At 36.6% G+C, this 72,089-nt stretch overlaps 5 protein-coding genes and 1 long non-coding RNA gene across 14 annotated transcripts in view; 1 reads left to right on the forward strand and 5 right to left on the reverse strand.

Annotated features, from left to right (window-relative positions):
• Positions 1–2,515, forward strand: part of LOC136240282 (uncharacterized) — a 15,308-nt gene extending 12,793 nt beyond the window's left edge. The window contains exon 1 of the mRNA XM_066031223.1: positions 1–2,515. This exon is cut by the window's left edge and continues 12,793 nt beyond it. Within this exon, the coding sequence (XP_065887295.1) occupies positions 1–2,365 (2,365 nt within the window). The 3' untranslated portion in view covers positions 2,366–2,515.
• A 13,384-nt stretch (positions 2,516–15,899) lies between these two features.
• Positions 15,900–18,195, reverse strand: LOC136240528 (uncharacterized). Of its 4 annotated transcripts, none has more exons than XR_010693863.1 (10): positions 17,418–18,195; positions 17,228–17,271; positions 17,002–17,177; positions 16,896–16,952; positions 16,657–16,841; positions 16,467–16,617; positions 16,336–16,416; positions 16,197–16,284; positions 16,075–16,143; positions 15,900–16,023 (listed from the first exon to the last, which is right to left on the reverse strand). It is a non-coding gene; the product is annotated as an uncharacterized lncRNA (long non-coding RNA). The 4 variants fall into 4 exon arrangements; XR_010693864.1 differs by having other exon boundaries at positions 16,467–16,606; positions 16,657–16,765; positions 17,418–18,190; XR_010693862.1 differs by having other exon boundaries at positions 16,467–16,606; positions 16,892–16,952; positions 17,418–18,190.
• Positions 18,196–19,383: 1,188 nt separating this feature from the next.
• Positions 19,384–30,718, reverse strand: LOC136240048 (uncharacterized). Of its 2 annotated transcripts, XM_066030863.1 has the most exons (3): positions 30,348–30,718; positions 20,788–20,873; positions 19,384–20,729 (listed from the first exon to the last, which is right to left on the reverse strand). In XM_066030863.1, the coding sequence occupies exons 1-3, from the start codon at positions 30,682–30,684 to the stop codon at positions 20,724–20,726; spliced, it is 429 nt and encodes a 142-aa protein (XP_065886935.1). In that variant the 5' UTR covers positions 30,685–30,718; the 3' UTR covers positions 19,384–20,723. The 2 variants fall into 2 exon arrangements, with proteins under 2 accessions (XP_065886935.1, XP_065886933.1); XM_066030861.1 differs by having other exon boundaries at positions 19,384–20,873.
• A 15,714-nt stretch (positions 30,719–46,432) lies between these two features.
• LOC136240049 (uncharacterized) lies at positions 46,433–58,343 on the reverse strand. 3 transcript variants are annotated; one of them, XM_066030866.1, is made up of 3 exons: positions 57,921–58,343; positions 47,228–47,915; positions 46,433–46,974 (listed from the first exon to the last, which is right to left on the reverse strand). In XM_066030866.1, exons 1-3 carry the CDS (start codon positions 58,258–58,260, stop codon positions 46,956–46,958), a joined length of 1,047 nt encoding a protein of 348 aa, XP_065886938.1. In that variant the 5' UTR covers positions 58,261–58,343; the 3' UTR covers positions 46,433–46,955. The 3 variants fall into 3 exon arrangements, with proteins under 3 accessions (XP_065886938.1, XP_065886936.1, XP_065886937.1); XM_066030864.1 differs by having other exon boundaries at positions 46,433–47,915; positions 57,921–58,342; XM_066030865.1 differs by lacking the exon at positions 57,921–58,343 and adding an exon at positions 50,701–53,720 and having other exon boundaries at positions 46,433–47,915.
• Positions 58,344–61,802: 3,459 nt separating this feature from the next.
• On the reverse strand, positions 61,803–64,291 carry LOC136241330 (uncharacterized). Its single transcript, XM_066032523.1, has 13 exons — positions 64,169–64,291; positions 63,585–63,657; positions 63,491–63,532; positions 63,270–63,439; positions 63,121–63,217; positions 63,010–63,044; positions 62,845–62,955; positions 62,655–62,741; positions 62,511–62,579; positions 62,284–62,453; positions 62,190–62,240; positions 62,084–62,131; positions 61,803–62,022 (listed from the first exon to the last, which is right to left on the reverse strand). Exons 1-13 carry the CDS (start codon positions 64,289–64,291, stop codon positions 61,986–61,988), a joined length of 1,113 nt encoding a protein of 370 aa, XP_065888595.1. The 3' UTR covers positions 61,803–61,985.
• Positions 63,491–72,089, reverse strand: part of LOC136240050 (uncharacterized) — a 64,725-nt gene continuing 56,126 nt past the window's right edge. Inside the window, exons 2-6 of one of the 3 annotated variants that reach the window (XM_066030873.1) lie at positions 65,428–66,757; positions 64,555–65,220; positions 64,169–64,498; positions 63,585–63,657; positions 63,491–63,532 (exon numbers count right to left, since the gene is read on the reverse strand). In XM_066030873.1, coding sequence (XP_065886945.1) covers positions 64,480–64,498; positions 64,555–65,126 — 591 coding nt within the window. In that variant the 5' untranslated portion in view covers positions 65,127–65,220; positions 65,428–66,757 and the 3' untranslated portion in view covers positions 63,491–63,532; positions 63,585–63,657; positions 64,169–64,479. Of the gene's footprint in view, positions 63,533–63,584; positions 63,658–64,168; positions 64,499–64,554; positions 65,221–65,427; positions 66,758–69,888; positions 71,265–72,089 lie in introns of those variants that run through there. The other 2 variants (XM_066030868.1, XM_066030867.1) reach the window with 2 other exon arrangements.

Here is a 72,089-nt window from a genome sequence, read left to right on the forward strand (position 1 = left end):
CACCAATGACAGCACTATAGTTGATGTTATGTTAGATGTAAATGACTTGAATGAGATCAAACGTTTAACAGATGTTGCTACAAATGACGATAACACTTACATACGCATCACTAGTGACTTAGTAAGAGACATGAACACGAACCCAGTTGAGGAAATAATCAATGGCAGAGCTATTCAAGTAACCAGATTTACTCCTGACATGATTGGTCCTGAGATTGTTGAGTATCATTTGGATATGAACACTGGTGTGCTGCACTTGACATTTTCGGAAACTGTTGATGCCAGCAGCTTAGACATTACATCACTGACTATACAAAGTGCTGAATCACAAGTCATGGATAGATTTAGACAATTGACTGAAGAGTCTGTAGATCTTAATGGTCAAGACAGCACTGTTATATCTGTGACATTAGGATTCTCTGACATCAATCGTATCAAGGATATTGACATGCTGGCACTAGGCAGAGAGAGTACATTCATTGTTGCTGCGTCTTATATACCAGATGACATGTTTAGTGGATCTGGTGCATTCTCAGGATCTGGTATTGTTGGTGGGTCTGGAGATGGTAATAATAAAACATTGATTTTTGATATGAATGGTAATCCATTAGTGCCTATCAGAAATGGCGATGCTTTGCAAGCAGATGATTATACACCAGACATGACTTCACCATTCTTGATCTCTTACCATTTTGATTTCATTGATGAAGAAGCTACATTACATTTCAATGAACCAATCAATGTATCCACAATCAATTTTGATCAAATTTCACTACAAGATGGCCTTGATGCAAATGATTCATACACTCTAATAGGTGGTATGGCATTCTCTTACAATGACAGCTTAACAATTGTTATTCAATTTAATGAAACTGATATTGACAACCTCAAATTGCATCCTAGCTTGACCACTTCAACAGAAGACACTCACCTAACTTTCACTGAAACCGCTTTCTTTGACAAGGCCACAATTCCTAACCCAATTATTCCTCTAATTGATGGAGTTAATGCAACACAAGTAACTACATTCACATACTATCCTACTCCAATATTTGTATCAGTTAGACCAACAGCTGGTAGAGCTAGTGGTGGAACTGTTATTATTGTAGAAGGAGGGAACTTTGGTCCAGTTCCTGGTGAACCAGGAGCAAGACAAGTAGATGTTCTCCTTAACAATGTCTTATCTATTAACACTACTGTGATACTATCCAACTACACATTGTCTGCTATTACACCAGTAGCTGATGATACTATAATAGACCAATACATACAGCTAACTGTGACAATTGACAGTAGTGCACTAATGGTGAACATTTCAGAAGCATTCCGATACTTACTGCCACCAATATTTACTAGAATATTCCCAATCACTGGCAGAATGGTTGGTGATACTTTTGTCACCATCTATGGAAGAAATTTTGGTCCTTCCACTGAATCTGGAGAAGGCCCAGTTGTAACAGTTGACATTGGCAACATGACATGTACTAACGTCACTGTATATAATGATACAACTTTGTCGTGTAGAACTCCTGAACTACCAGTAGGGACTCACGATATTCTGATAACAGTTGATGAAGTTTCTGTATTACAAACTAATGGCTTTAGATCATTGTTACCACCTATTGTACAAGCTGTTAGTCCAAGCTCAACTTTCAAAGATGACTACACTAATATCACCATCACTGGGTCCCAGTTTGGTCCTACCACTGCTTCTGGTAATGGCAAACCTTTGAGAGTTTACCTCACAACAGAATTTAACAGATCAGAATGCAACAATCCAATTGTTACTGTTAATGATACTGAAATAGTCTGTGAAGCTGAACCTAACCTTGGTCCTGCTAATATAACTATCATTGTGGACAGTGTTACTTCAATGGAGTCTGATGTTGTATTCTTCTATCATGATAATGCTGGAGTATTCTCATATGAAAATGCAGTTTTCTTTGTGTCAGAATTAGCCATGTATGCAAATGTCTCATTGGTCCGACAAGATTATCCACCTTTTGAGAGTCCAGCTATTGTGAATGTAACTGCATATGATGGTAGTGCAAGGAGTGGAGCACATTTTGAAGCGACGAATGACTCAATAGAATTTCCATATGATGTAAACCAGACTACCTTCACCATAAAGATTACCGCAGCTAGTTATCTTCCAAATGAAATTCGTAAAGGAGAAACTGACGATGTTGTTATTAATCTATTAATTACCACAGTGGAGCCCATGCACGGAAATGCTAGTATTGGACTGAAGGAAGCTACCCTCACTATCAAGGCTATCTGTGAAACCATTACTCATGTTTGTATAGCAGATTGGGACACTGGTGATAACAGCGTCAAATACTACAGACTTGATGAACTCCCATAATTCACATGTATTGTATGTGCACAGGTATATAAGAACAATTATTTGTTTGTAGTTGCCTTTTTATAATGCAATAATAATGTACTCATTGTTTTGTAAAAATTTTAATGTATTTAATTTAAATTAAAGATTGATAAAATAATTTTAAAGTAATTGCTGTGATTAACACTAAATTGGGTGGATAGATATTACTGGGTCAAATAATAATTCAAAGATTAATAACTATTTAAGGTGTCTTTATACTTGCATCAAGACACCATGCTGGTACCCAGGAAATTTTAGCTAAGATTGAATCTGTTCTTTAAAGCTGACATTTTAAACATTATTATTTAGGAATTGATTGATATATATAGGTGGAATACAATCAGGAGCAGGCTAGTATTATAAGTGACGGAGCTACATATGTGAAGTTTGAAGTATACGACAGACATGGATGGCATCATGCCATTCTGGGGACATGCCTCAGGTCTTAAACACTCTCTGAAATTTATGGTTTTTTAGATTATTAATTTATTATTATATGTAAAAGTAATGTTACAAAATGTGACTGTTCCATTAGGGTAGTTGACTGGTATTTCAATCTGAACATTTTAAAATTACCTGAATATCTAGTAACTAGCTCAGAAATCTCCCCAGATACACCCTTGGACTACAGTATAAAATTGACGTAATAAATTATTATGTAATATGCTGACATAAAATTACTACCCACTTGATCATGACATGCGGATGTCCTATAGATGCTATGTTTAATAATTTAAGTTTCAAATCTGCATTAAATGTGTGGTTAACTTACCTTTAATACTAATTTCCAACAAGATACCCTTGGCACTGAAGCATCAAGGAATGTGATGAAATACTTGCAAATTATACTGAGGCAACTGTATTGGAAAAAATATATTATGTAGGAAATTTGATACTGACTTCAAAATAATATTAAGGTTTACTAACAGCTGCAGGATCATCACACTATCCTTATGTCTAACAGAAGCACAAGCCCTCTAGGAAGGAAAACTGGGCCAAAAAAGTTTTGAAAAATTGGTTTCCTGACATTAAATTTGGTAGCAATATTCACTATATGCAGACAGTTTACTGGAACCTCAACATTGAAATTAGCCTATATAAATGCTACTTTGTAATACTTGACCATGGAATATAAGATGATTGACTTGCACCCCGGGCTTCATGCTGAGATACAGTTAACTTTTGCCTTAACATAGCCTAGGCCTAACCCCGAGTGTGAATGAAGTATGCAACTCTGTCTGAATAGGTAAATCAGTTTATAATATTAATAGTGAAACAGTTGAATTGTTGCTATTTACTAATACTGTTCTTAAACGTTTTATTAGAGTATTGATTTTCTTGCAATTAATCTACATGTGTCGCCCTGGACCAGGCATTGCACTTGAATACCCGTCCCATAGCAAGCACCATGTGGTTCACTATGACTCCAATTAATGCACCAGCCCGACTCTAACAATATTCAACACACATGCGTACAAGTGCACAATTACAACAACATACAATAAGTGCCTATAAATAGTGTACAATTAACAACTACTGTTATACATGTATAGTGACACATGACTATATTTTGATATTTGTGCTCCTCAATACTTCCTTGTCATGCCCACAAAAGTGTTGATTGTCAACCTTGTTTTAAAGGCTGTGACCGGGACTCGTTTTGTAATTGAATTCATTGCCACATTACTTCAATAATTAGCTATGGTTCTCACATATTAGTATTATTTAATAAATTTCGTTCATTCAGTATTAATAATATTAATACACATTACTGAAACATTTTAACATGAAATCTTTTGCATGGAATATAAAACATATTATTAATGTGTACACTATAGGTTTACAAATGATACTGTAATTCGCTTTATTTTCGTGCAAAAAAATTCAGGATAAAAATTCTCGTGTAAAAATATTTTCGCATGATTTACGTAAATGACTGCTCTATTAGAGTAGTTCAATTTTATGTAAAAAATTTCGTGTAAGAAATTTTCATTCAAGTTTTGCATACGAAAATTATTTAGCTACGAGAAAAAAAAAGCAAATTACCGTAGTATTATTTGGTTTACAAGTGATTAATCATTTGGTCTACAATGCTACATATGATATATTACATTATTTGCCGATACCCTTGCTTTGTGCTGTAAAAGTGAGTGTATTTTATTTCACAAGAAAAGCAGAGGTTTGCCATCAGAGAAAAAAGTGTAGCACATGCTGGGTCAACCACCATTTTTACTGCAGGGAAACCTCAGTACTTTGATTACTTTGCTGCTATAAGGTAATATCATGGTAGATCTTTATAGGGACCTCAGAATACAAATTTAATGCACAGTGTCCATTTTAATATTAATATAATAAGGGGGAAAAGGCATAAAGCCTGACAACTTATTACAATAAAGAATAATAAAATTATCTAACCTAATTTTAAAATCATTACAGAGTTTGTCGACACTTCTTCATTAGGTAATCGGTTCCATTCATTGATAAATCTTATAGCAAAAGAGTTTCTGCGGACAGTCTTCTGTGCATGTGGCTTGGATATCTTGTAACTGTGCCCCCTCGTCACACTTGATAATTGAGGAAAAATTGATCTGATTGTATATTAACATTCTGATGGAAAATATTGTAAGCTATATCAGCTCAATAACAGCGGTAGGAAAGTGAAGGGATGTTGAGACGCTTAAACGGTCATCATACTGCAAGTTAGGTAGTTCTGCAATGCACTTAGAAGCTCTTCTTTGTACAGATTTTAACATCTGACAATCACCGACATATAGCTCAGCCCCCAGACAACATTAGTATATTCTAACTTTATTTGGAGGGTCCTTTAAGAGACGTTCTACAGCAGTTGACAGCTACTATGTGGTTATAGTTTTGTGTACGTGCTTGGGCAATGAGTACAAATCACAGTTTTGTGTGATGAATGATGGGCAATATGTAAACAATGAGTTACTCAGATTTAAGGAATGTACCTAGTAACTAATATTTAGGTTCATTAAACTATTATAATTAGCTAATCTCTCCTTGACCTGTTAGCAGAAACTAATGAAACCATGTGGTTGACTTGCTTGTATGGGTGCTTACATATTAATGTCAGGCATGAATCCTATGTCACTGAATTTTATTCAAGTAAGTCAATTGACCTTTAGTGACCCCTTAGCTATTTATTAAACATGACAAACAACATGTTGCTATGTGTATCAAGGGAATACATGACTGGATCAAACTGAAGTTTAGTGTTTAGAGAGATGACAAGCACTACAGTGTTCTAAAGGTAACTCAATTATTTCCATTCTGAATTCATGACTTATATACCACATGTACAAACATTGTAATTAACTAATTATCATTGTAATTAACTAATTATCATTGGTGCTATGTCTAGCCATGCAGGCAACAGTGGTCACTAAAACTAATGTTGTGATGGTAATGACCATGAAGACGTATGCATACATATAAATTATTTATATGTGTATTAAAAACAAGGTTAAGTAAACAGAGCAACAAGAGACTATTATTGTGTACAAGTCTTTTCCCACTTAAGCTCTTCATTCAATTGCTGGTCAGCTAGAAAGAAAATGTGTACTAGCCATCAAGTGTTTATGTACTAATATGGGACTTTTAATATTACCCAACAGTCGACTGAGTCAAGCTCTTTTATTTTTATTTTAATGACATGAAATTTTGGTACTGTTCATAATAGAGTCCTATAGTATAGTCTGTACAACCACAACTGGTGAACTGTCAGTTGGTGCTGGTAAGCCCAAGCTTTATTCTGTGAGCAGGGTGTACTTCATGGATTATGATGCAGTGGCCACTAAACAAAGGAAAGTCTCATTAAGTAATATGCATAAGTATGTCTTATTGGTGGTATAGTCTTAATTGGCTAGAGAAGCCCTTTAAGGATTAGCAGAGGTCGGCAAACCAAGATGTACGTATACCATTATCTGTCTGTTCTCAGTCAGTTTGTATCACTGCACAACTGGTCAAAGTTCACTGAACAAGTATTAGCACAGTAAGTGACATATGTGTATAAGTGAAATAATGTTTTGCTTTGTGCAACACGGAAATTAAACCAAAGGTTATTAGCTAAAACGTACTCAGCAGTACTGCAGTGTTGGTTGCACTTTGGCACTGCCATGATATCATGTACGATGTAATTCTGTACTCTTCTGCATCTACTTTTATGGTATATGTTAATTGAGTTGGTTTTAAATATTTTATTTAACAGCTTGTTGCGAAAGTAATACAAAGTGTTTGCAATTATAATTTTAATTGATAACTATTCAGAGTGTTTTAAGATGTTGTCTGATTCATTATTAGATATGTCAATGAGTAAGTATGCTGAAGAATTGGCAAATATTAATTTTACAAATCCTGAAGACATATTTGACTTTAGTGCACGGCCCTCAACTCATTACTCTGCTCCTGTAGATTACAGCAAACTGCATCATAAACTTATAGCAGAGCCGAGTGTGAAACTGTCAGACCTACTGTCAATGGCTAACAGAGAAACTGAGTATCAACAGATTAAAATTCATTGTACCAACTGTAGGAGTGGGTTTATCTACCCTGACCAACAAACTGATTCTTGTGCTGGGGAGAAATTATATTATTGTACAAACTGCAAAACATGTTTTTTCAGACAAACTGATCCTACACCAGCTGACCATGTGCCATACGACCAAGAGGCCAAAATTACAATTGTGAGCAATCCCATATATTCCTCATTTCAATTGGTAAACCACATGTACAGTTTCTCCACTGTTACTTCACTCCAGCAGCTCCTTGCCCAGCTATATGACAACCAAATGGTTTATCACAAACAAATGGCTCTTCAACAGTCCTAATACAACATGTGCTGGTGGCAGCACTTTAGAGCAAGTAAATAATACTGTAGTATAGATATCATTTTACGTAGAAGTAGAACATATCAATGACGACACACGTACAGTAGACCCTATATATTATTGCATAGTTTGACAAAATGTAATATGAGTCAATAACTATCAGTATGACAAGTTACATAATGTGAGGAAAGGGACTCACATATAATCCAATCTCATAATAACATATCACAGGTCTTTGGTATTAAGTAGTTAGGTAATAACTAGCTGCTGAGGGTCAGTTTACAATAACATGAACTCTTTGCTCCTTAACAATGTATTTAATAGCCACATGATTCTACAAATATTATTGTGTGTTCTATTCATTCCAATAGATTTAAAATTAAATCAAATGTAAATGCTAAACACCTCAATTTCCTAGCAAGGTCCTTTAATATTGAGGAAGCCATTTAAGGACCATTTCTACATTGTGAAGACTGCTCTTTAATTTTCTGCAGAGCCTTTTATAAAACATGGAAGGCTTTACAATATGACAGGTTGCAGGCAAGGTAAGGTAGCTAATGCACACAAGGAAACTGTTATACGTAGTAATGATACTCTGGTCTGCTTTAATTGTCAGATGAGTACATAATTTTAAGAAGCCTTATATGTGAGTTGAGCTACTTTTACTATTGTATTAGTAATGTGTTGTAAATGTTCTATTGATTAGTCACTGATGTGGTGTTCCAGGACTGTTACTTGACCCATGTCTTGTGGCTAAGTGCTCAGTATACTTTCTAATTTTAGTATGAATTCTGATTCGGCAATATACCAGAATCTCACAAATCAAAAGACGGAAAATTCTTGACTTTAGAACATTGTTCAAGCATTTTCCTCTAGAGTTTTTCTCCTTTAGCCTTACTTGTAGTTTCAGGGGCCAGTATTGTCCAGGCCTTGCCTGCTTCTTCATCCAAGCCATTTGGGTGGGATATGGGTACGGTGATGCAACAATAGGTGCTGTTATTTGTGGCAAGCCACCAAATATATTCATTCCCCATATCCTTAATTTTCAACTAAATTCTTCTTGTTATGGTTTGGGAAAGAATTAGTGACAAATTGTCTGTTGGCATAAACTATGTACCAGTAATCATGTTTGCTCCATAGTAAACAACTTACTGTACAAATACTGGTACATTATATTTTAACTGTCATGTGTACTGCATACTGTGACCATGTATGGAGAAAATACAAAAGAATTAATGTGTTGTGAAATTCAGAAATACAGAACTGGTCATGTGTGTAATGTTAGTACACATATTGTACCACAGTGTCATAATGGAATATACTTCAATATAAGTGTGGACTGTATGTGTGGGTCAGAGATGAACTGTCATGAAATGGAGCAATTCTTGTATCAAATTACATAACTGCTCTCTCTTTCTCTCTGTGCAATAAATATGCTTGCACTATCACAATTTTTTATTTTGTGCAATGGCTGTGAATTCACTGGAACAAAGGTCTAACTTATTTTGCGCTTGTGTAAATAGTAGCTGTATGGCCCAAGGGCAGGTTTAGGGGATGTAGAACACCCCTCAAAGTATTAAATTTCACTGTGTGCTATATAAGTGCTAGCTAGTAGATGCTATGCTAGGTAGACAGCTACAGGTGTAATTGCAATTTAAGTATAGACAATGAAAAGACAGATATAGCAAGGGAAGGTCTAATGTCTCCAAAGAATCAGTGAGAGGTGGTCATGAGTAACCTCTAATAGAATAGACTTCATTTAAACTTTTATTAACTCCTTCTTGATCTGTGCACTGCTAACCCACCATTGTTTCTAACTATGCCAATTGCTTAAAGTTCAAATTTTATGCTGACTTGATGTACTGAACCACTTATTCACTGGTTAGCCACATTAATGTTTTGGGTTGAAATGTTTCCTGTTGCAACTATATATGACATTAATTCTAGTATAATTTTAAGCATCTTTTAAGTTAACAAACAAGCTACATGGTGTGTGTGTTCCCAGATCCCCTTCTACCAGAGATTCTAGAAGTAATGTATACAGTAATCACATTGTGTATTTTTGGAACATTTAAATGTGCTAAAACAAAGCATTTAGTACCCATAAAAGCATCGTAAAAGGGGTGGAGCCAATTTTTTTGATAAGACTAAACTAATGACTTGTTTGGCTCCTGTTGTTTCCTTAGAAAATAAGGAGACACTTGGAAATCCCCTCACTATGCAGACCTATGTATGATTTCACAACGGGTGCTGAAAGGTTAAGAAAAGTAGTAACTGGTCAAGCACACTCAGAATGAGCAGTATGCTCTATGTAGTGGGTCTGGAGGCATGCTCACAGAGAATTTTTTTGAGGTATATAGCTTTCTGAAATTGAATCTGGCTGGTAATCTTGCCTAAACTTTACAGTTATGCATGTATGCATTGTAAATTGCTTCATATGTTAAAAGATGGTGATCATCATCAGTTTCTAGCAGTTTTTGTTTACATTAACAATGTGGATCATTATTAGGGGCAGTGTTAGTACTAACATCATCATACAGAGGGTACAAGATAAAAACAGCACACATGCGCAGTTTAAGATTATTGTAAGCTGGATTTCAAGGGGTGTGGGGAGCGTAACAGACTGCAACCTCCAGAAGTTGTGATATTGATGCAAAAACACTAAAAGTGCAACTGCAGCCGTCAACATTAATCTATGTTGCAAATGTTCTCAAAGAATTATCAGTTTATATTACCAGGTGAGGGAATGCTCATCAGAATCACTTATAGTAGGAAATTTCTGGTCTAACTCATTCAGCATCTGAATCTCCTCCTGTGGAAGTTTGGAATTGAAAGGAATGTTGCACTTATACATTGATGAAAACTCTGAATGCAGTCGACAGTTTATTAGAGTACATGTATATTCTATTAGAGTATAGTTAAGTGCTCTATTTAATCTTCAAAAGCGTAGGAACTATGGACTCCTTCTGAATTAGTTCCTGCACACACCTGATAACACATTTACATACATACCTTGGAAACATGCAAGGTGCATGAGTAAATGTTAACTTTCACTCATTGCACACTTTTGTCAATCTAATGGTGGGCACTCGACAAGTGGATAACTCAAGTAAGCAAAAAGATCATAGAAAGAAACCAATTTAGTATGGAGTTGTGGTTTCAATTATGTCATTGTGATGAAAATCAGATCAAGTCAGTGACTGCAAAGTCAAATTTGTCAGAAACTAAGTGTGCTTCCTGTAGTAAGTCAACTGGTATTTATAGTGGTGTCATGCAATACTACATTGATTTGATTTTTTATTAATTTGTGAAAATTCACAGGGGAGAGTAAAAAGCTAAAGAGCCTATAAGAACACTACCAAACAAATAATAACGACACAACACAAACTACAAAAATATTTACATAACGCAAAAAAAAACAAAAACAAACTAGAAGTTATATACATGCAAAATGATTAAGTACAGCAGAACGAAAAACCTTACGTGAATTTACATTACATACAGAAGCTGGTAATTTGTTCCACAAGAAAACTATATGTACAAAAAAAGAGTAACGATATGCATTAATCACCGATGATTTAGTCATAAGTGTCCTAGAATGAGATCTTGTGTTGTTACAATTAAATTTAAAGTGATCATCAAAAGTAATCGAAGTTCGGTGATGCATCAAGTCATACAGAAATAACAATGATATGGTGATGAGTCGTGTGTAAATGGAAGGCCAAGTAAGTTGAGAAAGGCAGGATCCTGATGATGGTGACCAAATGTCACTACATTAAAGTCCCATATGTCACTTGATGAATGTGCTAGTTATTTTAAACCTTTATAAGTAACTTACCACTTCCTGACTACATATAGTGCCTTACTTACCAGCTAAACAATCAACCAGGATGCTGTAGGTTCTGTGTAGGTTCTTTTCTGTAGGTTATAACTAATATTTCAAATACTTCCTTAGCATTCTATAGAGATGTGTGGGAGGAAGGGAGTGCCATTAGGGCCGGAGGATAAAAACAAAACAAAAAAAAACAGGATGTGTGTGTTTCTGTAGAATATGAAATTGAATGAATGCCTGGAGAGATATGATCAGTATACTAGTGTTGGCTGAGTATTTTGGCTTACCATATGTACAAACATTATAAACTAATTACCGTAATTTGCTTTTTTCTTCGTTGTAAAATAATTTTCGTATACAAAATTTGCACGAAAATTTCTTGCACTAAAATTTTTATGCAAGATCGAACTACTCTAATAGAGCAGTCATTTACTTAAATCATACAAAAATATTTTTACACGAAAATTTTTTGCATGAAAATAAAGCGAATTACGGTATCCTATGCCTAACCAGGTAGGCTAGAGTCACTGTCATGGAGACAAAAAACAACCAAAAAGACAAGGTTATGCTTATTAAGCAAACAGACCAACAAGATACTATACTGTGGAATTCTTTTCTCCCTTAAGCTAATTCTAACCAATTCATTCACTTGCTAGTCAGCCAAAAAGAATATGTTTATTTATTTATTTATTATCAATTTTTGTCAATGACAGGGGGCACACAAATGTGTACTAGCTATCAAGTTAAGTAATAGGACTTTTTAATATACCCGACAATTGACTGATTTTCTTATTATCCTAAAGCTGTACAAATGCTACCTGATGACAGAGAACTGTCCTGGAGTTGGTAAGTTCAAGCTTTATTCTGTGAACAGATTAAGATGCTATTCAACTCATGCATTGTGTTTGTTGAAGGTAGGGTGTACTTCATAATAGTTATCATGACTCAAGATGACTGGCCACAAAACAAAGCAATGTCTCATTGAGTAATAGGTGTGTAGGTCTTATTGTTGGTATGACCTTAATTGGCTAGAGAAGCCCTTTAAGGATTACTAGAGGTTGGCAACTTGAAGACCATTATCTGTCTGTTTTCAGTCAGTTCATAATACTACACAGTTGGTCAAAGTTCACTGAAAAAGTATTACCAAGAGCACAGTAAGTGACGTATGTGTATAAGTGAAAATGTTTTGCTTTGTGGCTAATGTAGCAATAAAGAAATTAAACCAAAGGTTATTAAGCGTACTTTGCAGCTTGCAACAGCGTTGGTTGCACTTTGGTACTTTGCAGCTTGTAGCGGTGTTGGTTGCACTTTGGTACTGCCATGATATCATGTACTATGAAATTTGTATTTACTTGTATGGTATATACTAAGTCTAATGTATGAATTGAGTGGTTTGCTAGACTGCCAGCAAAGTATTACAAAGTGTGTGCAATTATAATTTTAATTGATAACTATTCAGAATGTTGTCTGATTCATTATTAGATATGTCAATGAGTAGATATGCTGAAGAATTGGCAAATATTGATTTCACAAATCCTGAAGACATTTTTTACTTTAGTGCAAGGTCCTCATCAGAGGAACAAGATGATTGTTATATAACTCATTACTCTGCTCCTTTAGACTATAGTAAACTGCCTCGTAAACTTACAGCAGAGCCGAGTGTGAAACTGTCAGATCTACAGTCAATGGCCAACTGTTCATATAACAACTACAGAGAAGTTGAATATCAACAGATTAAAATTCAGTGTACAAATTGTGGGAGTGGGTTTATTTACCCAAACCAACAAACTGATTCTTGTGTTGGGGAGCAATTATACTATTGTCCAAACTGCAAAACATGTTTTTTCAGACAAACCAATTCTACACCAGCTGACCATGTGCCATGTCACCAAACTGACAAAATGCATTGTTGTGTTTGTGGTCAGGTTTACCAGGACTTGACTAGGTTCATCTTCCACTGCCAGTCACATGATGAGAGTGAATACCATAAAGTGTGTACAAATAAAAAACTTGTAACAAGTCAACCTCACACTGCAGTAGGACCACCTGATCTTGTGGCCATTCCCACAAATGAGGCTATTAGTATTTCCCATGCTGGCGATAATCTTATTACTGAAGAGGCCAACATTACAATTGTGAGCAATTCCATATATTCCTCTAAATCTACTGTTCCATTAGTAAATTACAGTACAGTTTCTCCGCTGTTACTTCACTCCAGTAGCTACTTACCCAGCTATGACAACCGAATGGTTTATCACAACCAAATGGTTTATCACAACCAAATGGCTCTTCAACAGTCCTACAACAACATGTGCTGGTGGCAGCACCCCAGAGCAAGTAAATACCATATAGGTAGAGTTTATGTACACAATACATAGAATGTAGAACTTAGCATGATGATGACACAGTAGACTCTGTATATAGCCATATTGCATAGTGTGACAATGTGTAAATGTAAGTCAGTATCTAAGTATATTTAACAATTTTGGAGAAAAGGGACCCACAAATAACCAATCTGATAAGCATGCATGTAACAAGTGAAAGATCTATGCATGATATTGTGTAGTTAGGCATTATCTAGCTGCTGCTGACAAATGTTGAGGGAATTCTATCATCAGTGGTAGGTCAGTTCACAAAAATGTAAATGCTTTGCTCCTTTCTACAGGCATTATTGTGGGTTCTCTACATTTAAAATTAAATCTGTAAATACTAAACACTTCAATTACCCCATAAGACCTTAAAAGAATATCAAGGAAACCAGTTAAAGAACCATTTGCAGTTGAATGCTGTTTTTAATTTTCTGGAGACGCTTTTGTAAATGTTGGCATTGCACTCCAGCCTATTATGCTTTTAATTATTATATATTTGATGCAGGCCTAAACAAGTCAATGATGGTAATGTAATGAAAATGTTCTAATCGAATAATACATAATCTGATCAGTCAAGTGCTGACATCATTGAGGTGTTCCAGGACTGTTTGACCCATGCAATGGCTAATTGTTTGATTGACACGTCACATGATTTTACTTTCAATTTTATCAATACAGTCACTGGGAAATCAATGTAGTACCAGAATCTCATAATTTAAATGAAAGGAAATCCTTTAGTTTTGAGGTTATACATCACAGCTTTCAGGCGTTACTTCTGCATGGAGTTTTCCTCCTTCACTTTCTAGGTTTCATGCAGTTTCAGGGACTTATATTGTCTATCCTTTACTTTCTTTGTATCTAAGTTGTTCAGATGGTACTGTGATACAGTGACAGCTGCTGTTATTTGTGACAAGCCAACAATTATATTCATGCCCCATGTCCTTAATTTTCAACTAAATTTCTCAATGATTTTGGTTTGGGAAAAATTAGTGACAAATTGTCCATTAGCATGAAATGCCGGTGGCTATGTTTTGCTCGACCACAACTGATTAATATAGGTGATGGACTGATGAAGAAAGTTTACTGTATAAAGAAGTGTTTTACAGCATACCATGCAAAATGCATAGAAGTTAAATATGCTTGTACACATTTTCATTCGATGAAATTCAGAATCCACACTGAACTGGTTATAGTGTTAGTACATAGCTAATGTCATAAATTGTACCGTATAATAATTATAGTGTCATCATAATTAAATACACTACAATGCTGTATGTGAAGATTATTACATAGAAAAGTCAGCAAAGCTTGTCAAAGTATAACACACATACACACACTGTCTTGAAAGCTTTTTTTTTACAGCACAGGCAAACTAATTACATGAGCACTGGATTCTCATCTAAAATTCAAGAGTACATACAAACATCAGAAGTTTACCATAGTTGAAATATACATCTACAATAAACGTGATCTTAACTATAGCCTTGTAAAATATATATAAAACAACAATAGCAATACAATATCCAGACAGGCAGTACATACAGATGAGTTACATTATGTATATAAAATCTGCTTCAAAATGCACATGATCTATTTTTGTGGTGTAATTTTATGAATATTGCATTGCATTGTGTTACTTCCATAGGTTTTGTGAATGTACTTTATATTAAGTGAAGCTGACATTTTAACAGCTCTATACAAAATGAAAACTATTCATCGCTATTGTATTAGAGTGCAAAAAGCTTTAAAATGGTAAAAGTTAATTTGAATGACACTGCACAATATAGAAAATATAATCTAGACACATAAAAGCAAGCCCGTAGACCTACAATTTCAAGCATAAAGTGTCCATGTTAAAACAGCAAAGATGAGATGGGTGCCCCAGTGCACCATTTCGAATCAAACGTGTTAGCCAAAATATGTTTATAATGATGTTAATGGCAATAAATTGTAATCATGACAGCATCATGATCACATGACTGCTGTTCAGTAGAGATGTCACGATCAAAATTAACATCATTGCAACAACCTTTGGATTGAAGGCCATACCTATTTTTACAGTTTGGATTTTTTGGCATGGACACTGTAGATGGCATTTGCATTACAAATAGACACTCTGTGGCCTTTAATTTCCCAATGGCGATATAAGTAGGGTAGATAAAAAAGCACACACATACATTTCACTGTGAAAAAAGCTCAGAATAATAAGGTCTATATATAAACAGTCTTATTATGTTAGTATTGGAATGAAATAGTACAGTATATATTAATAGATTAGGACTTTACTATAACAAGCTTATTGAATACATTTAAGATGGTCATATATTAGAGATTAAATCACTAGTATAGTGCGGTGTATTATCAGACTATACTAAGCCTATTTCAACCATATATTGGCTACTATACTACTGTACTTTTTTACTTTCCTATAATCTGTGGCTACCTTAATTAAATAACTTCTATAATTATATTTGTAATGAATTTAATTCTGTAAATATGTTAAACCACAATAGGTACAGCTAGTAAATCAATGTCTCCTTGGCCATGACAGTATCAAATCAATTTCATCATTTATCAGTCTTTATCCAACTGCAGCAGGTAAGACAGTAAATACAATTCACAAGTTCCATTACAAATTACCTGTATTATCATCACTATGTAGAACTCTATGACAATCTGTTAGCCGTCTGGTAGAACTGTCCCACAACTCTAATACAAAGATGGTAAATATAATGTTTATTCTGGACAATCGTTGGACTTACAGTTTGTAACGATAAGAATCTCATAAAACCGAGACCTTGTCTGGAAACCTAGCATTACCATGTAGAACGGCGGCTAGATCCCACAACTCTATTAAAGATGGTAAATATAATGCGTATACTGAACAATCATTGTACTTACAGTTTGTAACAATCTTTTAAAACTGAGACCGACAATCCATGTACAACTAAGACAAGTCTGATAAGACCAGGTCTCACAACCCTAAATGGAGGCAAACATAATTCATATTCTGGATTACTTGGTGTACTTACAGGTGTTATTAGTGAGTCTAACCAGACATAAAACAGCCACTTAGTATGTGACTTTGTTGGGCTAATGTGTACGTAAGCTCACAAGAAGCATCTGATACACTGATAACCAAGTCCAAGAATCTTGTAATCACTAAGTACAACTGAAACAAGACTAAATATAATATAATTTGCATACTCTCAGTGAACTTACTTTTGTTAGCAATACGAGCATGGTCAGTGAAATAAGGACAAACAAGATGGAACAGGTTCTTGAAAGCACTCAACTCATTTACAGTGCCAGACGAGATAGCAGCTGTCAGCTGTTGATAAAAAGTAGTGAAAAACATGAAGAAATGAGACCGGTTCCCAGAAGAAATGAGACCAGTTTCCACAAACCTAAACGAAGGTAAATATAAATGTATACTGGACACTCTCAGTGTACTTACTTACAGATGTTAGCAATACGAAGAATCTCCTAGAACTGAGACCAAGTCTGTAATTCCTACCCTATTGAAAAGAAAATGAATAAAAACACAATCAGACTTAATGCACTTACAGCTGTAAGTAATTAGAAGATGACGTTGAACAACTCCGTGAAAAAAACCAAAAAGTCCACACATGGTTGCTACCAGATTCTTTAAAGGAAGCAGCTGCCATTGAAGGAAACTAACACTGCAGATGTTGTACGCTGACAGCCTGTAGAACCAAGAGGTTCGACAAGAAACTGTACCTCTGAAGAGATAATATACAAAATCATAAGAGCAGACCATGCATACTCTTACCCTTGATGGCTTATGAACTGTGTCCACTCGTCATCCGCCATAAGCTGAGATAACAGGATATAAAACATGTAATACGTACACAGCAACACCAAAGTTGAATCATTTGCAGGCCATTGTCATACGATACACAATAAACAATTTAATACGGCTAAACCTATCGTACAAGCTATCATTTTAGTCTAATACTTACTCATCTAGAGCTGTTTTTGATGGCTGCCATTGAAGGAATTGTCCACTTGGCCGCGCCACATCACCACTACTGTGACAGGCCAGCAGGGATGTACAGTTGTGGTCCATAACTATCATCGTGGCTCATTGGACGATGGCGCCGATCGCGCACACTCTCTCCGCGAGATACACCGTCCGAGCGCCACCACCATATCACTCACATTTACAGCCTATGATACAACAATAGCGACAAAGATGGCGACTTAATTGCACCTAATACGCATGCGCACGCCACTGACTCCTTCAATTTTAGACAAGCATTACTACGAAGTTTTGCAGGTGTGCTAACTGTGCAAGAAAATCTAGATTCTTAGATTGAATAATGGTATTATATGCTTTGCCATATGAAAATGTGTGTGTATGAAATTATCACAATAAACTGAAGCTAGTTAGCTAGATATAGTGATTAACAGAAGTGTAGCTACTTATTGTAAAATCATCATGACTTTGTTTGGTACAGTAAAAAAATCTTAAGTCACATGGGATGGTGATAATGAGATGGTGAAGCTAAAAATAAGACAATAATGAGATCTGATGGTGAAGCTAAAAAGTTATCACATTTAGTTAAGTAAACAAAGCCATACAAAGAATGTGTATTAAACTAAAGTATAATCTGTTTCCCATAATATAAGATGGGGTTTATACTAAAGTATAAGATAGTTAGTATAATGCAAGACTATACTGAGATTATTTGTATAGTTTAAGCCATTAGATATACCATCTTATATTCCTCTTTTTTCACAGTGTTTGCCAGTCGCATGAGGAAATCCATTATTAAAATTATACTGTAACATATAGTAAGTACATGTTGAGCTGGATCCTCAAAAACATTTAATAATTCATGGCTGCAATAACACACGATCTTGAAATTTGGTTTATTTGTAGCACTGCTTGACCTGCTAAAAATATTTTGAAATCTTTAATATCTACGGCCAATCAAAATTTTCATCATACATTTCCTATGGGAGGCCTTAAAAGTGCAATGTCTATTATGGCTCTTTCCCAAACTTATAATGGAGCCAAACTGCGAGTCTGTTGTTGACACCTTTGCTGTCACATCTTATCATCTGGTTGGCTGAAATGTTAACTCTCTTGAGAAAAAAATCACATTTAATTTTTAGCTGTTTTTCAAGATCCAGCTCAACTTGTACATACTATAGTATGCTGATATAAAATATGCTTTGCTAAGTTTTACAAAGCCCATGCATGCAGCAAAACAAGGGATCAATTTCTGAGGCTACTGTTGTGAAATGGGTTAAAGAATTGTTTCAATATTCAATTACTTCAAGAAAAAATTCCATGCCCACACTATAGTATAGTTTATTTGATTCTATCACCCTGTTTCATAGGTAAAATCTATAATATTTCTTGAATGATTGCTCTATTAAGAAGCTGAAAAACATTTAACAAGAGAAGTGTAGTAATGGCTCATGATATGCATCTGAAATACTACTCAACTGATTATGCACAATGTTAACTAATTTAAATTCTGGCTCAAGAGAAGTGTAGTAATGGCTCATGGCTGCATCTGCAAAAATATTAAATCAACCACATTGCTTATATGGCTGCAAGAGTCAAAGGCGAGGCACAAAGTTGCTGCACCATCAGACTAACAACTTCCAGTCTATTGCATTCAACTCATTGGGTCTGCAATGGGAAGTATAACACACAATGGGTTGGTCGCATTAGGTTTTCAGATGGCCTAAATTGGTGACAGACTTGTCTATGGCTCTCTGATGCCCAGGGACTGGATTGAAACATTTGGTACAGATAAGTATGATGTGATTTGCATTTATCTTGTGAGATTTCAGCCTATAAGCTGCCCCATGACCATGCAGCTGCTATTTGGCTGTGTGCCTTCAGAATTATCATCTACAGCCATTTTGAACCAGTCTGTGCCCACCCCACCACCCTCACCTTGAAACAGCTAGGCTGTTTTGTTTTATATATATATATCAAGCAATGGAAAACACATGTAACTTTAACAAGGTGTTCACTGTAAAAAAAAAAAAAAAATTGTACAACAATTGTTCAATAAATAAACACAAATGTATTACAATGATATGTGATGTGCACAGGTTTTGTCAGTTTTTAAAAACATAATACACAATGTGTAAATTGAAATATAATCCACCTGCTACAACTTTTTCTAATTATACACGTCATTTAAAACTCAACAAACCATAAACATTTACAACAAAGATAGTAATAAAGGTTATGCATAATACCACTATGGGGTTTATAACAGGATTACTGTAGAAGAGCTCTATAGCAAATAACAGCCAAAATGGTCTTACAATAACCAACCCTTTCATTCCATGTGGATAGCTGTCCACTACACTAGAAGATGCAAGAAAATAAGTAGCCCTTTCTGTGGCACACAAAATTACAGGGACAGTGTGATAAAAGATAACATGTGATTCCATAGTGAAATGAATGGTGTCGTTTAAATAGAACAACAACAGCATCACTACAAATGATGCTATTGTATCTATAGCTACATCAAATATCACCACATATAATAAGTTTAACCTAATGAAAAGGTGGGAATTCCTTATTAAGGTTCTACAAAATACAGTAAACATAAGCAATACAAAAATAGATGCCAAGTCCAAAGCTAATGCAATTATCAATGCTTGTATCACTTCTGTAAGGTGAACACATGGATAACAAGAGCTATAAGAAATTCTAAGGAATAGGTTACCATTTGCATGATACTGAGCATTACCAATTAGTTGGTTTAGGGAAACAAAAGGTAATAAAAATGAATAAATTGTGTTTCCTGTTAATCTATTCGAACATTCACTGCAAAGGTTGTCCTTTAGCAAGTAGACTATTTTGTAATGGTCAATGTCACTGTGTTGGTTTAACAGTTCTATTATAAATGCTCCATTCATTGGCCAATAACCAGACTCTTGTAGCTCATCATCATATGGGCCCCTCACAGGATGGACAGATACATATAAATAGTCATTATCAACTTCAACACCAAAAGCCACTTTATATCCTCTTTCAAAAGCAAACAACTCAAAAGAATGTTCTATGTAGTCATTTATTGTGAAATTGGATACGGATACAATAGTTGGAGCCACTATTCTGTGGTTTAGTTTTTTAATCCATAAGCCTTCTTCCAGACTTTGCTCTTTCTCTTGAACAAAATGTGTTCCAGATATAACATTGCTGTCAATTATGGTGCATTGCCAAGCTGCAGGGAACATTTTTCTTATCTCCAACATGACAGAGATCATGAATAACAACAGTAGCACAACTACAGCTATCAACAACACAATGCTTGTAATTAATGTGATCTTTGAGACACTTAAGCTTATTACTCTATCTTTTGAACTTGAGTGAAGTGCTTTAGTACATTTCCTGGTCTTGTTTATTTTGGCAGTCTCATCATGAGGTAGTGTAGTCTCTGCAATTAAATTTCAAAAAAGTAGGTATGTCAACTTAAAATTACAAGCAAAATTATTTATTACCTATTAGTCTAACACTCATTTAATGATACAGTACGGTAGTTAGCTATACAGCCTGTCAATAATATACTGCATCTGTGACTAAAGTAAGAATTAAATGTCTACTACTATGGCTGCTGGTATAGATGGCCTCCCTTGTTTCATTACTTTTTTATTTCTATTATCCCTAGTCAAATGCAAAATTTCAAACTCTTCAGTAAACTTGTTTGCTTAATTACTTTTTAGTACAATCACAATTCATTACTGGACTGGTGAATCAGTGCATGCAAGGAAAGAATGATGCCAGAATTTAATTGCCCCAACTATCAATGAAAAGCAATGTGGGTTATGTTCCACCAATTATATAGTGTTACAAACAAAGAACTGCATGAGAAGCTTCTCTGCAATCAATCCCGTTATTACGGACAATCCTTGTGACATGGTAGAAACTATAATGCACTACCCACGAATCAACACATACATGATAGGTAAAGAAAAACAGGAGGTTAAACATGGTCCATGTATTGTAGGTGCCGTGGTTGGCAAATGGGCACATCTCGGACCAAAGCAGCATTGGATAGTGAAGTAATCAAGCCTGTACCCTTAGGGGGTGTATACCCTTAAGGCACATTTGGGTTTGATTATGTCTAACCAATATTGCCAAGCTGCCATGACAAAAAAGGGCACTGGTCATTGGGAAATATCATTGGTCAAAAAGCCCAATCCTTCATGTACATTACTACCATAGCATATGATATCTGGGTCTGACCAGGATTGCACTTCAGATGATAATCATACTTGACAGTAGAGCTGTGAAACTGGGAAAAATTTTATAACTGGTTACTAGGCAAATCATAACTGCTGGTTATCCAGATAACTAAACTTAACAAAAAATTTATAGTGTATTATACTAGTAGTGCATAGCCGAAGTACAGTAATAGGCAACAAGAAATGGCTGTAGCTAGAAGCTCATTTCATCAACTTGCATATTTGTGCATATATACTCCATTTAATGTGTCCTGTAGTAGTTGTCTATCACGGAATCAGATGGCATCATTACCAATGTGCGGGGAAATAGACATTCTCTCCTAGGATGAGGGAAGCCTTTATATGTAAAGCTAAACCCTACAACAAGTGTGACACCAATGAAAAGAGTACCCAAACCATACATTTTGAGTAAAATATTAGCTAGAGATCTTGGTTATCTGGTTATGAGAAAAAAACTGATAACTGAATTCATTAACAATAACTGGTTGATTAATCGGGTAAGTTTTAGAACTCTATTTGACAGGACCATCAGGTCTTCTCTATGTTATAGAAATGACCATTGCTGGTTAGTAAAGAAATTAAACTGTGGGAGCAGTGAAATTAAGTTACATGCACTGCTAAAAAAAAGTGTGATTATTTGGAGCTTAATAGGAAGTATAAAACCAATAAATGTTTTCATACCCTCCATATAAATATTTCAGTGATCACTCATTGGTATAGCATTACAAGTATTACAAATGAGTACGGGTCATAAAAATAGTAGGGGTCATTTATTCACTACTTCAGTGTTATACAGCCTGTCAATAGCATTGCCATGACCAAAGTACGGATTATACGTTTGTCCACTAGTATAGCTGTAGATGACCTCCCTGGTTTCATTGCCTTTTGGTTTCATTGCCTTTTGGTTTCATCGCCTTTTGTTTCTACGGTCCCACTTTTTTGAAATAACAATTCATCATTGGTAAACCATCACATACCACATCATTGAAACGAATGGCATCAATACATTGCAAAAATCAATTGCATGACTAACACATGCTCTGACTACATGGCTGGAGTCCAGAGATTTTGAGTGGTCAGGCCATCCAAGGAGGTCATGCAATCAAAGGTTATTTTCATATGATATATGAACCTAGGGGGATCCATGGGCATGCTCTCCCAGACAAATTTGTGAAAATAGTTGATCTGAAATGGCATTATATATTTGGAGACTATTTTATACATGCAGTCTCTTTCTCCTTTTTTGTTTACATCAAGAATATATCCTGGTAACTTTGTGCTATTGTACAATTACTTCAATTTCATGTCTAGCTGATTATTTTACTTCCACGATGTTTCTTAAAGTGAATGTTTAGTTCTTTGAGAATTGGAAGCAATTTTGATTGTAATTGCTAATGCAAGACATAAATGAACAATTAGTGCAACATCATGCAGATAATTCAATGGAACTTTTGGAAAAGTACAACATAGCTATACTAGCTTAGATCAAGTAGTGTAATTAGGACAGTGGCTATATTCTGCCAAACACCCTATTAAAGTATTGTGATGGCTGTTCTATTAGAGTATATCGCGGTCACTGTTCTATTAGAGTGTCTTGATCTTTTCACAATATTCAAGTAGCTGAAAAGTGGTTGGACTGGCCAAACCATGGGCTCCAGCTCTACTCGCATGGCCAGATTGCCTTATCCTCTCTTTTTGAGTGATGGAACCAAACAACTACCGTACGGAAGAAAACTTTGGCGGTAAAAAACTTTGGTGAATTTGGCGAATCAATAGCAATTCGCCAAAGTTTTTTTTCACCAACTTACAGGCAATCACGTGAATGAGCACTCTGCGGAAGCGTGTCGAACCGAGTGTCGAACAGGAGTGACAAAATGGCTATGTCAATCTTAAATTACTACAAACGTACCAAGCGTGACTCTGTGTCATCTTCGAGTACTAACCTACCCGATCCCCAAGGGCCTTTGAGTTCGTCAGTTCCGCCTGGTGCGATTTCTAGTGCCAACAAGACGGTAACTGAAAAACTTGAGGAAAAACCAGATGGAAAAAAGCCCTGTAGAGGACCTTATCAGATGCTAACAGATGCGCAAAAGCTGATGATAGCCCGAAGAGCTGCCGAGTATGGAACTACAGCTGCCATCAGGTACTTTGCCACAGAATACCGCCGGAAAGCTGAGCTGCCCCCGCTCAAAGAAACATCTGTTCGTCGACTAAAAGACCTCTATAAGGGACAGCTACGTGTTGAGGGAGACATTCCAAGTGTAGAGGATTTTGCAAGGTTCACAACGAAAAAGAACGGACGTCCGCTGAAAATAGGAGAGGACCTAGATCAGCAGGTTAGAGAATACATTCAATACCTGAGGTCCACTGGCACTAGTATCAATACCACAGTGGTCATAGCTTCTGCAGAAGGAATTTTGATGCATGAAAATGCAGATATGCTGTCAAGAGTAGATCTCAATAAAGGCTGGGCACAATATTTGCTTCACAGAATGGGTTACGTTAAGCGCAAGGCGACCACAAAGGCAAAAGTGACTGTTGAAAACTTTGCTGCAGTAAAGGAAGATTATTTGCTAGAAATCAAGCAAGTAATAACAATGGATGAAATTCCAGCTGACCTGATCATCAACTTTGATCAAACTGGGTTAAGCATTGTACCATCCTCTGACTGGACAATGGAAGCTAAAGGAGCTAAGAGGGTAGAAGCAGTGGGAAAGGATGACAAAAGGCAGCTCACTGCTGTTTTAGCTTTATCTCTTACTGGTGATCTCTTGCCACCTCAGATTATATATCAGGGGAAAACTCCACGTTGCTTACCGAAGCACAGTTTCCCTGAGAAATGGCACATAACATATTCCATTAATCACTGGTCTAATGAAGACACTATGAAAGAATACGTTGATAATGTCCTACTCCAGTATATTACTGAAAAGAGGCAGAGTCTTGGCCTGGCCATTGACTATCCAGCCTTAGTGATTTTTTGATAACTTTAAGGCCCAGTGTACCTCAGCTTTTCTTACCCAGCTAGATCAGAACAACATTAATGTGGTGTTTGTTCCACCTAACTGTACCGATCGATTACAGCCACTTGATGTTAGTGTTAATAAAGCTGTGAAAAATCAGCTTTGTACGGAATTCCAGTCTTGGTATGCATGTCAAGTACTCCGGCAACGTCAAGAAGGTCAACAGAAGATTATTGACCTAAAAATGAGTACCGTTAAACCACTTAGTGCAGCTTGGATAGAATCTGCTTGTAACTATGTTAAAAACAAGCCAGAAATCATAATCAATGGTTTTAAGGAAACTGGAATTGCTTCATGTATTTAGTTGTCAGCTATAGTTTATAAGCATTGATTGATTGTAATAACCATTATACATGTCATTATTATTATTGGTGATCAGAATGTAATCAAATAAAATCATTGTTAATTTAAGAGACAACTGTAATGAAATCATTTGCATGGAAATGGCGTCATAACTTTCTTTGTGAAACAGTCCACCAAATGGCCTCTCATCTTCTTTTGGTGAAACTTTATCTTACTAGGATTTAACTTAAACACTAAAGCAACAGCAAATGCGAGAGAAAACAACCCACAATCTTTGCTCCCAGTTTGCTTTTGACACCGGCACATAGTGATTTTGAGTTCCTCTGAGCCTGTCTGATATAGATTTCTAATGATTGAAATGGTCTGCTTGTCACAGTAGGAAAATAAAGAATCAAACACCCTCACTTCATTAGCCTTGCAGTTTATGGTGGTAACAGTTATCCAGTGAAATCTTGAAGGGCAGTGAACAACTTGAACACTGTTTTCACCATCTTGCATTCTACACTGATATAAAGTTGTGCGCAATCAATTAACCTTCGGATGCTTTTCCTTTAGTAAACGTTGGCCATAATTTATCTCTGCATCTGTCAGCTCTACTCCCATGATAATATTCTCAGCATCAAAAAGTTTTTGCTTTTTGGAAGGTGGTGAATTAGTGCTTTCTGTTAGATCTATCATCATGTCCATTGAGTTATCTTTAGTTCTGTGGCTTTCCCCACCATTACTGACAGCAAGAGTAGAGCATGAGGCTTGAGATAAATCGCGCCCATCAGCTTTGTCCATTGAGTTATCTTCGTCCTTCTCCACTCTTTCGTGGTTAGCCGCGCCACTAGTGACATCACGATTGTTATTCATAGTAGAGCATGAGGCCTGAGGTGAATCCCCACTATCAGCTGGACTTGCAGTGAAATTAATTGTGACTTTTTCGATATTTAATGCCGACTCTAACAGGCGTATAGTCTTGGTAACTTCCTTTTGATTTGCTGCAACGAACTTGAGAATACAAGGTATTTCCAACCCACCTTGTACCAAATCCGACGAATATCGGCGAGCCCCAGCTACCTGGCACATAACATTGCCACCACGTCTAATGAATATGGAACATATTGCAGAAATATTTTTGGGAATGTGCCCAACTATTTTAATTTCACCATCGATGACTTTCTTTATCGCCACGGCGTGCGTATCATGAGCATTTCCAGGCTCCCGCTCACAGGCTAACCTCTCTCCAACACTAGGGCTCTCCCAAATGAGCATATACTCATGGTATCCGCGTATCATAGAGTCCACAGAAAACGAAACCGTCGACATCGCCTCGTGTTGCTGCACGAGTGCATCAATTAGAGTTTATTGTCTAGTAAATTCGCCAAACTTTTTATCCGCCAAATGTCCGATTGTGGGATTCGCCAAAGTTTTTACCGCCTAAGTTTTCTTCCGTACGGTATTGGAGTTACACCAGACCCTTTTCCTGCCAACCTTCATTCACAACAGAAAAAAAGCAGTCTGGCCACATGAGACTATGCCCCAGCCATCAATTACTGAAATAAGATGTGAACATTCCACTTCAATTTCAGCTATATTCCACCCATTATACATATCTAAAAGCAAAGACCAATACAAGAGATGTCTCTGCAATCAATCCAGTAGCTATGGAAATTACAAGTGAAGAACAGTCTGAGAAGTGCCTCTGCAATCCATCCAGTCAAACATCGGAAATTAAAAGCACTGAAGCATTTCTGCCTATTAAACCGCTGCACGATAGTGGAGAAGAAATGGAACATAAAGATGTATAAAAGTAAGTCCATGATACATGTATCATAGCTGTGCAATTGACAAAAAGCACGTTGATAGACAAAGCAACATCAAACAGTAAAGAAATCAAACCTATACCCTTTAAAATAGTTGAGTTATGCTTGGATGAAGGCAGCAATTAGTTAGTCAAATTCAGTTAAATATGTTTAAAATGTCATAGAAACTTGTTGGAAGAGTTAAGAGTCACTCTGAAGGCATTTATGGGCTTGGCTATATGCCTAACAATTGCTGGCAAGCCATTATGAAGGAAATGTGAGGCTGACTTTTCTGTGATATTTTGGGGCAAGAAAGCACAAACCTCCACAATTCCTATTATACAGGCATATAATAGGAATTGGCCCCTTTTCTGTTGCACCTTTTCAGCTATAAGTCACTAAGTCTAAGTCCTTGAAATTAGGTTAGGTAATCCTAAGGCTGCAGCACATGTTGCTGTCAGACCTTCAGTGCTGGTCACTGTAAAGCACTAATACAATACGATACAATACAATACAATACAGTACTACTATACTTGATGATAGTCAGTTTATGTTCACCTGTTCTCTTTTCCTTCCTAAATAGCTCTTGCTACATGTGTTAGCTGCCCCAACTGTAAAGCCCTTTAAACACAGAACTGTTTTATGAATGTGTGTTGATACGAATGGCTTTAAAATATCCCATACATTTAATATGGTCTATTCAGGCACACAAAGATGATATAACATGAAAACATGTTTGTTTCAGTACAAAATCATTGGGATTGATATTATAGTGCATAAAGCATGTAGTTGCAATAAAATTTAACTTAAGATCAACAACAGATAATTATCTTAATTGGGTCAGGATTATTTCAAACAATTCTATATTTGTATACTTGTTGTCAATCATACAGTACAGTACTACTGTATAGTAGGGTTCATGGAGGTTTGGGCAACCAAAAATCAACCTTACTTTTCCTTCATTACAACATGAAAGTATTGGTTAGGCATAACGAAGCCCAAAAAATGCCTTCAGAGTGATTCCAAATCATTCCAACACATTTCTATGGAATTTTGAAAGTTTCCTGTTTAACTGAATTTTCTATTAATTGGCTAAATGATGCCTCCAGCCAAGCATAACTCGACTATGGTTAATGCTATAGGCTTGATTTCTTTCACTGTTTGACATTTCTTCAGTCCTAGATGTGCCTTTTTGCCAACTGCAGCAGCTGCAGTGCATACATTGTGGACTTACCTTTGTCCTCCTTTGTGTCCTATTTCTTTCTCCACTACTGTATTGGCATTCAATTGTGGTAATGCATGATCATATGGTTTCAATGCAGCTGGTGGTCACGAGAGTTATCTGTAATTTCAGCAGGCTGGATTGTAGATGTAGCTTGTTTCATTGCTTTTTGGTGGTGCTGCCTACTACACAGTACTATTGCACTGTTTGATAATGCAGGTCAAATGCAGGGGTGGACAACTTAAGAGATTTTTTTTGAAGGATATACTTTGATACACTATACTGGTTTTGGCAGGGAACCAGAACCTATCCATAATGCAGCAAAAAAAAATGCTACAAGTTGTGGTTGGCAGTAATCAGTTTCAGTTGCATGTCTCCTTCACATATTATTTCTGTTTTCTTCTTTTTACTGTTCTGGTGTTCAGCATTCCTATGATCAAGACATACAGTAGTGTGTCGTGCGGCCAAGAAAGCCAGCACACCACATTATGAGTATACTGACAGGAAGAAAGAAAACAGCATTTTCATGCATGCATAGCTTTATTGCCCCTTCTCCACAGCACACCATTTTTGCATTATAGCTGTCTGCCAGGTAGGGTAGGACGCACATTGAATTTGCATCAGTAATATGAATGTTCAAATCTAGATATTAGTTTTTTCTTCGTTCTTTTTCTTCTTAAACCATGGGGGTCTTGAGGGCTTCAATTTCTTTTCGCACACATTGCAAAGATTGTTATAAAATGTAAATGTGTGACTCGATTGCCGCAAACTTCGGTGTAAATGAAGAATGTATCAAAGGTGCTATGAATCTGATAAATATCCATGGAGTAATGAATGTGTATTTGCATAAAAGATCAAACTTTGCTCACAGTTACAGGTAAACCGAGTATGGGAATAACTTAAGAATTGGGGCTGACCAAAGTAGCAGTGCCTTTTGATGGTATGGAAGTAAATCTACAGAGTTATAAAGCAAACACTCAGTAAGGACGTGTAAAATCGTGGGATTGAGATACTCCAATAGGGCAGTCACCGCAGGATAAAAAAAGGTGTACAACACCAAAAAATTTACCAGGATTTGAACCAGACACCTCCATACCTAACATCCACATCCTAAACGACCGCTATCTTGGTTGTTTATCCTTAATTTATATATACTTTATAAATGAATATTCTAGCTTACAAGCCTGTCTTCAGTAATCATGATTGTGTCTATATAGAATGTGAGTAAAAACAAACCCCAAAGTCACCCATAGGCAAACTAAGTGAAATAAGGTACAAACTAAGTGAAATCCACACAAAACAGCCAAGCTGTGAAAAAATGGTACAGTCTTTGGGTGAAAAATGTTGTGAAATCAACAGTGGCGGCCAAGAAATGGCTGCAATGATGTTAATGAAAATAAATACATATAGCCAATATTAAAAATTTAAGATTAGGCCACTCCAATTGGTCCACCGCCCGCATCCTTTTTTGGAGAATGTAAGATTTCAGAAATACATGGGGAAAATGCCTGCATCAGATTTTTTAAAGTCAGATTTCAGAAACAAATATTGGGCTGCAACAAAGATGCTAAATCAAACTGCTTAAGTATAATAATTTAGTGAAAACCTGCAAGAGATGGGCATAGTGCATAGTACAGATCAATATACTCTAATAGAACAGTCAATAAATCACAAAAATACTCTAATTGAGCAGTCATTTCATTGTTGCTTTGTTGCTGAATTCCGCCCGCCTGCATCTAAAACTAAACTTCAAATGACCAGAAACATAAAAACAAATTGGAGTGGCCTTATATATTGCAGCCATTTCTTGGCTGCCACCTTTGATTTCACAACTTTTTCACCACTTATAATGGCTGCACCGTATTATCACAGCTTGGTTGTTTATGTGGATGCATTCTATACAGTTCCCTCCTTTGCTGCCTATGATCATCCATTCATAAATATAAAGACTGCATGAAGTAAAGTGCTAACATGTACATCCAATATAGCTCAGTAATCTAAAATAAGGAAGTCCAGTAATCTATGCTGTTAACTTTGCTGTGGTATTGACAATGAAAATTACAAATAAGGAAGCCCCAGCAGTAATCTAGCTACATGCCATTAATTTTTCATCCATGGCATTGACGATGACAAGAAGTCTCAGGGTCTTTTGTGACACTTAACAATTTGAAAGGTTTGTTTTTCATATTTAATTGTTAACTTGCCATGTAATGAACAATGGATGCTGAAACGATCTATCGCTGAGCGAGTTGCTGAGGTCGTGTGGGGCTCGCCCAATGATGACCCTCGCAGTGACCTGAGAATTCATGGAATTTCAAACACACAATTCACCTGGTAAATGATACTGATGACAGTTTATCCGTTCCTCCATCCGTTCTACTAAAAAATCACACTTTTCTGAACGCTTCATTACAGACATGAACCCTTTAAATTGTTTAGTTTCTCCCACTGATAGTTCTGGGATGAGATACTTTTCAATAAACTTTTCAACAATCCTTTTCCTTGTCTTCTCGCAGCACAGCTCCTCTTTGTTGTCAAAATCGATGACTCGTTCAGTTAATAAACCTGGGAACAGTTCACTGATCGGTAGTGCGTTACATAGATCCTCTGTCATATCCAATAATGCGTTGTACTCGGGACAAAACTGAGAGGGTCCATTAGCGGCCATATCTTGACCCACCAGCGGAGGGGGTTACCATAAATTTTTCTTGCGATTTAGGCCCCCGAAAGATTTAAGGATCGATACATATCAAGACACACGGTAGAGTGTCGTGCGGTCCAAGAAGCCGGCGCGCCACACCTGTGAGTATATGTGACTGAATTTGACAAAACAAGGCTTCGACGCACAAAGCTTTGTTAGGAGATATGGCGATTTTAAGGAATCATTGTGTAATAACTTCCCAGTGCCTACAGCTGTGCAAACAAAATTTGCACCAATTGTTCATCTGTTCACTAGCTATCACTGAGTGGGTGTATACATTTCTGATACCCAAAATTTGCCCTGTTTTGAGCAGCTTTTTTCGAGCGGGTAATAATATCACAGATGGTAGTAATAGGGTGGGAGGGTAGGGGTGGACGGTGGTCTTAATATACGGGTATAAAATGGAGTAAGAAGACGATTGGAATCCAGAGGCCAAGTTTGGGCTCTCCATGGCCCTCCATGGCCCTCCATGGCCCTCAAATTACTCCAAATTGACTGAGAACACTATTGGCGAGCTCTCTGTGAAGTCCCAGCTCACTACACACAGACATACCAAGTCTCACGCATTGGGCGTGAGTCTCACTCAACTGCATGCAATCTCACGCTCACACGCATGGAACTGCTAATCTCACGCATTGCAGAGTGGGTATACTCTTCTTCAACATTTGCCATCAATTACAAGCTCCATCAATTATGTACCTATCAATGTTATCCCCCACCTCCCCCCTCCCGGGCGTAGTGGGGGAAATGGTGGGGATTTGACTTTTTGAAAAATCAAATTCTCCACCTACTGGGGAACAACTAGTGGTCAAATCTCCATGTAGTATCGCTGGAATAAACTTTAGGAACCAGATCAATTCTTATAGCTCGCAAGCTAAAACATAGATAATATAGCTACCTACTAGTAGGTAGCTATATTATCTATGGCTAAAGCAAACGCCTAAAATTTCGAACGGTCAAATGCCCTACTAGTGGGGCAAAATTTCTGATGAAATCGGCGAAAATCCCCCACTAATCTCTTAGTAAGCCCGAGGAGGTAGTGGGGTTTAACATTGATAGGTGCATTACAAGTTCCAAGTCTAACTACATGCGCTTATAACTGAATACAGTATTTATACTTATAGGCGCTTGCTTCTATTTTTAAACATTTAAGTTATAAATAGCACTAAAGTAGGCATTAGATCGAGTTTGGCGGGATTACAAGGATGGACTGTGTGGCAGTACTACCATTCATTGTGTGATGGGTTCTATCTAAAACTTAGAGCTGGCCATGAAGTGACATGACTGCAGCTGAATCTGAGGAAAAGTAGTTTAGCTATCCAACTGCACTAATATAATAGATGCATTAATTTGTTTATGTATTATGGCAACTACCAGCTATTATCCATTCACCATTACATCCTGTAAATGACAGTTACTCTATGTTGCTTTGTGCATGGTAGCTAACTTGTGCAGAGCCTTCCTAAGATAACAATGGAGGCTCTGCTCTGTTGCATGTTAATTGTAAATTACATCTAGTTGGGGAAATCTCACTCCTAAGTGATTGTGAACCTTGGCATCTCTGTACACACCATTATCACAAAGCCATGGCCATTTAATGGTGCCAATCTCACACTCGTGGCTTTGACAGGGTCGGAAGAAAGCTGCTACAGAAACCAGACTTGCTAGTGCTGAAGGAAGTACAGTGTTAAATATGATAGTGTATTAGACCAGCAATCCATTTCTGGTAAAGTCGTAAGTTTGATTTTGTGTGTGTGGAAGCCTTGTTATATGAAATCCGGTCACATATCAAGACACACGGTAGTGTGTCGTGCGGCCCAAGAAGCCGGCGCGCCACACCCGTGAGTATATTGACAGGAAGAACGAAAACGTCATTTTCACACCTTTGTATCTCGGTGATCACTTATCTGATTGGAACCAAATTTGCTACACAGTTGCCCGCCAGACAGGGGAGTCTACATTCCAAATTTGAAGGAAATCGCTCCAGCCATTTCCGAGATACGAGCTGCCAAAGTTTCGCTTTTTTTCTTGGTTTTTTTTTTTTTTCTTCGTCTTTTCGCACACTTGCAAAAATTGCTATAACAGGCAAACGCGTACTCCGATCGCCTTGAAATTTAGCACACAGAAAGGGAGTCCAACGGCGAATCCTAGCATCAAATTTGGTACAAATCCGATGAATGGTTAAGGAGTTATGACCGATTATTCGCGTAAAACAAGATCGATTTGTTGTCACGCCTACAGGGTAAACCGCTTCATGGAATGAGTTGAAAATTGCTATGTAGATGGAGTAACTATCGTGGGAGTGCCTTTTGGTGGTTTGAAAGAAATCGAGATAAAGACCATGGAGATATGACACAAAACCCAACCTGTGTCACAATTACGCGATCGATTTTTATGAATAAAAAAAGTATTAGTTTTCACGCCCACTAGGCAAACCGCTTAGAGCAATGAGCTGAAAATCGGTGTATAGCTGGAATAATCTTCATAGAAAGTCCTTGCAGTAGTACAGAAGAATCGGATTACAAACCACTGAGTTATAATTCGAAAGCCAACTCCGTGTAGTAAATGCGAGATCGATATACTCTAATAGAACAGTCACCCTAATAGAGCATTCGGCTAATTTATTTACTCCATTATAGAATTTTATTACATCACAAGTTATTCTGTAGGGAGTTCAGCTGCAAACAGTTAATCTTATAGACAGTTCAGCAAGAAGCAAGTTACCATGTGGAAAGTTAAGCAAATATATCACTATAGAGATTCAGAACATTACAAGTCACACTGAAGAAAGTTCAGCTATAAATAAGTCATGCACCCTGTAGAGAATTCAGCTACACAGAATTCATCTACACACAAGTCACTGTGGAGAGAGTTCAGCTACAAACAAATTACCCTTTAGAGAGATCAGCTACAAACAAAACACTTTGCAGAGTGTTCAGCTACAACAAATCAACCTTTAGAGCGATCAGCAATGAACAAATCAACACAAATCTACCTGTAGAGAGATAAGCTAGAAACAAATCACCCTGTAGAGAGTTCAGCTACAAAAAATCACCCTGTAGAGACATCAGCTAGAAATTAGACACAATGTAAGGAGTTCAGCTACAAGCAATCACCCTGTAGAGAGTTCAGCTAAAACAAATCAACCTGCAGAGAGATCAGCTACAAACAAATCACCTTATAGACAGTTCAGCTACAAAAAAATTACCCTGTAGAGAGATCGGCTACAAATCAACCTGCAGAGAGATCAGCTACACACAAATCAACTTGTAGAGAGATCAGCTACAAACAAATCACCCTGTAGAGAGATCAGCTAGAAACTACACACAATGTAAGGAGTTCAGCTACAAATTAATCACCCTGTAGAGGGTTCAGCTAAAACAAATCAACCTGTAGAGAGATCAGCTACAAACAAATCACCTTATAGACAGTTCAGCTACAAACAAATTACCTTGTAGAGAGATCGGCTACAAACAAATCAACCTGCAGAGAGATCAGCTACACACAATTCAACTTGTAGAGAGATCAGCTACAAACAAATCACCCTGTAGAGAGATCAGCTAGAAACTAGACACAATGTAAGGAGTTCAGCTACAAGCAAATCACCCTGTAGAGAGTTCAGCTACAAACAAACCAACCTGTAGAGCGATCAGCTAGAAACAAATCATCCTGAAGAGAGGTCAGCTACAAAAAATCACCCTGAAGAGATATCAGCTAGAAACAAATCACCCTGAAGAGAGGTCAGCTACAAAAAAATCACCTTGTAGAGAGATCAACTACAAACAAAACACTTTGCAGAGAGTTCAGCTACAAACAAATCAACCTTTAGAGCGATCAGCAACAAACAAATCAACCTGTAGAGAGATCATCTAGAAACAAATCAACCTGCAGAGAGATAAGCTACAAACAAATCAGCTTGTAGAGAGATCAGTTACACACAAATCAACCTGTAGAGAGATAAGCTAGAAACAAACCACCCTGTAGAGAGTTCAGCTAAAACAAATCAATCTGCAGAGAGATCAGCTACAAACAAATCACCTTATAGATAGTTCAGCTACAAACAAATTACCTTGTAGAGAGATCGGCTACAAACAAATCACCCTGCAAAGAGATCAGCTACACACAAATCAACTTGTATAGAGATCAGCTACAAACAAATCACCCTGTAGAGAGATCAGCTACAAACTAGACACAATGTAAGGAGTTCAGCTACAAGCAAATTACCCTGTAGAGAGTTCATCTACAAACAAATCAACCTGTAGAGCAATCAGCTAGAAACAAATCACCCTGAAGAGAGGTCAGCTACAAAAAATCACCCTGTAGAGAGATCAGCTAGAAACAAATCACCCTGAAGAGAGATCAACTACAAAAAAATCACCCTGTAGAGAGATCAGCTAGAAACAAATCACCCTGAAGAGAGGTCAGCTACAAACAAAACACTTTGCAGAGAGTTCAGCTACAAACAAATCAGCTTGTAGAGAGATCAGTTACACACAAATCAACCTGTAGAGAGATAAGCTAGAAACAAATCACCCTGTAGAGAGTTCAGCTACAAGCAAAACACCCTGTAGAGAGTTCAGCAACAAAGAAACCACCATGTAGAGAGTTCAGCTGCAAACAAATCACCTTATAGAGGGTTCAGCTACAAACAAATTACCCTGTAGAGAGATCAGCTAGAAACTAGACACAATGTAAGGAGTTCAGCTACAAGTAAATCAGCCTGTAGAGAGTTCAGCTAAAACAAATCAACCTGCAGAGAGATCAGCTACAAACAAATCACCTTATAGACAGTTCAGCTACAAACAAATTACCTTGTAGAGAGATCGGCTACAAATTAATCAACCTGCAGAGAGATCAGCTACACACAAATCAACATGTAGAGAGATCAGCTACAAACAAATCACCCTGTAGAGAGATCAGCTAGAAACTAGACACAATGCAAGGAGTTCAGCTACAAGTAAATCACCCTGTAGAGAGTTCAGCTAAAACAAATCAACCTGCAGAGAGATCAGCTACAAACAAATCACCTTATAGACAGTTCAGCTACAAACAAATTACCTTGTAGAGAGATCGGCTACAAATTAATCAACCTGCAGAGAGATCAGCTACACACAAATCAACATGTAGAGAGATCAGCTACAAACAAATCACCCTGTAGAGAGATCAGCTAGAAACTAGACACAATGCAAGGAGTTCAGCTACAAGCAAATCACTCTTTAGTGAGTTCAGCTACAAAAAAATCAACCTGCAGTGAGATCTCCCACAAAAACACACTTGTACAGAGTTCAGTTACAAACAAATTACCCTGTAGAGAGATCAGGTAGAAGAATTCACCTTGTAGAGAGTTCAGCAACAAAGAAACCACCATGTAGAGAGTTCAGCTGCAAACAAATCACCCAGTAGAAAGATCAGCTAGAAGAAGTTACCTTGTAGAGAGTTCAGTTACAAAGAAACCATCATATAGAGAGTTCAGCTACAAAGAAATTACCCCGTAGAGAGTTCAGCTAGAAGAAGTCACCTTGTAAAGAGTTCAGCTACAAAGAAACCATCATGTACAGAGTTCAGCTACAAAGAAACCACCATGTAGAGTGTTTAGCTGCAAAAAATCACCTCTAGAGAGTTCAGCTAGAAGCAAATCACCCTGTAGAGAGATCAGCTAGAAAAGGTCACCTTGTAGAGAGTTCAGCTACAAAGAAACCACCACATAAAGAGTTCAGCTGCAAATAAATGACTTGTAGAGAGTTCAGCTACAAATAAATCCCCCTGTAGAGGGATCAGCTAGAAGAAGTCACCTTGTAGAGAGTTCAGCTACAAAGAAACCATCATGCAGAGAGTTCAGCTACAAACAATTCAGCCTGTAGAAAGACCAGCTAGAAGAAGTCACCTTGTAGAGTGTTCAGTTACAAAGAAACCATCATGTAGAGAGTTCAGCTGCAAACAAATCACTCTGTAGAGAGTTCAGCTACAAAGAAACCGCCATGTAGAGAGTTCAGCCTCAAACAATCCACTTTGTAGAGAATTCAACTACAACAAATCACCCTGTAGAGAAGAAGTTACCTTGTAGAGAGTTCAGCTACAAAGACACCATCATGTAGGGAGTTCAGCTACAAAGAAACCACCATGTAGAGAGTTTAGCTGCAAACAAATCACCTGTAGAGTTCAGCTAGAAACAAATCACCCCGTAGAGAGATCAGCTGGACGAAGTCACCTTGTAGAGAGTTCAGCTACAAAGAAACCATCATGTAGAGAGTTCAGCTGCAAATAAATCACCCTGTAGAGAGTTCAGCTACAAAAAAATCACCCTGTAGAGAGTTCAGCTAGACGAAGTCACCTTATAGAGAGTTCAGCTACAAAGAAACCATCATGTAGAGAGTTCAGCTACAAAGAAACCACCATGTAGAGAGTTTAGCTGCAAACAAATCACCTGTAGAGAGTTCAGCTAGAAACAAATCACCCTGTAGAGAGACCAGCTAGAAGAGGTCACCTTGTAGAGAGTTCAGCTACAAAGAAACCATCCTGTATATAGTTCAGCTACATTTCAAGTCACCCAGTAGAGAGATCAGCTGCAAAAAAATATCCTGTGGGGAATAATGGGCATGTAATAAATACATGTATATAATTTGTATAATTACTAATAAAATCAAAAATAATTGAAGTATTAAAAATCTTCTTTAAGTTCTTTTCTTCTTCCTGTGGTAAAGAAAAAAACACATGGGTTAAAAAAGCCCAAAAGCCAGCCATAGGCCAGCTTTGCAGTATACAAATACAAAAAAAAGTGATATCTAATCAAAAACAACCAAACTGTAAAAAAAGGTGCGGCCCCCAAAAAGGCCATGGTGAAAAAAGATGTGAAATGGTGGCGGCCAAGAAATGGCTGTGATGGTAGGTTAATGGTTACATTTCAATAACGACAATTCAGGTGAATTTTGTGCCGCTTGGTCTTGGCACCAAATTCACCTGAATTGTTGTTATTAAAATTTAACCATTAACCTACCATCACAGCCATTTCTTGGCCGCCACCTTGGATTTCACATCTTTTTTCACCATGGCCTTTTTGGGGGCCGCACCTTTTTTTTACAGCTTGGCTGTTTTTGATTAGATTACCTTTAGTCTTACAAGGGTATGTTAATCTTCAACCTGAATTATTTTTCCACCTGAATTTGTCAAGTGCTACAAGGGGACATGACTTCAAACTTTTTAAACCTCATGCCCAAAAGAACGTTCGCAGTAAGAACCATCAATTCATGGAACAATTTACCCAATTATGTAGTGTCGTCTAATTCTACTGACAATTTTAAAATTTTGATTGATAACATTTATTCTTAATGTAATTGTTTATTGTAAATGAACAGGACTCACAGGCATTATGCCTTTTTCTCTGTGTTTAATAATAATAATAATTTAGTAAATATAAGCTTAATATAATACAGAATAAGTAGGATGGCATGCAGGAGTGTAAAACTTGTCTCGATTAACTTGCAGATTAAGGAACAAGTGTATGTAGCTAATCCGAGATGCAATCCTATAGAAGACTGAGATACTCTAATAGAGCAGTCAAAAAATTATACTACTCTAATAAAATATTCATAACACGGAATAGCTACAAGGTATATTAAATAGCTAATTTATTTAAAGTAGCTATTAAAATCTTGAGTTTTTCATTTTATTTGGAGAATTTGAATAACTATGTATTTGAATCACTATAGTTTGTAACCGCAAGCTAACCAGCCATAAATCATATATAGCTATCCATAACATTTGACATTTAGGAGTAGGCTACTGCAAGCTTAAACATATATTTGACACTTTTACTAAAATTCATATCATTTTAATGCTCAAAATTCAGTACCTGGGGACTACATTCCCAGACCCCCACATCTACATAGCAACATACTTCACAACCAATTCTGGAAACCACCTAATGTGTGCTCCTGTTAATACTGTTTGTGATTCATTAAAAATACACTCTTTTAAATGTTTAATGAAATTTTGAGACTTTCATTTAATTGCCAATTTTTTAAATGTCTACAGTCTAGTCTGTAGGTATGTATACCATGCCGGCAAACAGTCTTCTTTTGAATAAATGGAATGATGTCATCTGCAGCATCTAACAGATAAGATGATAATATTGTTTGGTAAGTAGTTTATGAAACATAGAATTATAAAGAAACAAAGGCAGTGATCAGGGGATGCTGGATCGATGGTACATTAGCTGGGCTATTTTGTTCACCATGCACTTTTTATTATATGTTGAAGAAATGATTCTAAGGCCAGGAAAAGTTGATTGAATTTATGATCACTGCCCGTATGGTAGACATTAATTTTGTAGATTGCATCAAATTAAAGTTTTATTACTCATTAGGATCAAGTACAGCAGTCAAAACATTCTAATATCACCAACATGTAGTCATATTTAATGTTAGCTCAGATCTGCCTTGTTGCAACAAAGCTGAGGGGTAGCCAATGCTCACACAAATATCCAACATGATGTACGACAGTCCCAATATTTATAGTATGTTCACGTTGAGTTGAATCCTGAAAAACAGCTAAATATTAAAAGTGGATATTTTCTCAACAGAGTTAACATTTCAGCCAACCAGATGATTATTGGTAACAGCAAAGGTGTCAACAACAGACACGTATGGTTTGGCTCCATTACAAGTTCGGGAAAGGACTGCAATGGGCACTGTACTTATATGGCTTCCCCATTAGAAATGTATTGTGAAAATTTTGATTGGCCATAAATATTTTGTCAAACATTAGAACAACAAGATTTTGAAATATTTTTAGCGGGTCAAGCAGTACTACAAATGAGCCGAATTTCAAGATCGTGTGTAATTGCATCCATGAGTTATTAAATGTTTTTGAGGATTCAGCTCAACGTGAACATACTATAAGTATTTCAAAAAGTATTTCTGTATTAAAAAAATATTTGTAAATACAATACAGTTACTTCAATTTTTATTGTGATGTTTGTTTTTGCTAATACTTGCTCAGGAAACACCTAAGAGAGTAGCTGACAGGGGATCAAAGGAACTTCATGAGAGACACAGGCGTACTTTGCACTATGTGGCAGAATAGGTGTAATCTTGTGTATAGAGCGGCAGCCGTAATTGAAATCATAAATGGATGGAAACGAGAATAACCTACTTTGTACATGGTTTGGAATTTGGGATTTCTAAATGTTGAATTGATTTGGATTTCTCAGAAAGTGTACGAGAGTCCCAAGTCTTTGGCTATACCCCTTGAACAAAGCAAAGAAATTAGTCTACAATATTACCTTGAAATGTAAAAAAAAAATTCCACATTGTAATTGATGCATGCCAGCTTTAGTGCTTTGAATAGTCATTTTCACAGTTAGCTACTACCTTTTAGCCTGACCTTGTGTCAGTGAACAGCTAGCAGAATATTACATTATAGAAAGTAAGTGATGTGATGTAGGTCATTACAACTTATCTGCTGTTTACTGTGAGTATGTGTATATAGTGATGAGCTGGTAGTGAATGAAAACTAACCTGCAAAAAGTGGGTATTGTGGTAGACACGAGCTTTTTGCAGATCATAAATGCATGCATACTCATGCATCTACAGCTAACAATCCATAATAACTATTTTGTACATACATTGTTACAAGCAATTGGAACCAGCTGTATAGAGAGTTCTAGCTAGTAAGAATTATATTGTAGCTTTGTACCATAGCATAGGCACATTTTACAGTCATAATGTTAAACTAATGCTTTCATGTTTTCCAAAAAGTCCCTGGACAATAGATTGTGAATCATGCTAGTACACATCAATATAGGATCGAGATAACAGTCAAAACATTCTACTATATTATGACAGTTGTATGTTAATATTAAATGCTATTGTAACAAGGCAAAGAAATTATTACCTAATGTTCTATACCCTGGTTGAACTCTCAGAATCAGAATGTCCTGCATGTACTCTGTACATCCCAACTTGTGCATGTGTTTTGAACACCATCGAGTAACTGTTACTGCTGTATTAGCTATATGATATAGACCAGATGTAGCAGTTTTTAAAGAAGCTTTTCCTTTAAATACTGGATGTTCATGCCTCTTCCTATGTGCATGAGCTATAATACTTTATAGAGACAACAACCTTATATCTATTTAGAATGTGGTGTGACACTTGAGAAACATGTATACTGAATTCAGTTATAGAAGTTCTACTAGTTAGTAGCAACATTTATAGTTGTTTATGCAAGCAGGGATGATATATGTTAATCAACTTTTCCTGGCCTTGGAATCATTTTTTCAAAATGTTGTGATAGGTGCAAAACAAAGTAGTCCATGCAGCTGCTAGTGTAGCACCCAGCATCCCCTGGATTACTTTCATTTTTATTTCTGTGCTCTACAAATTAATGACTTAACATACAGGTAATATCATTTCATCTGTTAACTTGCTACACTCATTTTCTCCTCTTCCATAAAGATTTGGAACACACCAACCTCAGTAGTGAATTCATAATTTTTCATGTTGTGCATCATGGTAACTATGGAAACTTCCAAAGAGCATGTACATACACATTAATTTTATGCTTATTGACATATATACTTGCAGCTTTACATATACATCCATAGTCAGTCAAAAAGTGTTGTTAGGTTACAGCAGCGGTAATTCTAAAATACACCATTCATCAGGTATTGTTTAGTCATGGTATCAGACTCAACTATTGATAAAGCTATAAATCGTTCAAGTCCCCACCCAATTTTATTCCTGAAACTATCACTGCTTGAAGTATCTTAGTTTACTACAGTGGTATATCCCCAGTACATGGAACAGTTAATTGTTTGTTATTTTAGTAGTTTTTCAGTAAACCTGCATTCACTGATGTTTTACTGAGAGTTTAAAACTTAGTAAACTAATTATGTTCCATATACCTAAGTTTACTGACACTTTACTATCAGTATATCTACAGTAAGGCCTCTTAACAAATTAGTAAACTAAGAACCTTCAAGCAGTGTATCTGGCTTCTTAACAACTTCAACAGAAGGCTCATGCTCAGTGCCTGACATCCATGAATCTTCATGGTGATGTTGAGTATTTTCTCTATGGTAGGTATTCCAGCCCGATTTTTAAATTTTGGAAAAATGGACTTTTTATATGCTCAATAGATAGAATATTGATTGCCAATCTCAGAAATATATAGTTTGTTGGGTTGGAATTAGCTACTATGGCATGCACAGTACTTAAAAACTGAAAAAAGGTACATTTTTTCTCCGGGGCTCCCCATACATTTAAAGAGAAAGATGGCACAATTGAATCAGGAAGCCGTCTAGCAATCTGGACTATCTTGAAACTGCAGTTGCTTCTACCTGCAAGTTTTTTTTTTGTTTTTTTTCCCGGGTTATCTTTTTACCTGCAAGTTTGTACATGTAATGAGAGTAACTTCAGATCATATTGGATCTCAGTGATCTTTGTATGCTTTGTGGTGAGCAAATATGTTTCACCTATTGCACACTTCTCAATACAATGGTGTATACCCATAGGCAAGTGGCTATCTCAGGTAAGTAAAAACATCAAGTTAACAACTTATGAAGGTAAACAACTAAAGTGGAGGTGCCACAATGATGCAACAATACCTAAGGTGGAGTTGTGGTTTCAATTATGGCATTGTTATGCCGACTTTGAAGTGGTTTATACTTTTGAGCTGATGACATAGCCATCAGAAAATTGTTCTGGAGCTGAAAATTGCTAACCCGAACGAAGTAACTATGCACTTTAAAGTAAGCACCAGTGGCTACCTTCCACCCAACAGTACGTTATTTAAAGTTTTCTACATACATTACAAGGCTTGAAAAGATTACAAAACAACACAAAACTTATTTATATGTAACGCGTACGATAAAACTAAGATTTTCATGATAATCAGTGTGTGGACAAATCTCACAGCGATTTTCATCCTCATTGGAGCTCGGACGACGGAGCAATTCCAAGTTAAACACGAGTTGTTATTTTGTGCCAGGGTTCTATTGGGGAATATACGGAGATTTTTTAAATTAAAAAATCTCGGATACTGGAATGCCTATCTATGGTTAAGTAAAGTGACATTAACTATTCCTCTGAATGGTCATTTTAAATAGTCATCATTTTCCCCTTTCATAACATGGCAATATATATAGACAAATGAGTACCCTTTCCACTTTGCACTCCATTAGGATATACACGTAACTGCATCTTATACCCCCCTGGATGGGTGTAGAATGGTGATGCATAATAGCAAATGTCAACCTTTGTTGCAGCATGCCGCTTTATGTCAGCATAATCCGTCCATTTGATAATCACAGGAGATATTGGTTCAGGAATACTGGTGGACAATGTTGCTAGAGTGATGAAAGGTAAGCTCTTCAGTTAGTCTTCTTAACTTTTTCAGACATTAACTTGTATCTGTTAATCCAACAGTGTGTGCTGTGGTTAGTTCAGTTTTTGTCTTTTCATTATACATCCTGTTTCAGCAATACAATGTCCTCTTTGAAAGTTAAATTTTTTTTGATAATGCTTCGCTGCTTTGTTTTAGTTCCTTAAGAGCACTGCACATTATCAATTGATGTTGCAACATAGTAGACATGATGTGCTACTGTAGTAAGTGACACTTTGTTTTTACTTCACATCCCATACCACTAAATGAATACGACACCATTTCCTCAGGGCAGATGAGACAATGTTGCTCTAGACTGCTATGTCAAATTTTCCACTGAACACTAAAGAGTTCGGACAGGACACTGGCCATGGGTAGTCAGGACAAATGGGCCGGCGCACAGTTGTAACATCTTTGTAGGTGGATGAGTAGCCACAATACTCACAGATGAACGAACGTGCAGGGGCGGATCCAGGGGGGTTCAAAGGGTTCCATGGAACCCCCCTTTTGAAAGAGCCTTTCATACTCGAGATACTCTAATAGAGCAGTCAAATCGAGATACTCTAATAGAGCAGTCACAGTAGTCTTTTGAGGAGCAGTGTAGCAAGCTATGTATCTAGTTATAAAGAAGGAAGTATAGTTGGTGCATGAGGAGCAGCTATAGTCAGCAGGTGATGACCTTTTTTTTTTGGTCTTCAGCTTACAGCTAGGCTGAAGTTGCAATTCCAAAGTGAAACTCCCCTTTTTAAAAGTCTGGATCCGCCCCTGACGTAGTACACTCTTCATTGATGTGATTGTAAAATTTGTAATGAAAGAGATGCAGTCCACAATTAAGAGAACAAGGCAACAACACATACTTACATTCTCCATCAGTCTCAGCTACACCCAAAATGATTCTCCAGTTTGCTCAATTCCCCCATCCATGTGCAACCAAGCTCCCGTGTCACCCTCTATCTATCCGGCCTGTGACATCGTCTATTAATTCTTTTCGGTACTCTTTCTTTGTGAACAGCCCATTTCTGTGGAATACCATACCCCATACCATCCTGCGAATTAAACAGCCACCCTTGTTCCGTTTAGCCCTCCGTCGTTTTCTTTTTTGAATCTTCTCTATACTTAATGTTCTTGTTTTGTTGGTATTTATTTTTGTTCTTGTAGTAGTTATTTTGTTTTTCAGGTGTATTTGCTTATGTCATTGTTTTTGTAATTTCTGGTGTGTATGTGTGGGAAGTACGCCTACAGGCTTGTCCTTTTGTACAACCCGGTCTTTTGACAGAATTGATAATAGTAATAATAATAATAACCATTCTTTTTGTGCAAACAGTACATATTCAGTTCATTTATTTGCCTTTGGAGTTTCTTGTCAACAATTCAACTCAAAGCCTCCTTACATAGCTTCTTGGGAAAATGTACCTGTACCAGTTATTATTCCAGGAATGACTACTCATAACTCTGTAAGCTGTTTGTAATCAAGCATGCACAGAAATGTTTTATGGCTCTGTCATTTCTGAATTAGCACTTTTACGTACAAATCAATTATAGCTAAGCAGGCCAAACCCAAGACTCTAATATAAGTTTGGCATGCATTCTTTAAAGCATTTTACAATAAAGAAAGACATTACTGGAGCCATTGTTTCTTGATCTCACAACTTTTCACCATCAATTGTTTTGGAAGCCACCTTGTCCCACTTTGGTTATATTGGTACAATAACGACTTTAGAAAATTTGACAATTAACTGTTTTGATATGCTGAAGTCATCAGTTAGTTTAGATAACGATCTTTTAAAATTTCATATATATTGAGAAAGCATTTAGCTATAAAGGAAGTTTTGAGCTGGATTATGTCTACATGGCAATATTGCATTTGCCAGCCTATTGCGAAGGAAAATTGAGGCTTAATTTTGGTAGCAATTTTGGATAGAAAAGATCAAATCTTTATGACTATACAGTACTCTGTGAATGCTATCCCACTAGGGACCTGTGAGAAGGCTCAAAGCCCATGAATAAAGGATGTAACTAAAACGTGAAGAATGCAGAAAAATACCCAGTGGTGACTTGATCCCCAGCAATATGCAGTCCAAAGGAGCCACAACAGCTGAGATCTGAGATTTTCTCTGCTTTCAACCTGCACTTAAACATCAACTTCTCACCAGCAAATCATTTTATTCAGTGAATGCTATCCCACTAGGGACCTATTGTATGATAGACTGGCTATTCCACAACTCTGGCTATGCATTAACAAAAAATATGCATACCATTAATAGCTGTTGAATATTGCATTCAACTGTTGATAGCAACATAGCAGGTTACTACAATTCTTCCATACACTGACACTGACACTGACATGATTATTTAGCCAGCTTGTAAAACAATCCAAAAAGGTGTGGCCTTTAAAAAGCCAAGGTTTAAAAAAGTTAAGACAATAATCAATCGTTGCTGTTGGGTCCAGTATGCTTCAATTTCCTTTCCAGCAAAGAAAGTTTCAAGAAATTTAGCTGCTTCCATGTAGCCATGTGGTTCAATGCAGTTACTATAATAGTCATGCAGACGTTGCCATTACAGTAAATCATACAGTACGGTACAGTATAGTAGGGATCAGTCATGATGGTTTGGCCTTCTGACCATAAGCATGCCTTCAGAGCAGTCTCAAACACTTTCGACAAGTTTGTATAAATTGTAAAGTTTTATTTAATCAACTGAATTTTCTTCTAAATGACTTATAACTGCTTGCTGATATCAAATATAACTTGACTACTATTACAACCATGCATAGCTGAGCTGTTCAATCCAGTACCCTTTTCAAGGCTAGGAGATTGATTTCGTCACTGTTCGACGTCGCTTACCTTACCTGAGACGTACCTATTTGCCAACTGCAGGAGCTACAATGCATACAAGCATCATCAACTCACCTTTGTGCTCTTTTTTCTCTACCACCTAGTTGGTAAGAGGGTGTCAATTTTCAAGTAGGAGTGCTGTAGGTAGATCTGAGGCCACAGTCAAAGTTATAACTGGCCTGTGACTTAGAACCTTTTCAAGTTTGTGACCTGTAACATAATTATATTGATAGCTTTTGGATTGTGGGTTCCAAATGTTCATCCTTGATCACTGACTTGGCACAAATTTAGCAGTTTTTGACCTGTGACTTTGAGTTAGATTATGAGTGCAAATCTACTTTCAGAAATGGCCTGTTTGTTGCCCTTGTCACATCACATGGGTATACAGAGCTATCATAAGAATCCTCCATAAAATTTTCATAATGATTGGATTAATTGTAGAAGTGTTTCTTGCACTGTGTAGCATGTACAACGTGATTGAAGATGAAGGGGAATGACCACTGTTTTTTTTTTAGTATTGGAAAGTATACACTTGAATTGAAGTTATAAAATTAATAACAACTACTAGTGCATGTTTGTGAAGAAATATACTGACAATAAAAAAAATCTATACACAGAAATTATGCATTCTTACTATGTATAACACCTTAAAATCCATTAAACTTTAGTTTATGTGTTACAAATCAAATACATTAAACATGTTTACAACTAATGTGTTTACACTTGTTATACTTACTACTAGTATGGCAGTTATCCTAGGATCACAGGTCTGAGTAAAATTTATGAGTATCCACATTGGCTTTACAACAACATACTTTCTTTCTGCACACGAATATATACTGACTGCACACGGATGTTTCAAAAGTATCCATATTCTAGTTATTGTAGTGGAAAATACACCAGCAACATTGTAACTAACAAGATCCATTTGATCCCACAGTACATATGGCAAATTTTCAGTGGCTAATATTATCATTGAAAATAGTAGAGTCCTTAATGTATCTTTATCTATTGCTAGCTGTATTAGATCAAATCTAATCTTCTGTAAACCAAAAACATGTTTAGATGTTTCTGTCAAACTTCTAAAAACTTCAGTTAAAAGTAATAATATGAGAATGGCAAAATAATCGATCATAAAAAATTCAATACATACTGGTAACATGTTTAAGCTATCTTCTACAATATGGCATGAATAACAAGTGCTGTAAGTAATCCTTATGTAAACAGAATCATTTTTGTGATATTTATTGTCATCAATTAATTCACTTAACTGAATAAATGTACTATATCCATACCCATGAAGTCTCATGTTCTTCATCTTCCTTTTAGCACATTCATTACAGGTATCATTGCTAAATAACATTACTTCTCTATGATGGTCACTATCACTGTTTTGGTTTAGCAGTTCTATTATGAATGTTCCTTTCATTGGCCACTGGCCAGATTCTTGTAGTTCATCATCATATGCACCTGGCATGACAAAAAGGTAAACAGATACATGTGTGCCAATACCACCAAGAGTTCCAGAACAATCAATATCAGCAAACATCTGGTATCCTCTCTCAAAGGAAAAGAATGGATCGCTAGTCCACCTTTCACTGTTTTTGGTCTTTTCAGTAAAGTTAGAAATTTTTAAAATTACTGGAGTAACATTGCTATAGTGGTCCAGTTGTGTAGCCCACGAGTCTAAATTCAATGAAACATTATTATTGAGCTGGTTGCCATTTGATTTAGATTGTTTCAAAATTTGTACAGTGTTGACATCAGTGTAATTGCATGTGGACTGCCTGGTGGAAGAAATGCTTTCTATTTTCAGTATCATTACAATGTAGATGAGTAGTATCATTATTGTTACCAAGGAAACTATTACAAAACCTTTGTAGCACACATTTATTACTTCCACTTGCTGTGGCCTGTCTTTTTCCTCAGCTTCCCTCCTGGAGAAATGCTCTTTGTTAGCTTCACAAATTGTTGGTGTACATGCTGTGGCAGCACAACAATAAATACTTAACAAAAGATTACAATATAATAGTTATCTATATGCACATGCATTGTACAATATACTCTGCATCAAAACTAATATTTGCAACACTTAATTGGGTGTCAATTTATCCAAGAAACAAGTTGATACTTTACTTGTACAGGTTTGGTATAAATATATAGTAGACAACTCCTTCTAATGTGATAAACAACCCTGCATCGAAGGCCATTGAGACATGTTACTTGTGAATTGACACTTTTGTGCTACAAGCAGAAAGAAATGGAAAACAAAGGTACTGAAAATCAATTGCACCCTATACTGATTTGATTTGATTTGATTTATATATTTAACCTCCAAGCAATTGGATACAGCTGTTCTTCCTTGCTCGGAGGGACACATTACAATACATAGATAATACACACAAAACTAAACAAAGCAAGCTGTAACCAATACAAAAACAACCAAGGTAAACAACTTACAACACACACACACACACACACACACACACACACACACACACACACACACACACACACACACACACACACACACACAAAAATAAAAATACATGCATATAGTTACAATCATATTAATGTTATCAAAGGAATGAGTCACAGTGCCGCTTAAGGACATCCACATACTCATAAAATGGAGAATTAATACAGTCAGTTACAGATGATGGTAATGCATTCCACCATTGAATAGTTTTATAACAAAAAAAACGTTGAGTAAAGCATAAGCGGAACATAGGTATGTTCGCAAAATACAATGGTGTCCTTGTACTATATAAGAAGTAGTTCCACCGAATACAATTGGTGGTTCAAGTGGAATACATTTAACTGGTGGTACTGTTGGTACATTAAACACAGTGATTTAAACTGAATAAAATAAGGCAGTGGCAACCATTGCAATCTATGATAAAATTCAGACACATGTTCATATTTCTTTAGGTCATAACACAACCTTACTGCACGGTTCTGCACCCTCTGCAGTAGAGTGTTTCCCAGTGATGGTCCCCAAACTGTTACACAGTAAGACAAATGAGACAATACCAGGGATTCCAATAACATCTTCATCAAACTATTGTCAATAACATGTCGATGAGACCTAAGCAAACATAGATCATACGACATTTTACGGCACACATTAGCAACGTGGTGGGTCAAAGACATAGTAAAGTCAAAAATACTGTGGTATGTCAAAAGGCACAAGCCAGTCCAAAGTAATGTCTAGCTGTAAATCACACCAAAATCAGCCATTGTTTGTCTGAAGACAACTCATGCACAGTCATTCAGTCAGCCAATCAATCAGTGAAATATACATTGTATCATACACAGTACAGTGGTGCTGTATAGGGATCATGAAGGTTTGGGCTTTTCTTGCCAAAAAGATCGCAGGATCACAATACCTTCATGGTGCCTTGGCAGTAGTGTTGTACCGATTCCCACTTATTAGGAAAACCCAATATCCGATATATTTTTACCCTATTTTACTGATAGTTAACCAATAAACGATTGTAGGTCTCTACAAGTTACACCTGTGCATACTCCACTAAAAGTACAGCTAATAAAGCGAATGCTGTGAGGTTGTACACTTACCTCAACTCAAAGTTGCTAGTCAGACAAGTGGGCTACGGCTCCAACCATCACTGTTTATTATTATTGTGGTTACCACAAAACATAAACAAATTACCTAAGTACATGCCAGAGACTTTGACACCAGGGTAGTTGGAAAAGGCGGATACGGTCGGACACGGACATTTTAAAATACACTTTTACATTTATATTATTTTTCATACCTAATGTTGTTTTTACAATAGCATTTGCTTCCAGATCCAGGTATCGATCTTGTCATAGCGCTTATCCATTTATAAGCGCATGTGCGAAGGATAGATTAGCACTCAAAAGACCATTATAGTGTTGTACACATGCTCTAGAAATCTAATTCAGTGTCATAGAGATTAAGCTGACATGTCCCAACCTAATCTCATAGGCCAGGTCCTTGAAACCCTGGTGTAACCTTATACTAAATTATTATTAGCACTTTACAGTGGCCAGCACTGAAGGTCTGACAGCAACATGTGCTGTAGCCTTTGGATTACCTAACCTAACAGGAACTGGAGACTTTAAATGATTACTTAACCTAGCTGACAACAAGGTGAAACAAAAAAAAGGACTAAAAAGCATAAGATTGTGGATTTGGCCTGCTAAGCTGGCATACAAGCTAATCTTATATACAATTATATAACTCTGTATTGGAATTTAGAGCATGTGTACAACACTATATGGTCTTTGGAATTCTATGGAGTGCTGGTCTAGTTCTTCGCACGTGTGCTTATAAATGCATAAGCGCTATGACAAGATTGACGCCTGGGTCTGGAGGCAAAGACTGCTGTAAAAACAACATTAGGTATGAAAAATAACTGTTACATAAATGTAAAAGTGCTTTTTGAAAATGTCCATGTAATCTGCTGGCCACAGCCCATTACAACTGATTTCCAATTATGGTAAAACAGCTAACTAGACAGATTTTATCAACATCATGGGACAAGCCTGACTTTGTGTATGTGAATTGTGAAATAAACGAATATGAATTACGGTATACACATCATTATCAACATTGTAGTGAATGTAGCTATCTTTTATGTAGGTAATGAATTTGAAAGCAGGTGGCAGTTGTTCATTACATATATAACAATGTGAAGCAACATGTTTGTTTATGCAATTGAGTATTCAATATTTTACATTATAACAGTTACTGTAGTTGTGAGGCATCCAGTATACATACCCATGTAGGTGTCGGAGAGACTGAGCAGCAGTCAATGTCATGAGTATATGTAGCCATATGATCTAGCTAATAAGTAGCTACAACACGTCTCCTTCTCGTATACTCACAGTTTCTGCGTCTTCTTTCATCCCTCTGCTCTGTTGTTTCAGCATTCCTATGTATTTGATACAGTTCCCTCCTTTGTGTAAGTCTACGTTCTCTTGCTTCACTATCACCCATGATCACCCATTGAGCTCTTGTTTGTTGTATAGGTTGGCAGTGTTCAGTTTATAGCATGTCTCCATCGCAATGGTATATTTGCGGTTTCTTCATCTTCTTTCATCTCTCTATTCTGGTGTTCTCCTTCACGCAAGTCTATGTTGATTCATAAACGTCAAGACTGAAGTAAGCCAAAGGTAACACATTGAACATCCAGTAATCTACTCTGTTAACTTTAATTTATCTGTGGCATTGACAATGACAACAAATAAGGAAGTCCAGTAATCTACATCGCTAACTTCGCCGTGACATTGATGATGACAAGTACAAATAAGGAATTCCAGTAATACACACCATTAATTCCGTCTGTGGCATTGACAATGACAAGATGTCTCGGGATATTATCGTGGCTTTTTGTGTGTGACACTTAAGAACTTGTAAGGTTTGTTTTTCGTATTTAATTGTTAACTTGCCCTGTAATGAATGATGACAAGATCTCTTGCTAATGTGGGGCTCGCTCAGGCTCGCCCCAACTATCAGCTTCTACCAATTACCAATCTGATTATCAGTACAATTTTACTTGGCAGTATTGCTTAGGTATAACCAAGCCTAATAGCTGATCCAAAATGCTAGTTGCTATGAAATTTTAAATTTTGTTATAGTAGAATTTTCTGCTGACTGCCTGACTTACTTATGCCTTCTGACAATCATAATATGATAATGGCTAAGGCTATGGGTTTGATTTTTTCACTGCTGGATGTTGTTACAGATGCCTTTTGGCATAACAGTGTATGAACAATACATGCATCATGCATGGTCTAACCTTTGTCCTCCTTTGTGTCCCAGTTATTTTGTTGACAACATCCCTGTGGATGGCTATTACGCTTATCGTCTGTATTTTCTGTAGTGACTAATCATGATTTATTGTACAGATACTTCTTGTACTGTTCTTCATTTGTAATGCTGTGTAACAGGCAGAACATAGCTGAATATGGCCACTTTACTTTTTGTTATTAATTTTGATTGTTGGGATGCACATCCAGATACAAAATTATGGTATGTCTGGTGCCATTCCTTTTTGATACAGTATACGCACAGTAATTATGTCATAAAAAGTAAACAAACGAGTAGGAGGAAAAATTAGGAATTTTAAGTTGGATTAAAACAAGTAGTGAAACAAGGGAATGGCTGAAAAGTAGTGAAACAAGAGAGATTGCCAGATATACTAGCAGACATAAGCTACAGCTGTACATCATTGTGTTTAAATTCACTCAATGCTGTCAAATCTCCTGGCATGATCAACAGTGTGCGATGACTACCACTCTTCTTAACATCAAGGTTAGTTACATTATGCATGTCAGCATTGAAATCGGACCTATACCTTGAAGTTGGTTTTGCAATAAAGGAGGTGAATTTAGGTTTAGCTGTGTGCTTTATTAGAATTCTTAATAAAAACATGCATGAGCAATTCCTATACGAACCACTATCATGGTTCATGATCAACATGCAGCTACAAAAGTTTTCAAAGTGATTACCTAACCCAGGGTTAACTAAAACTTCAAGGCATGTGCCAAGAGCTACATTTAGGGCACTTCACTGGTGTATTAAGTTAAGTAAATGGGTAGCTACACGAAATCAAACAGGTAATATATATATTAATCAGTCAGCTGGTGTGGCTCAAAATAAGTTACAGACAGCACAATAAATTTCCTATAAATGGGTGTGGCTTTGTGCATATCTATAAGCTTCCACACGCCTTACTGATAAATTAGAGCAGCAGCTCCATGCCTGCAAACAATATCACACATTCCCGATAATTGGGCGTGGCTCACAAAAGAAGCTAGTTGCTACAAAACTAGACTAGAACTTGTACAATAACTGTGCATTTGTATAACCAAATTGATCAATAAGTGGGCATGGTTCCACATAAGCTTGCAGACAGCAATGGATATGGATTTGAGCATAACTACAGACTGCACTACATACTGATCAATGGGCATGACTCGATGTATGTCTGCAGACAATCCCTATAAGTGGACATGGCTCAATAAAGAAGCTTAGGGTAGCAGTGGTGGATCTAGAGGGGGTTTCAGGTTGAGGAAGTTTTCAATAACTGTCAGGAGCAGATTCAGAATTTTTGAAAGGGGAGTTTCACTTCGGAATTGCAACTTTAGCCTAGCTTAAGTTGAAGACCCAAAAAAAGTGACTACCTACTGTTGAACGTCGTAATGGTGATTGTAAAGGCAAAGTATGAAGTTTGGCTAGTAGAAAAGTCCTACTATGTATAACTGCTGGTGATTTTATCACCCACACAAATTGTAAATAAATTAGGGGCGCGTGCACTATTTTCAGAAGGGGTTTCAGCTGAAACCATTGCAACCCCCTGTATCCGCCACTGAGTAGATTACAATGCCTTACTATATATAGTTCACATCGCCAAGCTGATATGTGATCCAATCTGGGTCAGACCTGGCAGTGGATTACCGGACAATATGTATGTGACCTGGTTGATCAATTAAACTCTGGATCCGTTTCAACGTTGATGCATATATACAGTAAAGTGGGAGATACCATGTATCCTAACACAAGTTATAAGATTCCAAGTCAGGAAAATAAGTTTAAATGTTCCCTGACCATCTACTGATGCACAGCTGCAGCTGGACAAAGTTGACAGGTCCATATTAGTCTTGTGTAGCCACACTACTTACCTTGTGTGGGAGTGAAAACAAGATGATGCTATGCTACCTCTAAAAACCAGGCGTGCATGTGGTTAATTCACAGCTAAATGGAAAATTAATCAACTATTTAGCTATATACAAACACCATGTATTTTAGCTAATTATGTAATATAATATAGCTATCTAAAATTCGTTATTCAGTTATTGTAATTCCATTTATTTCATAATTCACTGAATAATTAATCAATAATTATTATGTTGCTATGCAATGCTAAGGAAGCATAACTTGCACTTCAAACTACAAATCATGCACAAAAGTGTATTCTCAACTGTTTCATAAAGTGTCTATCATTTTATCTCATGCAAATTCTCTCAATGCTGCCTTCATTTTCATCTATGTAAGTACAGGAGATGCTCCCTTTCGTTAACTCGAAGGGATATGCTATCTCTGGTAGTCTACGAGGCCTACAACTTCTACAAAACCCAAAGGGAAGGTAATTCATAAAGTCTGTATATAGAGTTGCCACACATGCTAGCTGCATTTACTATTTAATGGTTTTTTCTCACATAGGTAGGGTTTTAAAATTGACATCTTCGAAATAATTCACTAATTGTTGGACTAATTTCTTGTTGTTAGCTAGGAGTGGTAAAAATAAACTAATAGGCATTTAGACTAATAACTTCAGACTGTCATGATTGAGTATGGTTATAGCTACTAATAGCACTTTAGGCTAAAATCATGTCAATAACTATCAAGGGCTAAAGTTATGGCTGCTAAAAACACTGAGCAAGATGTCAAGTGATAGTTCAACCTAAAGGTGGACCGATACCGATACCAGTATCGGTATTGATGCCGATACCAGTGGTATTGGTATTGGATCGGTATCGGTAATACAAGGTACAGATACCACAGTAGACACTTACCACTTTTATTAAACCATCTCTAGCTAAGTTTCCAGTAGCTAATAACTTAGTTGAGCTAATCAGTAACTTAACAAAGTAGCGAAACAAAGCCTTTGTTACTCTTTTCCAAGTATTGCTGCAATTGCTCCGTGTGTATTCTAATATATTAGAGCACGTGAATCCTTTGTAATTAAATGGTAGTGCAGTTGTTCCTCAAGAAATAAGTTTATGACTACTTGGCTTGCTTTTTCATGAAAAGGTTTGGTTGAAAAGCTGTAACAAACACTGTACAATTATCGGCCGCCCACGCAATTAATTGCCTTATCAATAAGCATACAAGAAAATTACCTCAAATCAAGAAATTAGTAATCCACAATGATGTTTATCATGTTTAGCTGTTACACAATGAATATTTTAAAACTTGATTTAACTGAGATCAATCAATTTTAATAGCTAGCTATGTATCACAACAATGAAATTTCTATAATAAACTTGTCTAGGCTTCAATGTATAGTATCGGTATCGGTATCGGTATCAGCAAATAATTTCAGTACAAATACTTGCATTGGAAATATTGGTAAAAAGTGGTAACGGTCCATCTCTAGTTCAACCTTCCTCCATTAGCAAACTTTCACCACGCACAAAAGTATTGGTAGTTTGATTGGAGAAGCATGATGGTCGTCGCTACATCATTTAGAAACTATTTTGGGTTCCAAAAATGAGTTTTCGTCCACGAAGACCAAGCAAATGATAGCCAAAACTTCCTTACACCACAGTAGTAAATAAAGAAGTCACATACCAAGTATGATTAAATTATTAGCTGCTATGCAAAATTTGCATTCATCATTTGCTTTCTCAACTAGTGAAAAACAGAATTCTCGATATAAAATAACTAAAGATCCATAAAATATAAGTAGCACCAAGGTTTTTGTTGTTAGGACTAGGAGCTGTAACAATAAACTATGCAGTATTGTGATTAAGGATCATCGTTACTGGGAGTTATAGCTCGTAATCTCGTGATTTGCAGATATTTTGATGGATTTCTATCTTCCAAGAAAGTAACAGAATTTACCACCATTGCAGCTGTATTCAAGTTAGTCCAACATGTAACAGCAGTAAGCAAATTATTCTGAAGATGCTGATTTTTTAAATGTGCCCCAGCCTATTATATGTTCAAAATTTACTTATTATGCTTTTGAGCAGGGCAACCCTATCACGCTCAAAATTATGCTTACAAAATCAAGGTTACGCTAGAGAAATGACTATTTTATTAAGCACATTAGTGTTTTCTGACTGCTATATTAGAGTAAGTAACTGCTATATTAGAGTATCTCAAACTTATTTTTATAAGCGTGAATAACCAGAAATAACGTATAATGTGACTTAATTTGGCTAAAGTTTCAGCTTCGTAAGACAAGCAGTGTGAGAAATATAGCAGTAGACACCCGGACGAGCAAAAAATCAATATGTATAGAAGACATCAAGAAAATAATCTACAGGTGCTTACATAAACCATCTTAACTTACTGATACAATGGCATACAGAGTTGACATTTTGCTCATTGCATTCGCCATGAATTTGTGAATCCACTAACGTATAGTTTTTGCCAAAGGTATTCTTCTGTGATCCGGAAGGAAGGCGAATTCATTGAAGAAAAATCGTCATACATTCTTTTGTCACCGTAACGTAAATAAACATCCGTAACTCAGAAATCCACCTGTGTATGAAGATAAAACAAGGATTTGTGAACTCTCTATGACTAGAGGAACACGATGATGCCAAGGATTTATCCACTGGAGTTTCAATTCACCGACCAGCAAGGCAATAAATACTTGCATAAATTTTTTTCTGAAGCTTGCATTTTTTACCCATTGTTTTTGAATGTGTTTTATTACAAAAGTACTATTGCATGTAGATTGATGGTTTTCTAAAATTAGGTCACATATTGACAGTGATCATTTGCTTTCTTTCAGGCACGCACATTGCACATTTTAATTAAATTTTCAAATATTGTCCCTATTGTGTTAGCATTATGCTTGATGCTTTTGGTTACCTATTATGCTTTAAATTATACCAGCATAATTGGCCAAGGCCTAATGTACAGACAAACATAGGTAGATACACTGTAAAGATTTATAAAACCCCAGATACAGGATGCAGGGGCGGATCTAGAAATTTTCAGAGGGGGTTTCTGGTTCTCTGGAATTGCAACTTCAGCCTAGCTACAAGTTGAAGACCAAAAAAAAAGAAGAAGGTCACTACGTGGTTTTGAATGCTGTGAAGGTGATTTCAAAGGCAAAAGTATGAAGTTTAGCCAATAGAAAAGGCCATAATATAACACAGTATGTATAACGTTTTGTAGTTTTTATCACCCAGACGAATCATAGGGCCTGCGCTATTTCAGAGGGGGTTTCTGGAAACCCCAGAAACCCCCCTAAAACCGCTCCTGGGATGGTACACAAGCAGCAAACCCAATATTCCTGTTGAAACACTCCTTGTATGCTTAATCTTAAGAATTTAGCACCTTTACCAGCCTTTAGAAATCGTGCTCTGGGTGTTTAAAATCATTCTTGTTATTTGCTGAGCTTGAATAGACCGTCACTACCCAGCAGTACTCTTTTGCAAGACTTTTCAATGGGAAAATAAGGCTGTATAGGTTAGTGGCAACTTTTGTAGACTTGTACTGTGTATACCTCACTGGATTAGTCTATGGAGTATACATTTTGCTTAAACAGTAGTTTAAGACCTATAGTTTTGCATGATGATGTAGCCAGTGCACTATCACTGCAAGTTCTTGAGGAGATTTTAGAAAACCTGTAATATGACTTTATGAAAGACAAAGAGCCGAGTAGAAATAAGCTGACTAAATCTTCATACAAACTATAGGTCTTAAGCTACTGTTTAAGTGAAATGTACACTCCATAGACTAATCCAGTGAGGCAGTACAAGTTGACAAAATTTGTCACTCATCTGTAAGGCCATTTCTTATATTTCCCATTGTGAAAGAGTACTATGGGTAGTAAAAGTCTATTCAAACCCAGCAAATAACAAGAACAGTTTAAAATCATCCTCAGAACACCCAGAACACGATTTCTAAAGGCTGCCAAATTCTTAAGATTTGTCAGACAAGGAGTGTTTCAACAGAAGTATTGGGTGTGCCATCCCGTACCTGGGGTTTATAAATATATAGGCGGGCGGGCGGGCGGGCGGGCGGGCAGGCAGGCAGGCACACACACACACACACATTTTTTTTACGAAACCAATTTCAGTAAACTAGGCATGCTTGGTTGGCTGTGGATGTGCACCTGGTATATAATAGTCATGGTCTAGTCACATGGAACTTGACTAGATTTAGCTAGAGCTATTAGCCAACACATAACTCATAAGTGACTCTGGGACTTTCTGTGGAGTACTAAAAATTCTTAAAAGATGAAAATTCACCTGGTGAGACATTGCTGTAATAGAATGTGATCCTTTCTTCCATCCTTTCTACTAAAAAATCACATTTAGCAGAGCATTTCATCACACACATGAATTTCTGAAATCGTTTCTTTTCTCCCACCAATAGTTCTGGACGAAGATACTTTTCAAGGAACTTTTCGACCTTCTTTTTACTTGTATTTTCGTTACATAACTCTTCTTTGTCATCGAATTCAATAACCCGTTGTGATATCAAATCAGAGAACAAATCATCAATTGGTAGCGCCTTACACAAATCGCTAGTATTGTCCACCAATGCGTTGTACTCAGGACAATACTGAGAAGAGCCTTCGCTGTTCATATCCTGACGTTTCGTTTCGATACTCCTTGACTGGATCGATGATTGGCACTACATTTGGTCAAACGGCGCGGTATAGCCGTATGGGGTTTTCTATTTTTACGCGATCTGAGGTCCAGAAATGACGTAAAGCATACGACTGTAAGGCACTGAGCATTTCTTACTGCTTGCGCTCGCTCGTTCTTTTTACAGTGTGGTTGTGTTGTTACTGCTACTATCGCAAATCTGTATAGTGGATCTGATGTTTTCACTTTGTGACAAGATGATCTGTTGACGTGAGTTTTAACGTACCAGATCTAATCCCCATACAACCACTTGAGTTGGGGGCTTGTGACATTGAAAATTACATTTCCCATTTACTGAAGCAGTAGTAATGGTGGTGTAAATCCTCACACATCCCAACAAATTGTACCATTTATCAATGCATGTATTAATTGGGTTGTGATCAAAGTTGCTAAGTGGTGTGTTCAATTAATACAAAGGCAGTAGCACCCAAAAGGTAAAGGCAATTCGCTGGTAAAGGCAAGTCCCCAGACTCCCCACAGCTACCTCAAGGAAAGTTAGCAACAAGAGTTAATATATTATGTTCTGACTAGGATGTCCTACTCTTATATGCCCTATAGAGAGTGTATTCTAAATACTGTCAGTGCAACCACGTGCATATTCCCATTCATGAATATAGCCTAGTGAAAATGCCTCTAAACCATGATGGCAGGTATTAGTTCATTGTGACAGTGATGCTTGAGTAGTTCAGTGTCTAGCTACATTGTTAGGTATGCTTACATTTGATGTTGTGTTCGAGTGTTGTGTGCATCACATTATGTCTTTCTACGGTTACATACAGTAGTAGGGTATATGGTAGTTGGACATGAATGCCTGTTAGTGACACACTGTCTCCCATACTCAGCCAATATTGCACATAATTTTTTTCTCCCATAGTCCAGCGATTTTAGCCTACCATTGATTAGCACTCTTGGCAAGAAGGGTAAAACTAATATTCTAGGAAAATTTATGTGCGATGTTGGCTGAGTATAATATAAATCACATGGGATATATGTGACCCAGTCTGGGAAAACCGGACTTATCGCCTATTTTAAAGTATCAAGAAATGCTGGTTTTAAGCATTTAGTGTGTTGTAGCTTGCCAATGGTTGAAGCTATGTGTACCAAATTTTCACACGTTTTACCCCAATTCCTTACCTTCCACAGCATCCACTGTACAAGTAGCCAACAACTAATTTCCTGCCATTTTAGATAGTTTTTAAACCGAGGTTGACTGTATCAGGCGAGCTGCAAAATGGGTGGGAGGCGGGGGGCTTGGAAGGCGGGCAAGATGGTGTTCAAAAATTGAAAAGGAAGGCGTAGGGATGAATTAGGCCAAGTTTTGGGCCATTGAGGTATTAAAATTGGCTAAAATGAAAGGAAATTCACAGCAGAGGTACTTATTCAACACCACAGAGCTGTACAGCCACATACAGTCATCTCCAGGCTGACCAGAGCTCCATTAAGGCCCCACACCACACATACAGATCGCCACTGGGCTTAGGAAAAGCAGCCAGCAAAACCAGACCACTCAAGTCTAGCTGATTTTGATTGTGGAATTAGATAGTTTATTCATGTAGCTTTGTGTCCTGGGTGAAAAATCAAATCTGCTGACATGGGCGATAAGACCGGTTTTCTCAGACTGGGTCACATATTGCATTGCAGTATATGCTTTATGTTAAAGTTTAGCATTTGAAAAACGGTCTGACGTAAAACTAAAGTAACAGCAGAAGGTTTATACTTATCAATAGCCAGGCACAGAAACATGTGATATAGCCTTGCAATCCATGCAGCCAAGTGCACAGGGTACTATAACTGGAGAATTTACAGGCACGGAAATATGTATTATAGACACTTAGAGTTGAATCAGTACTTGTATGTGACAAAACCAGTCTTATATCCTTCATGTATTGACAAATGTTAACTTGTCCTGTGAAGTACTTTAAACCTGGGTCAGTTTATAGCCCTTGCATAATCTTTGGGCAGCTGGCCCATGCAACAAGAATTACTAACAAGAAACGAGGACTCAGGTAAATGTGAACAGACTATAGCTGTAACTATAAAAAGTAGTACATTTAAAGATTATTAATTTGAAAATGAAGTAGGGATCCAAGCGATAAAAAAGTAGTGAAAAAGCAGATGAATGATGGTATTGCAACAAAGCTCTGTGGGAAAATACCTACTTTGGCATTGAAGGAAATAATTACAATAACATTCTAATGTAGGGATTTTCTCACAGAGTTGTGTTGCAATACTATCATTGATCTTGTTTCACTACTTTTTATCGCTTGGATCCCTATATTAATTTTTGAGGTTTGGGTTTTTCTGGCCAACAATATCACCCAAAAACCAACTTCACAATGCCATGCTAGTACCTAGGCAGTATTGGTTAACTATAACCAAGCCCAAAAGTGCCTTCAGTACTACCCTAAATGCCTCCAATAGATTGTTATGAGATAAAAAAAAAAAATTCATTGGAATTTTGTACTGCCTGGCAGGCAGGCAAGCGTAACTTGATAACAGCTAAGGCTACGAACTTGATTTTCTCACTTTTCGGCATCGCTTCATCCTAAGACGTGCCTTTTGGCATACCACAGTACATACAATGCACACATCATGGACTTACGTTTGTCCTTCTTTGTGTCCCATTTCTTTTGCTGATGATAGTTCAAGGTGTCGATTCATGATAGCGCGTGCGGTGCATGGTTTCCCTACAGTACATTTGTAAACAGGAATCATTCATATTTTCCATGGTGACTGGATTGATTGCAGAGGCACTTCTATATCAGATATCTCAATTCAGGTCTTCTTTCACGGTTTACTGAAGCGAATAAAACATGTGTAAAAAGCACACGTTTATTACCCAATGTATTTCAATGGCATTTATCTCAAAAACAAAATTATGCAAACAGGTCGGGTTATCACTCAGGTCATATATACTCTGCAGTACAGTATCATTATGTGTCTTAATTTTTATTTTGTACATAATATTATGTAGCTGCAGGTCTTGTTTGTCGTCTCATAATTTGTGTGGATGGTGTTTATATGATAAGAGTACTTCATCCAGTGACCAGTATAAAGTAGTCACCACAATAGTGTGGTTAAGTTTCAAGTAGATTCATTAAAAGGTTGGGAAGTTATGAGTTGTGAAAAGTTGTAAATCTGGAAAAGCTATAAGGCTGGTATTGTCAGACAAAGTTACGTACATATTGGTATTTGTATTACAAAATTGTCAAGGATTAGTATTGGTCAATTTCTAGTCCATTAATGGGGCTCCTGGTCTGACTTTTTAATGAGGTACTACATTATAAGTCCTTGTAGCTCAGTAGATATAAACATAGTGCATGCAAGTATAATTGTTTGTGAGGTTTGTATACAACACTGTTCAGGGATTTTTTTGTCAACGTGTGTGTGTGGACTGCATGCCTGCTTGCAAGAGTATTGAATTTTTATAGTTTGTATGAGTCTCCAGGGCTAAGTCATTCACTTGTGAAGTTTTTGCACTGGTGATTGAAACATGGTTTTTATTTACAGAAATCCCATCAAGTATTTTAAAAACACTACTGTGAAGATACGTATGATGTGTGTCCAAAACTCAAAGATGGGCTTCATACAAGAATAGAGTTAATATACATATGTGCGTACTATATGCCATGTGTTGTATACAGTATTCATTGTCAATGTGTATTAAACAGCATCCATGTCTAATATGATTAAATTTACCCTAAAAAAGTATTTAACTTCATCACTATCTTGCTATTACTATAATAAAGATATCAACTTACTGCATTACAGTTGTAAGTCTTAATCCCCAACTTTTCATGTAAGGCATACTATAGAGAAAACATAAAATAATAATGTCATATGTCATGTAACCAAATATTCACTTACTACACATAAAAATACACCACAGTCATGACCATTTTGCTGTCATGGCACTTCCTAACAAAACAGTTAAGTAAGTACTGTTATTGCAGTACAGTACTTTAACTTGAACTGAACCTTTTCAGGTACGTATCTAACATTCACATCATCCCGTTCTGTTATTATTTCTTTCCTTTTCAAAATCCATCCTTTCAGTGCTTCTACACAGCTGTACTGTGTACGACCAAGTGAATCGTACACTAAGAGCTCTTTGTCAGCAATATGCAAGGCCTATTTGGTATTAAATCTTTGTTAATTGTATGTTATAGTGGTACTCTATAGGCATACCGGAAGTATCCAGTGATTATTGTGCACATGAACTGGAAACAAGCACACATTGTACTCCTGGAAATTAACCTACAACAAGTCATACAAAAAATGCATTAGAAGACCCTTAATTAAAGTATTATTAAAAAAAAATTATTAGTATACCTTTTGGTACCACCTTCTTGTTACTTCAGAATGTCTGTTCAGGCTGTTGCATAAGAAGGTCGATGTGACAAATGTTCTTCTCGTATCCTACAAGTTGCATTTGCATTCCATACTAACATTTGAACACTTTTGCAAGGCAATTTGTAAAAATAACAAAATAGTCACATACTGAAAACTAATATTTACAAACCTTGTCTGTGAGCCAGTGAGTTGAAAATAGTGACCAGACATCATTTAATGAGAGCCCACTAGGTAGTACTGTCAGTGTTTTCTTCTCTGCATTGCTCCATATCTTGTAAACCTTGTTCATACAGTATGTACATAAATTATCATCCATCTGTTTACAATGGCAAACCTCTTCTTTCTGCTTCTTACTTAGTACATACCGATCTTATTTTGTAACATCCACCCAATATCCATATACACAAAAACACAGATGTGTGATTGTGCATAACAATGACATCACATACATTCTCAGTGTCTCCTACTGTATCATCCACATGATGTGCATCTGTCTCCTTCTCAACATTCTCATTGCTGGACAATGTTCTCTGTGATAGTTGCTAGATTTCAGGTGTATAAAGTATGTACAATAATCTATTACTAATTTGGTACCTGTAATGGGGTTAAGAATGTAAAACAGTGGCGGCGCATGCAACACTGCTTTTTGATGCCAGGGCCACCAAATATCTTCTTATCTAAACAGTTGGTACACTCTCCACAATTTGCGGCCTGGCATCCATCACAGTCTCCGCACTGCTTTCTCGTCATTCCTGTTCCTGTTGCTGCATGAATGTATGTGTGTACACGCAATCACCGTAAACACTTGAGCATACCACTTGATATTAGTTTGGATGGTACACTTGTATTGGGTACATCTAAATGGTATAGTCATACATCAGTAATAGACAAGTTACATAAATTGTTTACCTTCCCCTTTGTTATCAACTTTCAATCTTAACCTATTGGTTGCATCCTTCAAAATCTGTTCAGCTGCAGCTGCCTAGAAGAAGAAAAATTATATATACCCAGTAGTGTCCAATTTGTCCCGAGGTAACATGCACTGTAACATGTATTTTAGCAAATTGAAACTCAAATGCTAAAACAGAAAGAAAATGATAATAGAGATCTCCAGATATTCAGCTGGCATCAGAGTGGCCGGCCAGCAAATTCAGTACATTATGAGCCTGTAAGCTATTAGTATAAATGATTACAGTACATGTTGACTGTAAGTTTGTAAATTATAAACAAGTAATTTGTAAGTTCTCCATTAGTTGTTACAATGAAGTGCATTGGAATTTGTCTTTATACAGAGGTTACTAACACACTTTTATGTTATAGCAGAAACCACCATGTGCTACAGTATAATAATTAGTAGGTGTATGTTATTTTAGCAGCAATCAGGTTCCATACACTGTATATGCATTGGTGCAGTATTAGCAAGTACTTTTGCCCCAATTGAAAATCAGCAGTGCAACAGATCCAATTTACGTACCTTACAACAAAACATGTACCTTTCTAAGACTGTCTGCCTTGATCCCAGCCCTACTGCGATACTGCCAATCTTTTGCTGCTGGACCACGTCTACTCCGCAATGGTAGCTTTCGATATTTCTGGCATACTTTGAGTGCTTGCATTCTTGCTTGCTTCCTTACAGTGTTCCTTAGCTCTGGCCTAATAATCAAACCTTCACAGCTGGGAAGCTTCTCCTTTAAAAAGGTGATTATATCTTGTATCTTATTTCCTACTTATGTAGGATTAACACAACAATATGTCAAAGTTTCCAGGGGTTTTAAACCAATTCTAGCATGCTCTCCCTCTTTCTTTAGTGAATGGGAATAGATCTGTAAATGATGCGGAATCCTAGTAAAATGTATAATAAATTTTATGTGATACATACCTTTTTTTTGCTGGTATCTCTTCATTATAACCATCCATTGGAGGAGGTAGTTCACTGATGTCATCATTGCTACTATCAACATTACTGTCATGAAGTGCAGCATCTTGATCTACACTGGGAGAAAAGTAGCTGTTCAGTGCGGCTTGGTCAGTGCTTAAGTATGCACTCTTGGTGTATTGGTCAGGTAGACAATCCCAGTTCCACTGTGGATAAAGTACAAATATGCAAAAGAAGTGCTTGCATGGTAAGTTCCATTCTGTCCAATCACGACAAGTGCATGAAGGATCCTCAAGGAAAACAGTATGGCGTTTTTCACTGGAACCTTTAACTTCAAACTTGCCTGTTGTTTCATCAAACACAGTTACATCTGAGGAAATATACTTTAAGGCTTTAGAATGTCTTTCTAAGCAATGCAAAATAACAGATCGAGGTCTTGCTTGTAGGTAACTGGGCACAAAGCTTTTGTAAGTACCATACATGTCACTTTGCTTGTAATTCAAGAATAGATACTTCCGAGAGCTGTCAGGAAGAAACTTCTCTACAATGAGAGTAACAGTAGCAGACAATGTCATATTTATATTTCAACACTTTGTTCAAAGCTTCAGTACCATTATTGGTGTTAACAGCAGCATGGAAATCTCTATCACGATATGCTCTTTCCCATCGCTATGATTAAAGTACAATATAAATACATGAGTATAAGAACACTGTTTTCCTAAACTCTGATTGCAGATGAAGTGAATATGTTACCTATATATGTGTGTTTGTACATGTATCTGTGTAGTATGTGTATGTGTCCATGTGCATGTGCTTGTGTGCACCATACTACATTTGTAGTGTTATATTCATGATTCATTTTAAAAGTGTACTTACCTGTGGACATGACAACCATTTGTTCTCTAACCACTCCCGTAGCTGTAAATTATTCTTCCATATGTTTCCACTCTTTAGGCTGTCTACATGCCTCTAGTAATGGTAATTTACTGATAGGTCTGGGGATGTTGGTGATGGTAAGTTAGCTATGTCTCTGAGGAAACTCAACAAAGTATCTGCCTCACTTGATGCAAGTTCATGCTTCCTATCCTTGACCCATCTCTCCCAACACTGTTCTCTGTGGAAGTCACAGATATACACTTTACAGCTTGGAAATACAGCTTCAGTAATTGCATCAATTTCAGCATCTGAATAATCTGTCATAAAAAAGGTGGATTCCAATTTGGGTTCCAAGAAAGCAGCAGACTGAGGGCTTCCAAAATGTTCTTCTTTGACTCTGATTGCATGACAAAGTCTGCCACTACACTATATCCTACATTTGTTTTAACAGTAACAAAAAATAGTGCAATTTCATACTTCATTGTTTTGTATGTAGCATCCATCAAGGAAATTGTGTTTCCATACTTAGATAGCAAATCTTGCTGCCAAGCCTCCTGGTGAACAAAGAGCAAGGTCTGGTTGCTATTGTTCTCTGATGTGCTGCTGATGTCTTCAGAACTTATGAATGGCCAGTAGAAATACAATGCAGTTGAGTTATCTTGTTTCCAGTGTTCAATTTTAAGCCTCAAATTTTCCTGGTCAAACTTAGGCAGTTGGCATGCACGTTACACAAGATAGACATGATTTCTGACATCACTAGTGTTAGGAAAATAAGCTCTGTCTGTAAGCTCTGGTCTTGATGAACACACAAAACATGCAATACATAGTGCTTGAGATGATTTTTCACCTCTTGTACATTCGTAATACCTTCTGCAACCAGCTCATAGATTTTAGAGACAAGCTTTGGATGGATTCATTGGCCGTATAAAACTGGACCATCAATGTCATGAGAGTGTGCCTCCTCATTTGGCAAAACTACAAAATAACAACTTTCTGAGGACACAGTTGATGTGGGTTCTGCTAGGTTACTCTTGATTTCCTGCAATTTCTTTTGCTTAATGTCTTTCACCTTCTTCACTCCAGACATGCCATCAGAAAAGGACAGTTTATATTCTGAAAACTGGGAAATCACATGGACTTCAATGTGAGCAGCACAACCTCTTTTCCGTGTTCCCTGTAGACATGTTCTTTTACCAGTGCTCTTGTCTTTGTAATAGTGGCTTCCAAACTGGCAGTCCATCTTTCTAATTTCAGACACATAAAATGGAGTATTCTCAAAGCATACTTTTTGTCCATTGATAGTGTGTTCCCAAAATATTTGTGTGGATTCCTGTCAAAATAAATGTGATCCTATATAACTATTACAGAAACTATGAAAAGGTCAGTGATCAGAAGTATAATACCATATAGAGGGAAACTTTGGCGTGGGAGAACTTTCACAAATTTGGCAATTTGCTACAAATCTGCCAAAGTTTAACCTGCCAATTACTCAGATTAGCATCTTTATAGCTAAACATTTCGTCAAAGTTTATGTTGCCAAATGCAGCTATTCACCCCTGCCAAAGTTTCCCTCTATACAGTATACTGCAACCTGCTACTACACTTCTTCATTGCTTGAAATTGTACCAAAATTAATGCTAACTGCAGTTGATTATTTATTTAGCTTCAGTTTATAACACACACATTAGTAACGGGGATCCATGCATTAAAAATGCCATGCATCTGAAAAATCATCAGAGAAAGACTGTTGAGAGGTAAGTGGTGCATGTCTGTCAGACTGATTGCAATAATTAGTAGCATTGGTTGCAACAATGAAATTAACTGGCAATGAATTCACTAAAGGACATGGCTGTCTGTTTATGAATATACCCAAGGATTTCCCCTGTGTACATAGTGGTACATGCCATTAATAAAACAGTACTTGACCCATATATATATATTACTGATACATTACTTGATACAATTTTACAGTTTGGTATAGCTAAATACTCCATGCAAAATATGTCCAGGAAATATCACATTATGCATGTCATGGCTAGTTCCATTTGAAAGTACACCATGCATGCATGTTTTGAAATCATGACTTCTGTAAAGTAAAGACTTTGTCTGGTATACAGTTTTACCAGTAGTTGTAGCTAGGCTTTGTCTGAATAATTTTATAGCTTAGTTACACTGGCTCAAGACACCTATGATACTGTGCATGGAAAGCTATACAAATTCTGTTCAATTCTAAGAGACTACCACATATGCCATACAGCTAATGAGATAATATAGGCACTAGATACAATTAAGAGCTAGCTATTGCTATACTTCTGCTAGTACTGTAATGAGAATGTTCTACTGATTAGCTAATAGTCAGGACCAGACACTGCTGACGTGCTCCAGGACTGTGTTCTCAAGCAGTGACTACGTACATACAGTAGAACCATTTGGCACCTGATTTTTACTTTTTGAGTTTTAGTAATTATAGTAGTTAACAAATGATATGCAACTCCTTAGTCTTGTTTTTAAGATGTATATTATATTCTTTGAGGTGTTTGCCTCCTCTTTCACTTTCCAGGCCTTATTGCAGTTTCAGGGATATTGTCTCCTTTAATTTTCATTCAAGCCATATTTGGGTGGGCACATGATACAATGACAGTTGCTGTTATCTGTGGAAAGCCACCAAATGTACTCATACCTCTACCCTTAAGCTTAATTTCTTCATATTCAGAAATACACAACTGGTCAGCTGTGCAGAGTTATATCAAGTGTTGTAACACAGTGTCATAATGAAAGACTATAATACATAATGTGGATTCAAGTGTGGGTCAGAGATGAATGGCCATGAAATGGAGCAATTCTATATGCATGTGCAGCCATGTGTGCTGCTGCAAACAAAGCAATTTAAACCTTTAGAAACAAAGGCTTGCTGCTGAAATGGAGAGAGATCAAGGATATGCATAATAATACAGGTTATATTGAAGTTAATGTATAGGATTTATATTAACTGTTAACCCATGCCAGCTGGATATAAATAACTTTTTGAAGAGTCGTTCTACACACTGTATTTATGCAACTTTTGACTTTACACACAAACTAGTGAGGGTCACTGCTAAAATTAATGTTGTGAAGGTCACTCACTACTGATGTCTACCACAATACACATTTTTGTGTAGTTATGTCTACTACTAATTTATAGTAGTGACACACTGACGCTCACTACTATGTAGTGGCTTCATTACAAAAGAGTATTGAAGGTAACTACAAAAGTAGTGAATGTCACTTGTGGCAGAAAGTAGTAGTGAATAGTAGTACATAAAATTGTAGTATGATAGTTAATGAATAATAAATTATAATGTACAAGACTAAGCCAGCAATTATATGTACTTGCTCAACTATTATTATGAGAAAGCTATATACTGTATGCTGGATTTCCATTTTCCTCTTTATTTTGGTTAATCAACTTATTATGATAAAATAATTAAACTAAAACAACATAGCTATACTAGAGAGCTAAATGAAACACGTTTAAGAAATGCATTCATGACTAGAATGACACTACTTACTTCATAAAGATTAAGATTAAAATTTAGTGCTGCGTAAAATTTCACAATTTCCAATAGTGCTTTTTGGTATGTCCTTTTGGGTCATACTCACATGCATTCACACAAGTGCATGATTGAAAATGCTGTAGTGTTACTCCAGTTTATAGACTGCTACACAATAAAATTAATATGTGATCCGCTGAGTGAAAACCGCCTGTGTTTGCAAAATTTTACTTTGCTATAAAAGCATATTGAAATAGCTAAAGCCAGGGTAGCTAAAAATGCTACATAAAAATTTTATGCATGTTTCAATTGCTTCATTATGTACTGAAAAAATTTCAAATCAATAAAACCTATATAGCTACCACCAGAATCTCCTGTTCATTGGGAGTAAGAAAATCTTTGTTTCGTGTCTGTGTGAACATGAGGACTATTGGAATTACCATAGCATAATGAAGCACATAATTATTACGTAGTTACACTTCTAGTGTATGCATGCATGCATGGCTATAAACTTACATTTTATGTTTTTAGCCTACCAGTAGGAGTATAGTTGTGCCAAGTATTTTTGTTAGGCAAGTGTTGTATATAGTGGTTTACAATGAGTATACTGTGTTGCAATTGTATGATGTGGAATGTATCTAAAATGCTTAAAAGACCTATTTATAGGACATACGGTCACCCACAATGGCAGCACTCTGTACACCTACCAAACTCCACATCAATCACAGGAACACCACAAAATACATCAAGTACAGTCATAATTAGCAATTAACATTTAAATATAGGAGTTAAATTTGCACTTCGGTAATTATCCCCCTTGTTTAAATTTTGCAAACTTAATAATAATAATAATAAAAATTCCTTATTTTTAAGTAAAATATAATGCTATAAAAATTGTCGACTTAAGTAGCTCAAGTTTTTAATCACAGTTCATTTTACAATCAAGAGTATATCATCTATTTGAATCATAAATTTGTACACACAACCAAAATATGAATTACAAAAAATACTGAATGTTTATAAGAAACATGTCAAAAATTACTACAAACAATGTAAATATAATGGCACTATTAAAAGGAACAATTTGAAAACTAGCTAATAGCAGCAGTGGCTTTACAACAACATAATGTTTATTTACATATGTGTATGCACTGACTGAACCATAAAAAGTAAAAATATAAGTGAATCTCTTGATCGAGTTCACTACTAGATTTGTAATGTCAAACTCAATAAAATCAGTCAATTCATATAGTAAAATAGGTAAAATTTCAACAACTCCTATCATGGCTAAAGGAATATAGATTCTTAATGTGTCTTTAAATGCAGCATCCTGCACCACAGCATAGTTAAATTGAAATCCAAAGACCAATTTAGATGTTTCTTTTAGACTTCTGTAGACTTCAACACACATCATCAACACAAAAATAGCACAATAATCCAAAGCCCATAGTAATACTAATCCCAATATGGCATCTATTCGTTTCTTAAGCAAATCACATGAATAGCAAGCAGTAAAAGAAACTCTAAAATAGACATTGTCATTTTCATGGTAGAAAGTGTTACTATTTAGTGCCCCTAGTGAAATAAATCTATCATGTCCATATCCTGTAGCTATTGTTCCATTCACAACTCTGCTAGTGCACTTGCTACAACGTTTAGTCATAAACCAAAACACATTTGTATGATGATGACTGTCATTATGCTGATTTAATAACTCTATTGAGAATAACCCAGCCATTGGCCAGTGGCCAGATTGTTCCAATTCATCATCATATTGACCCTTAGTGAGGAAAAGGTAAACAGACATATGTGTACCACGACCATCATGGCTGCCAGTAGCATCAAGACCTAGCACCATCTGATATCCTCTTTCAAAGGCAAAGAAGGGATCACTGTACCATATTTGGCTGTTGTTGACTTTCTCGGCAAAGTTGGACATCTTCAAAATAACAGGAGCTGTGTTGTTATTTGTGTTGTCTAGTTGTGTGATCCATGAGTCTACTATCGGTGATGTAACATCATCCTGCTTCTCTTCTTGAATTATTTGTGGTAAATTTAATTCAGTGTTATTATTAACTTCAGTGCAATTGCACTTGGATTGTGTAGTTGTAGAAATGACTTCTATTTTAAGTATCATTACAATATAGACTTGCAATAACATAATTAAAAACAAACAAATTAAAATTAAAATTTTGAAAGTTGTATTTGTAGTCACTTCACACTGTCTATCATCACTTGGGCTTCTACTGGAGGATTGAATTTCAATTTGATTTTCAACAGAGTCCAGCTCATGCATTTTCAAATGAGCTATCACAAAGCAAAATATTGGATAGTGAGTGTTGTCATTATTAACACCACACATGTACCATTACAAGTGCATATACAGTGTACAACTACACATGTGAAGGAAGAGTGCATGCATCTTTCAGAATTACTCAAGAACAGGTGGAAATGTAAGAACAGAAACATAGCCACCACAGCCACCATAAAAGCATTGAAATAACAACTTGTGTGCCAAGTACAATTTCAACTTTGCTTTATTTGCTTTGTGTGTTTTATAAGTCAGTGCACTCACCATGAAACCTTTAAATTCACAGGGTCCTTAGTTACAGGGGTAAATGAATCCTTGCAGGATTAGTGTGCAAAAACAGTTTCTATACTTACACACTTGCATGCACATATGTACATACAAGTGCATGGTCAATGTTAACAAACAGATGCTAGTTTGTACAGTATCCAGTGGCTGCTATAATTCATATAACTGTTTTCTAATCCATTTGTGTTCATATCTTTTTACCCAACTAGCTTACTTTGCCAGCAGTTCAGCGAAGAGGAATTAGTGACAGACTGGTTACGCCTACTGCTGAGAAATCGATGGAAGATGACAAAACTATTCTTTCGTAGAAATATTCATTTAATTAACAAGTATCAACTATTATTTTATTTACGTATTAAGGCTTTACAGCACAAGTGCTGAAGGTCTGTAATACACCTGGTCCTATAGCATGTTTAAAGATGTTATATTAAGTGTGTGTGAAAAGTTTGAGAAAGCCATGAGTGGACAGCCTCAAACCCATTTACGCTCAAACACTTACAGGAGTCTGCCAACGATCAGGATGTTTTCTCTTCATT

Source organism: Dysidea avara, chromosome 12 (genome assembly GCF_963678975.1).
Source record: "Dysidea avara chromosome 12, odDysAvar1.4, whole genome shotgun sequence".
NCBI lineage: Eukaryota > Metazoa > Porifera > Demospongiae > Dictyoceratida > Dysideidae > Dysidea > Dysidea avara.

Excerpts from the sequence above, each read along its gene's own strand:
- LOC136240048 (XM_066030861.1), bottom strand. The coding sequence starts at position 30,684 with ATGGCCGCTAATGGACCCTCTCAGTTTTGTCCCGAGTACAACGCATTA. Across the intron at positions 20,874-30,347 it reads TCATCAGTATCATTTACCAG|AGACTACACTACCTCATGAT; the intron begins GTGAATTGTGTG and ends ATTTAATTGCAG.
- LOC136240049 (XM_066030864.1), bottom strand. The coding sequence starts at position 58,260 with ATGAACAGCGAAGGCTCTTCTCAGTATTGTCCTGAGTACAACGCATTG. Across the intron at positions 47,916-57,920 it reads TTACAGCAATGTCTCACCAG|CATGTACACCAACAATTTGT; the intron begins GTGAATTTTCAT and ends GTGCTGCCACAG.
- LOC136241330 (XM_066032523.1), bottom strand. The coding sequence starts at position 64,291 with ATGCAAGCACTCAAAGTATGCCAGAAATATCGAAAGCTACCATTGCGG. Across the intron at positions 63,658-64,168 it reads AGGCAGACAGTCTTAGAAAG|GCAGCTGCAGCTGAACAGAT; the intron begins GTACATGTTTTG and ends TTCTTCTTCTAG. Across the intron at positions 62,454-62,510 it reads ATAATCACTGGATACTTCCG|GCCTTGCATATTGCTGACAA; the intron begins GTATGCCTATAG and ends AATACCAAATAG.